Below are 72,089 nucleotides of genomic sequence, written 5' to 3' on the forward strand. Positions count from 1 at the left end.
ACTGTTGCTTTAGCTGAATATTTCTTGCATGTGTTACATTTCCATAATTCTTCATGAGTATGTCCCATGCATCCTTTGGGGAACTGCATCGAGTAATCTATATAACCATAGCATCTGATATACATATGGAAAACCAATGTAACACCTTGCATGCTCTCTCAGTCCATAGCTTATGAGCCCTTTTCTGATCATTTATCAAATTCTTTCATAGCTTATGAGCCCTTTTCTGATCATTTATCAAATTCATTTCATGTATTTCAAGCTCAACCTCATCACTTATACATAAGTCCCAATAACCTCTGCCAACCAAAAAATTCTTCATACGAAACTTCCATAAAGCAAATTTTTGTTGTCTAGCTTTTCTCCCACAATTTGAGTGATATTATCAGTACCTTGAGAATTTGACATAGTTGCAGCTAGGCATTCCATGATGTATACAACCTGTAAGTATCTGACTCCTTTTCCTACAGTTCAGGACTAGTTTCCTACTATTCAGGATAGTTTTCCTAACAACACGCTTGATGTAAATTGTATTCCAACAATGAAAAAACACAGTCAACTGAGCATAAACCAAGCTCAAATCAATTCAAAAAATTCTATGGTAGTGGCAAAACATCCCAACAACAAACTATATCCATACAAGTATCAATGTTTGTATTGTATGCAAGTAGCAGTACCAAATACAGCCAACCCACTGCTATTTAACCAGCAGTACTTTCTCCATTAAAATAAGAGTATTCAGACCTCAAAACAGCCCCAAAATATCTCATTCAGTTGCCACTCTATGCAAGAGTTGATACATGTCCAATCGGTCAGAATATATTGCATGTATGTCAAGTGAAGATGATAGGTATCCTTCCTGCAGACAATAACCAGTCAATACCTTGGTATAACTAGCAACAAATCAGTCCAAATTTTGGACTTTTAGCACTCACAATATGCCAAAAAGCGTCTACCACTCAAGTGGGATGATCCAAGCATTTGTCAGTAGCAAATAAGCATCACAGATACTTCAACCCTATAGGTATATTGTTTCCAAATTCAGGACAGCAACCAATTCATTGTTTCCAGCCTACAAATAAGCTCCAAAACTGAGCATTTAACACTCCAATATCATGCTCAAATGCATGATAATAAGGGCATATACATTGTTAGGATGAAAGCCACCAGTGCCCTAGAATCACCGCTCTTTATTGCAGTAAATAGCCAGTCTACACAAGTCTGTGTTGAATATCTCAAATTCTATGAGAAATTTGAAAAAAATTTCTTCTACAAAGTTGTAGACCACATTGAAACAGTTAGGAATCGTGAGCCTTTCTCCAAAAACCATTTATGTAGCAAGATATAGCTTCTGCAAAAAAAACGGGCTGCAAGCACAGTCTCCTTTGATGACGTTTTCTTCAAATCTGATGTCTTGATATCAAATGGTCACTGCCAAGCCTTCAAGCTTTAGGTGTTCAAGCTATGATACAATGTTGGAAGAGAGGGAGAGAGACAGAGTGGAGCAGAAGATGATCCTTGACTCATTGTTTGTAAGAGAGGGGGAATTAATAACGGGGAAATACTAGCTACATTGGCTGGTATATAAGGTGAGAGAGACTTAATTTTTCATCATCAAATAATTAATGCAAGTCTTATTTCTCCTTCACCTTGCTCTCCAAGCTTCCATGTCTTCTCTCTCTCTCTCTTCTTGTGTTTCTCTCTCCATTTCTAGTATTTCTCTCTCCTCATACCTATCTTTCTCTCTCTTCTGCTCTTCTTCTTCTTCTTCTCTACAATATTCTCTCTCTTCTTTCTCTCTCCCAATCCCTCTCCTTGACAATGGAATGTAAGAAAGGGGGACTTAATAACGGGGAAATACTAGCTACACTGGCTGGTATATAAGGTGAGAGAGACTTAATTTTTCATCATCAGATAATTAATACAAGTCTTCTTTCTCCTTCACCTTGCTCTCCAAGCTTCCATGTCTTCTCTCTCTCTCTTCTTGTCTTTCTCTCTCCGTTTCTAATATTTCTCTCTCCTCATACCTGCCTTTCTCTCTCTTCTGCTCTTCTTTTTCTTCTTCTTCTTCTTCTTTGCAGTCTTCTCTCTCTTCTTTCTCTCTCCCAGTCCCTCTCCTTGACATTGTTGTTCTTCTTCCATTATTCTTTTGTCATACTAATTGAAAGAGACTTACACACATAGGTATGACTAACCAAGACTAACTATGGTTAAGTCACTAACTACACCGACTTATTGAATGCCACACCCGTGTAGAGCTATATCCAACTAATGTCTGTCACACACATAAAGATAGACTGACTGAAGAGTAATGGGAGCTTGATATTCCAACAGATTGGATGGTACTTGCCAAGGTTGGGTTTAGGATATTAGTAAGGGTAGTAACAAGGGTTGGAAAGACCTTCTTTACAGACTTCAGAAGATAGTAATGGCATATTCATCATGAATTGGTACTTGAACGGAAGCCAGCTATTCCATGAGCCCCTTCATATGTGAAATAAACTTGCTTAGATCTTCTCCTTGTTTATACTCTTTCTTGGAGTTCTTCCCTGTAGCATCATAGAGCCTTTCAAGCTCATCCCACTTCTCCTTTGCAGTGGAGAGTTGGTCAATATGATGAATTAAGGATTCATTCAGATGAAGCGTGATGACAGCTTGAGCTCTTTCATCGTCTTCTACATCAAGGGGATTTGATGGGTCAATAACTTTGGTCCCTTTTATGAAGGACCAGTAGCCTCGTTCCATCATTTTATATTTTACTAGGACTTCCCAGCAATGGAAATCTTTTCCATTGAACTTGCGAATTTAAGGCCTTACATCTGCATAGGCCATGGTTATTATAGGAAGGTCTTACCTATTGCCTTAGGCAATGGCAGTGTCTAGTCCTTTACAAGTGGCCAAGTACGAACCAAATAACAGAATTGATAGCCCTACAAACGATAACCAACTTTAAAGCTGTAAGGATGAAAAAGGTTGGAAATCATACATATGTAATATCTCAAGGTAAGATTTTGGTGGTCCCGTCCTTCGAACAACCCTTGATTTGAATTTTACTGTTTTCCTAGGTTTCAATGAGGTGAACTTTGACTAGACTTCTGTCTCCTCCCCACCTTGTGGTTTAGTGTACGAGCATTTAGTTGAGCAAGGTCGATTAATGACCTTGACACTTGGTGAAGAGTCCAAGGAGATTTCAATCACATCAATATTCATAGGGTAGTAGTATTGATGCCACTAAATGCCTTTTCAATGCTTAAAAGCACTCATCTCAAGATTGAGATGTTTAGGTATTACCATGTCAAGCTTAGTGAGATACTTACTAATTGTCGATGTTGAGAGCAAGCTTGAAGGTGTTTAGAAATCAGAAATGCACTTTGTAACATGTGCTTCAGTTATTAAAATCAGTGTTAATGATTCCCAGATTTAAAAAAATGGAAAAACAGGAAGCTTGAAGCTTCTTAGTTATGGCTGCTAGAAACCCACAGTTAGGGTTTTGCTGATTGTAGGCAATAGGGAGGGAATTTCTCTGAACCCTCTTAGGTGTAGATAGCCCTCTTGGGGGACTATCAAAGCCCCATAGTAGCCACCTCCATTGTGCCCTCTACTGGTCATGGTCCATCTTGAGGCAAGTCACTTGCAGATCTGCACTAATTTCTGTGTTTGCTGCAATGCTACTCTCCACGTGACCCCATGTCAGCTTTTTTGCCACGTTGTTGCGCCTTGAGCTAGAGAAGAGGCCTTCAAAAGGGAAATTTGGGCTGAAATGCTCTCCTTTTCTCCCCCCAGCTCCTCCAACAAAGGTGGGTCAAGGCTGTGGCTATGGTGGTCAAGAGGCAAGAGGTAGAAGTTGAAAGCTCATGTGCACTTAATTATGTAAGGAGGCTGAGGGAAGTTGAAGGATCCGAGATGGCTCTGATACCATGTGGAAAAGTAGAGTTGGAAGCATGAGAGTATGCACAAGAGGGAGAGAGAGAGCTCAAGTATAAGAAGAAGATCTTCCTTAGTAAGTTGTTCAAAGGTACAACTAGTACACTCTCCTCAACTATGAGATTGACCTTTAGGCAATTTATATAGCCTCTGGAGAAGTTATGGTTAGGGTTTCCCCTTGCTCCCCTATCCTCCAATTCATTTACACCTAGCTACCCTTATCCCCTCCAGTAGTATAAGGAGAGTTCACATACTTACTTCTCAACAATCAAATGGTGGTGTTGCTATACCGACAATTCAAACATTGCTTAATTCTTATGAGCTTTTGGAGACAGTGTTGGGAACTAACGCAAAACCACACATTTCCAACCCATAAAATTCAAGTGTTATGATTCCTTAAATGCAAATTTTCTATAAGCTTGGAAACAAAGAAATGCACTACATGCCTTAGTTTTACAGGTTATTATGTTAGTGTTTTGGTCTTGATGTAGCATACAACTAAGGCATCGAAGGCTTGGAACATATTGAGGAGTCAATATAAAACATAAAATTAAATAAGAATTCAAAACTAAGGGAATCAACTAGTAGCAAAAAAGTTTGTTGAAGGAGGGATAACTGAATTTTTCATCACTTAGATCAAGAATCTATTTGACCAAATGGTTGGCACATTGGGATAAAAAAGAGTAGTGAGGAGCTAGCTCAAAGCTGTCTTCGAGACTATCCACCAAAGTTCGATGGATTGGTAATTGTCCTAAACACTCATCAAGTGTGAGACCCCAAGATTTGACATTTGAGAAATTTTGTGCACTACTAATGGAGGAGGAGTTGCAGCTTTAAAGCTCAAGAAGGTAGCAGCAGTGCAGATGCGGCATTCTTCACCAATGCAAAAGGAAAACATGGTTCCTCTACCAATGGTGACAAAAAGAAGAAGGGAGGTAAGAAAAGGTTTCAAGGAGAGTGCTTTTATTGTAAGAAGAATAGGCATGTAATTGAAAATTGTCATGTCAAGAATGCAAATGAAAAGAATGGCATCATGAAGACTAAAGGGAAGGAGATAGCTAATGTAGCTATAAAGTGGAGTTGGGTTTATTCATAGTAACCATTAAGGAAGTGTGTTTCTTGGTGAAGAAATGTCTATCACTAACTCATGGTAATGGATATTGGCATGTTTCATCACATGACTAATAAGAAAGGTCTATATAGTTCTATATAACCTCTACAAGAATCCATCACTATGATGGTTGGGAATGATGCAAAATGCCCTACTGAGGGCACATGTACTATTTTCTTTGATGTTGTAAATGGTGAACTAAAAAATCTTTCAAATGTGTTGTATGTTCCAGATATTAAGAGAAAACTATTATCAGTTGCTTCTATAACTAATCTTGGCCATGAGATGAGGTTCACTAGGACATGTGAAGGAATTATCCACAGTGTTGGTAAATTGCCAATATAAATGAGAAAGAAGGAACAACATGTATGAGCTAAGTTTTCTTACACTCACTGCTGGTATGGGCATTAGTAAACTTTGGTATTAAAGATTTGGTCACATTATTTTTGTAGTGTAAAGGAGATGCGTAAGTAAGGTATGCTTGCTCACTTACCTACAGTAACTAAAATTAAGGAACCATGTGACGCTTGTATGATGGACAAGAAATAGAGAAAGGCATTTCCACAAGAAAGCAAGAACAGAGTGAAGGCTCCTCTAGAGCTTGTGCATGCTGACTTGTATGGTAAACTACCTACACAAGCATTGGGGGGATCTTATTTTATGTTGATCGTCGATGACTACAGTAGGAAGATGTTGATCATCTTCTATTGAAGCAGAGTACAAGGCAACTTATTATGCTACATGTAAAATAGTATGGTTGAGAATTCTATGGCATATGAGAGTATAGGATGAATATCCAAGAATGCTAAGACGTGACAATCGAAGTTGCATCACCATTGCCAAAAGTTTAGTTTTTCATGTATGCACCAAATATATTGAGATCCAATATCACTATGCATGATTTGATCAAGGATGGAATATTAGAGCTTATCTATTATCCAATGGAGGAGAATGGAGCAAATATCTTCACCAAAGCTATTACAAAGGATCTACTTTGAGTTCATCTTTAGAGACTTATAGGTCAAGGATGCATTTCACTTGTGGGTGGATATTGAGGGGGGGATGTTATATATGCTCAATGCTCCACTCTCATAAGGTGCCACCAATAATCCATGGTGTTCTAAGTTGTAAGGCCCTCATTATGAGGAGAAGCCATGTGTGAGCCCATTGGGTCTTGACTTGTATGTCAAATGAGGTCTATATGATTGGATGGTAAAAAGGTGACCTTTGTAGAAGCCTTTGGGTTAGATAGAGTACTTATGGTAAAGAGAATATTCTTTTTTTGACTAGAGAAGGTTCAGAATATAGTCGAATAGGCTAACCAGACTACCTTCCCTAACTATGAAAGGAAGACCCCTCCAAAGCCATCGTCAATCTATATTTCACCCAATCAGAGTTCTTCCAACTAACCTCAAGCTCTTTGCCTATCATCTATCTAGATCACCATCTTAGGGGGGGGTTTACTATATATATATATATATCCTCTATATCAGGTGCATTCAATGTCTTTATAAATATTCTTATCTGTGAATTTTTATTGAATAAGATGCAACCCTTTTTTATTCAATGTGTCAATAACCCCTTTATATGATACCCTTCTGTGTGTGTGTGTGTGTGTGTGTGTGTGTGTGTGTGTGTGTGTGTGTGTGTGTGTGTGTGTGTGTGTGTGTGTGTGTGTGTGTGTGTGTGTGTGTGTGTGTGTGTGTGTGTGTGTGTGTGTGTGTGTGTGTGTGTGTGTGTGTGTGTGTGTGTAATCTCCAATTTTTAACAAACCTGATATACACATATATTCATGAGTGACCCCCTCAAGAGTGCCATCTAACCTTCACAGTGGAAGCACATAGGTGGACAAAGCCATCTTTGTATCAATTCATTTGATATTAAAGCAATTTCTATTCTTCTCATATTTAACCTTAAATTCCTCCAAAGTCTCTCTCTATTCATTCTCACTTCTAATATTGCTCCACCACAAGTGTGAACAAACTCTTCCAAGTGTAAAGAAGTAAAATGAATCTTTTATTCATTATCGCTTCTTAGAAATATATCAAAATATGACTCTAACTTAGAAGTATGTTCTTCTAAATTCAATGGTGATGAAGATTGACCATTGTACTTACATAAAACTATTTTATCTCTCAACTTTGGCTCATAAAAAATAGGATGTCCATTATTAGGCTAATCCTAAGGGCTACCCAATCGATTCCTATTATGTGAATATGTCCTCCCAAATGGTTAAAATATAGAGCTTGATAGTGAAGCACTTTGTCCTTCAAAACCTAATCCATAAACATTTCCAACGTTGTCATCATGTTGTTGAGATAGACCTTCATACTCATAGTAACTACTTGTAACTCCCCTTTGTTCAATGATACCTTGTGAGTTGGAATTTATAGGTTGAAGTGAATTTTTTCTATCAGTGCTTGTTTGAGCCTTGTCTCTATTTTCTTTTTCCCCAATTTAATGTGGAATCCATTGAGTTATTTAAAAAGTGACTTGAGTATTTGAATCCACCAACTTGTCAACTACTTCCTTAGGTTGGGTCCCAATTAGCAACAACTGATCCATCTTGTTGATCAACACATTATGCCTAGAGGCATACCTTGACTCATGTTCACACGATGTTACATTGATGGCATTAATTTCCACTTGAAATGAGTGTCTATGAAATCTCTATGGCATGTTTTCTAGTAGGGAATCTTCGATGTGATTGGATAACTCCTCCTGTGCCTTACTTTTCCCTTTATTCTCTGTCATATTAGTGTAGTCTTGTTTGATCATCTATCAATAAATTGGCTATGTTTGTAGCTTTAAAAATCTAATCCCAAAACCTTTTTTTATATTTTTCAGCCAATATTATCATCTTCAAATAGAGCACTTAACATTTATGACATAATGAAATCAAACAAAGTTATGGCTACTTCTCTGAGAATCACAAAATCTATCCATTACCATGTTTGGCTTGCCACCTGCCGTGTTAGAGTTCATCTCTTCCAAAATCAATCCATGGCAATTCCTCGGCACTAATGTACCTATATGAGGGATAAAATGGGATAAGGGCACCTAGATGGGCTCTGAATTAGTGGGAGGTTGATAAAGTTCTACCCAAGTTGGTATGTTGCAACCCTTCAAGCTCCTAAAGAGTTAGAGAGGTTCATCTCTCTTTTGTATTACTTTTTTCCCCAACATCCACCTTTTTTCTCATTTGGAATCATATTACATTAAATTCAATAACGAATAATTCTATGAAGACAAGTAATGAAATGGATAGAATGAGAAGAACCTTTCAATTGGAGGGAAATTTTTGAGAAATTGAAAATGATTAGGGTAGGAATATACCTTAGCAAGTTTTGCAAATTCGCTCACTTATACACTTATTATGAATGATTTAAACAAGAGAGAAAACTCAATTATTAGAGGTTAGATCAATCTCCATAAACATAATTCATCTGATATGGAAGGTGATTGCAAATATAAAAAAGAATATTTGAAACTTCATGATACAATGGAGCTCTTATGATGCTTAGAGTGATTCTAATAATTTAATCAATTGAAGTAAAGGCTAAATGATGAATTATAACTCTGTTTAGTGATTAGAATAAGCTTAGCAAATGGATTTCAAAGATATTTATAGGGATTTGTTGAGAATTCCTCTTATGATGAAGTCAAATGGAGCTTGTAAGAGCATAATTCCTCGTGTAGATTGATCGAGTTGACTTGGGGCTTTAAAGGAATCTTCATTCTAGCCTTTAGATACTTCTCCTTAAACTTTAATACTCCAATCACAAGGGGTGGGGTGAAATTGAACATTTTCCAAATTCCTTATTCCTCTTGCAATGATGGAGTAATGGGCCTTCAATTAGTTGAATCTTAAAGCCTCCCCTTCAAGATACTTGATGTTGAGACATTATAGGACCAAGAAATGCATCCTTCATGAAATAGCTTGAAGCTTGAATGAAGAATCCATGGCTATCCCTATTATGTATTAGGTTTTCAAGAGAAGGAAATTGTCAAGAAAAAGAGAAATAGGTGAAAAATCTTGCCAAGAAGGTTGCTAAATTCAAGTCTAATGCTGGAGCATTGAGCCTTGAATGATCACTTGCTGTTGATGAGAGAAATGGAGTGGTATAACTAGTGAAAAATGCACCACAATTTATACTAAGATTCTTGGGTGAAATCTGAATCAAAGAATCTTGAAATGGTGCTCTATTTCCTATATACAATGCCTAGAATCCTCCTCTTTGCAAACTATTTGTGCCATGGGAAGACATTGAAGTGATAGAACCTAAAAAACTCCATGGAAGTTTGAAGGAACGAACATTTTTGGGAATATTTCAATAATACTTGGTGCCATATTGGCTTTGGTATAAAATGATGTAAGAGACTACTTTCAATACAACCACATAATAATACGAGAACACTCTCTTCGTCTTCAAAACTTTCTCTCTCAACTTTCAATATGGCTTCTTACTCCACTTTTTCTCTCTCTCTCATGTTCAGTCTTCTCTCTCTACTTTCTCTCTCTTGTAGTCTATTTCCTCTCTCCATCTTAGATTCTTATAAGTGGCATCAAAGCTCTTGTCTTTGATCCATTTTCTTTTTGTTTCTTCCACATCATCCTATTCCATTTTCTTTTCAAAAAATGCAAGACAATTTGATATAGGAGATATAAGCCATTAGAGTACTTTTCTTTGATAAGAAGACTCATGACAAGTAGTGGAGATCAAGCTTGGACTCATTGCAATATGAAATGGATAAAAATGGAAAAGGACTATTCTAGTAGAGTTCCAACCATGTTGAAGCCATTTTAGCAATCAATTTGGAGAGAAGGGACTCATGGGAGTTGGGGAAGACTTTGGTTACAATCACTTTCTACGACAATCTTATTCTTCAACTCTTCCTCAAGCTACCATGGATTCTTTAGCCTTCTATCTTGCTAATCTTCACTTCCCATCACAAATGGTATTGAGAAACTCTTTGCACTAGGGTAGCCAATGCAAAATGCGGTGCATTTTGTATTGATCTATAGTAGGCTTCATCTCTCTCTTCAATTAAGGATTCTTGCTTAGCTTACTTCTCCAACATCACGCGATAACTTGGCAACCTTTTGACCAGCATTGGAGCCTCAACCTCCTTTTTTCTTGGGATTCCTCTCATGTAAACCCTAGTACATAGCAATGCATCCATTAAATCTTCTTCTTTAGCTTCCTTTATTTTCAAAGAGGCTTCATCTACTATAGACAAAGGGATTCACCTCCATCAAGTAACTTCAAAGGAAATATCAAGATTGAAGACATTGAAGGCATTGAAGACCCTTTCCATCAACATTTCAAGGGAAGCAAGATTCGAGGAAAATATTCAATTCAGCCCACTTATTCATATTCAACCTTTGAAGATCATTATGGAGCATTGAAAATCATGACGGCTACCTATAAAGTCCCATCGCCAATTAATCATTGTATGAGAAGCACTGAGCATTCTAATCTTCATCAAGTTCCATTGAATCTCTCTTTGAAATCCTATTGCTGAGTCTTTAATCCACTTACTAAGAGAGATTAGATTGATCATGTAATCTCTGTGTTCAATCATTTCACTACTAAAATGATTCGATTGCCTGCAATCACTAAAATTAATAGAGGCATCTCTACTATTATTCATTTGTACTAATAAACTCAATCATGCTTGCTAATGAATTTTCCCTAATCCCTGATCTTTGAGTGTTTTTTATTTTGATCAATCCACTAGAGAGGGTAAGTAAGTACAATAAATAAGTGAGTTTATTTATATTTCAAAGCTACACTTTTTATTCCTTATGTTTTAAGCTTCCATTACAATTTTCCATTTCATTCAATCACAAAACTCATTTCCATTTATCCAGTTGAATTCTTATTTGATTTAGAATTCTTATAATTTCCCTTAAAGAATAATATCAACTAAGAAAAGAGGTCAATGCTAGGGGAAAGAGTGATATTAAAGAGAGATGACCCTCCCTCACTCTTGAAGATCCCAAAGGGGTACAACCATTGACCTAAGGAGAAACTTTGCTTACCACTTAGTAATTTGAAGCCCATTGTAAATACCTTTGCCCACTATTTTATCCATCACCATAGATACCATGAGTGGAGTCGACATTTTGAAGGTATTCTTGAAGGGAAAGTATCAAAATAGGCCAAACAAGGATAGAGATAGGTTCTAGATAGTTTCAATCAACCTTAGTAATTTTTGTTAACTCTTTCTATACTAATATAAATACCAAGGTTGTATTTGTTCTTCAAAGAAAGGAATCTAAGCTCAATTTTGAATAAAAGTTTTATCAATCTGAGGTATGGAGCTCTGGTTATTAGAATTTTAGTGATAAGGGGTCTGTTGGGATGCACCCGCATTAGGAAAAAAACCCAAGGAATTCAATATATGTATACCTTATATATCACGTGCATTCAAGGTCTATTTATAAATATCCTTATTTGCAAATTATCCCTTAATAAAACATAACCCTTTTCTATTCAATTTGTAAGTAGCCCCTTTATATGGGACCCTTCTATATGTAGAAAATGTGTACAAATGGTATTTTAAAAATCTCTTATGTTGAATCCATGTGATACATACATATATTTATGACCGACCTCCTCCAGGGAATAAATGAACTCTCTTTTGGGCCTTTAACCCATTTCCCCCTATCCTCCTTAAAACAAGGAAAAGTGGAGAGAAGAATATTAAAATAATACCCTTATCTCTCTACTTTTTAATCTTATTTTATTTGTTTTTGAACTGAACTTAACCTAACTTGAATTAAAATGGAAAGAAATTCAAGAAACAACTATTGAATCAACTAGCCATAGCCATGCCATAGCTAAACATATATTAAAACTATAGCACAATGAAGCCATAGCTAGAATGAATAATAGGTACAATGAGAATCATGTGAGCTTACTATAAGAAATCCACCTCTTGTAATGGTGGGCATTGAGCATACACCCTCAATGTTGGTAGAAAGGTAGAAATCCTCATGCTCCAAGAAATGGAAAATTTTAGCAAATGAGTAAAAGATATGTTACATTGGCCCTATCCTACCTTTTATACTCCAGCCTAAAGTAAGCTAATTCTCTAAAACTAAAGGTAAGAGTTTTGTTTTATTATACCCCAAAAGTTTTTTCTTCAGAATTTGAAGATTGAAATGGTAAATGGATGGGAAATGAGAATGGAGAGGCCAATGCCAAAGAAGCCTTGTAGAAATAACATCAAAATCCAAAAATTGAAAAGTAGCATGTTGTCTTAAACTAGGTAGTTGTAGACAATGGCCCACAACTTTTAATAGAAATGTTAGATTAGCATACATGAGGTGTAGAAATGAAGTATACTTCATAAAGGAATCCATCCATATCATCAAAAGTCAAATTTGACGACAATAGGACAATTATTTTCAATACAAAAATTTAATACAACAAGTTGTCCACTACTTAGTGTACTAACTGTCTTCTTTAAGAAATGGAAATTGTTCTAAATATAAAGCATGCTGCCAAGAAGACTCTTCCATGGGAGAACCCTTCCATGTAATAAGATATTCCATGATAATATAGTTCCTTAAAACCTTCTCGCACTTGCCAACAATCCACTCAAGTTTATAAATGGTCAATCCATCCTCATCAAGGGGAAGTAGTTCTTAAAGAACTTGAATTTAAGGACCAATATACTTCTTGAGTTGAGAGACATGAAAAACATTATGAATGCATGTAGTAGAAGGAAAATTAAGTTGGTAAGCAAGATCCCCAACTTTTCTTGAGATTTGATACAAACCATAATAGTGATGAGCAAGCTTATTATATCCTCCCTTAAGTGATGCATAACGAGATTTAGATACCTTCAAGAATACCCATTCTCCTTCTTCAAAATCCAAATGCCTTCTTTTAATATCCACATAAGCCTTCATAGTCTCTTGTGCCTTTTGAATGTTTTCCTTGCATTGCTTCACTAAGGCTTCCATCTTTCCTAACTCATCACAAGCAAGAGGAGTCACTTCATAATGGAACAATGTTGAAGGTACTTGGACCTTATGTCCATACAATTCTTCAAAAGGTGACATGCTTATACCCATGTGATATGTATTGTTGTAACAAAATTCCGCAAGATGAATCCAATGATCCCATGCATTCTACGGGTCATGGCAAAAGTGTCTCGAGTAGACTTCTAGCCATTTATTGACTCTTTTAGCTTGTCCATCTGTTTGTGGATGATAGGCCATACTTGGTGTTAATTTGGTGCCCATGGAAGTAAAAAGGCTTTTTCAAAAAAAATTCGTGAATTTTGTATTCCTATCAAAAACAATCTTCATAGCTAACTCATGAAGTCTACAAATTCCTTCCATCAACAACTGATTTGCCACTTGCTTGACTAAATATTGGACTTTGGTAGATATGAAGTGGACTGATTTGGTGAGAAGATCAACCACAAAAAAAAAAAAACTATTCCAACCCTACTTAGTAGTAGGTAATCTTGTAATAAAATCCATACTAATATCAGCCCATTTGCCATGTAGAATGGGTTTAGACTTTGGAATCTTTATTTTGTTAACATCATAAGCACTAATAAAATCCATACTTAGTAGTAGGTAATCATGTAATAAAATCCATACTAATATTCCAATTTCAAGTATTCCTTTTAATATCTTTGGGGATTTTTTATATGTTACTTTTGATCAAGCAACAAAATCATCAATCATTTTCACATTGTTTGAAGTGTGTTTCAGGTAAATTAGAATTTTTTGAAATCCAAAAACCCTTGGACATCTCTTCCCTCTAAGCTCTTCTGCTCCATTCCACTTCTCTTCTAAAATCCAAAAACCCTTAGAAATCCCTTGTCTAATCTCTTCTACTCCATTCCACTTCTCTTTGAGCCCTAGTATATCCTGTTCTCTATGCCTATCTAGCTACTTTTCACATAGAGAAGTATCCCATTTTCTTTGACCTCTCTTATATGTACATGACTTCATCATGGAGTTCCTACAATGGCTTAGAGAAATTTGATTTGGAGAGCCAACCACACGCTATAAAATTGCCTCTCAAAGCCTTCTTGTAAACTATCAAATCAAATGGGGAAACTACACTATTGCATTGTGTCTTGCACTTTATTCAACATCCTCACTCCTATCTACAAGTGCACTAGAAGCTAGGGTAGTTTTTCAATCAGTTCTTCTTTTAGGGTACCCTTTGTTACACCCATTATTCATAGAATCAAACCTATGCATGCAAAGATAGATACTTAGCTCGAGCCACTTGAAGCAATAAAGAAAGAGGTGTGCTAGGAGATAACAATGGCTAACCAGAGGATCTACTTTTAAAGCTAGGTGTAGTTGTCGACAAGTTCTTATAGGGGGTACAGTCTACACGATACCATCCATATTGGTGGTATAGTGTCATGCTTATCCCAATAGGTATGGTGTTAGGGAATGCAAAAAGGAGAAATTATTCATTAACAAAACCATGATCTAGAAATAGAAATGCCAACAAGGCTAGCTAGTTTCTATGTAAGAATGAAGCAAAAAATCAAGCTTGAAATCCTCTCTCTCTCTCTCTCTCTCTCTCTCTCTCTCTCTCTCTCTCTCTCTCTCTCTCTCTCTCTCTCTCTCTCTCTCTCTCTCTCTCTCTCTCTCTCTCTCTCTCTCTCTCTCTCTCATATTGCATACCAAGATCACATTAAAGAGTCAACTTACTTTACTCATTCAATGTGCCCCCTAATTAATACCATTCTATTTGGGATTAGCTTTCAATAATGTTGTTGTAATTATATGCTTATGCAAAGCATCAAGCTATATAGATGCTTCAAACATAAGCAAATCAATTGTATTTGTCCCTCAAAACCATATTATCATTGGTTTCTCCGGTCTCTAATATCTACCTACAAGAATTTCTAGTATTTTAAGAAAGTCTTGTTACTTTTTTAAAAACGTAATTACTAAGTGTATAAAATATTAACATTGAATGATTCTATCACTTGTTTAACTTATTGTTGAAATAATAGCTTTGCTCAAGTTAACTCCATGACAGATAAGTGCATTCAACAAAGTATACTTTCGGGTGGTACTTTGAGTAGAGATCCCCTCTAAACCTAATTAGACAAAGATGTCAATAAATGAGACAACAAACAACCTACATCATAGCTACATAAGCATGCATGCACATGTGTGCGAAATTCATACAGGAAACATGGCAATGCACACAATAACCAAAAAACAATGGAAAGTCAAATTAGTGTCAAAACCTTTGGGCCGACAGTTATGATAAATTTTCTCTAGGATATTTCAACATGAGACTTCTTAACACATCACCATAATGCAAGGAATGTCATCTTTTCTTCTCCTTCCCAAAGCAGCATCAATTAGTTTCTTGGTTTTTGCATTCTGGTCTTTGATGTTCCTTACAAGGTCCATAGGTTCCTGATCATTCATCACCTATAGAAGATGTAAAATCAATCTCCACACATAGAATGTTGTACGATATCTTTCAAATAGATAATCTAGTTGATGTCACTAAAATATGACCACATCCTTGCAAGATTAATGATACAACAATTAATCATCTTCCCATCATTGTCATCAGTCACCTAGAGGTCAATCCTCACAATTTGAAAATGTTTTACCATGCCATTAAAACACAAACTCGCAAAAGATGCCTTCCTTGACTAATAACCACATTCAAAAATCAAGAAAAGTTATTCCAATTAGTACAAAATGTTGGCAATGTCAAATCAAACATAACTGCACAACTTTAGCAAATGAAATGATTAAGCACAATGTTCAAACTACAACAACCTTCCACAGACCATCACAGGCTACCATTAGGAACTCATCAATGTCACTAATAAGTTCTTTCCTTACATCATAGTCCAAGCATAGATGTTACTTTAAGGCTTTGTAACCAAAAGCTTGAACAACCGCAAGCTACTCATCTACTCTTGGAACATCCCTTGCACAATTTTAAAGTTCCAAGTTAATGAGAAATTTAAGCTACTTATAATCTACCAACACCACTCATTAGGAAGATATAGTCGAAAGGAGGTACCACACAACAAAATCCATACTAGGTAATATAATCACAAATCCACCTTTAGTTTCAATGGCTTCTCTCTCATTGCTTTGCTTATTATCAATAGAGAGCTGGAGTGTTATTCCTTTGCTGACATAGGACAACTTTAGAATCAACCACATTTGCCACCAACAAATGATATCTATTAATCACACCAAACCCCAAATTTGTATCCTTGTCCAATATTGTGAAATATGTTCTCTTGTAGGGCCATTCTTGATAACAGACTCACTGGGTCATCCCAAAATCCAAACTACAAATATTAAAAACCAAGCATGCTCTATCAAATTTGCAAGCATGCCAACATCTATAGGAGAAAATATTATGTTAGATAGATAGCCTGTTACTGAATTGATTGCTTATTACGCATTCTCTATTTAGTAAATTTATGTCAATAAATTAATGGCTCACTTTTCTTTAAGTGTTGATGATGATCTAACATGGCCATGAGACCATTTAGAGACCAGTATTCCTAGTGCATCACTTAATGGGGTGATCAGAGCACTATGATGGGGACATCTGGAACAAGCAGTATAAGTTATGAAGGAGGAAGGAAGTGTCTGCCAAGCGTAAGAGTGTACACAAGAACCAATGAGTTACACATAAATGAAGATGGATTGAGTTCTAAGAAGAGCAAGTGCATTAGCATTGTGTATATGTATTTATGTGTGCATTCGGGGACGCCTGGGAACGTTTACTTGTGTGTAATGAGCATTACATTCATTTGGGGTGATCCTCTCCCTTAGAAGTCAAGGTTTAAGGTCTTTTCTCTCTTAATGAATTAAGGAGAGAAGTAATTCTTTCACTAAGAAAGACGAGAGAGGTAATTCTCTCACTAAGAAAGACGAGAGACGTGATCCTTTGGAAGTGGAGAGAAGTGATTTTCCATTTCTAAGGTCTAAGATGACACAAGCTTTTGTGTGAAAGTTAATCTTAAGGTTGAGGCCCAAGGTAATCTAATGAACTCTCCTTATCTATAGCTCAAGGTGGTTGTATGGACCATAAGAAGCTACTTATGAAGGACCAGATCCTCCAAAAGATGGTGATACTGGAGGAAACACCATTGCACCAATTGATGGTGAAGGTGCAAAGCATCAAATTGCTGAGAAGCTTCCTAGAATGAAGAAGGACTCTCGGGTCAATAAGAGTAAAAAGACCTCGCCTTGAGTGAGGTGGATAAGGAGGAAGTCATCTCCCTCAACAACCAGGTACTACCCTGATTACTTAAGTTCCTCCTCCTCCTCATCATCTTCTAGTTCCTACTCTCTTGGTTCTAAGTCTCGTGAAATCCGCAAACTAACAAAGAGGGACCATAAGAGGAGCAAGCTTAAGAAGACTAAGACTTTCAAGTTTGGGGATAAGGACAGCGGTAAGAGAGATCATTAGCCTTTGTTAGGCAATTTGAAGTTGCTTTTTCTTATGGTAATTTCTCAAAATAGTCCAAGCTCAGGCATGTAGGCATGCACTTGAAAGGCACTGCTAGCAATTGGTGGTTGACTCTCATTTTGGAGGGAAGGAAACCTATGACTTGGGAAAAGTTCAAGAAGAAGTTTTATGCTTAATTCTTGCCTCTTGATTTTGAGAATGATGTCAAGAAGGACTGGGATTGGCTAGGCCAGAAAGAGCATGAGAAGGCCACTAGTTATGTGGACAAGTTTTGGTCTACTCTTCTCAAGGTTACTCCTTTCATGGAGATCTGCAATGAAGAGAAGAAAATGAAGTTTGAAGTTGGCCTACTCTCTCATTTACACATAACCATGAAGGTGTATCCACATGAAACCTTACCTCGCATGATGGAGTCTGCCATCATAGCTGAAAGTTTGAATACACTTGGTACATCTTGAAAGTTGGAGATGAGTTCTTATAGACCTAGACAAGAGTATCTCTATGATCAACCAAGAGACAGGATTAATCGAAGAAGACCTAACTCCACCCATGACCAATATTCAAAGCCAGAGGGTAACAAGAGGAAGTGCAAGTATCTCTCACTCTCTGAGTTACAAAAGTACAAAGAGGAAGGAAGGTGCTTTCTTTGTGGTGAATTAGGGCATATGAAGCCTGATTGTCCTCACAAAAGGAAGGAAGAAAATGTGATTATCCTCCTCCACCATCATGAAATTCTATTCCAGATGTGCAAGCTAACACTCATACAAATGAGAAGAAGAGACAACTCTTAAAGGATTGGGGGACACTCAACAATCAATGAGTTTTGATGCTCTTTGATCCAGGGTCCATAGATAATTTTGTTTCAATAGATACTGTTGAAAGGCTACAAATTCCACCGGATCGATTGGGAACACCAATTGCATCAAGTTCGGTATTTGAAGGACTTACAACCAATTCTACTTCTTTCCAGGGGAAGTTGAATCTTAGAATCGGGGATTACCTTGACTAAGAATCTTTTCTACTTGCACCCATTTGTAACTGTGATGTTATCTTAGGTATGACTTGGCACTACAAGATTAGACCTCTTCCCAATTTTATTAAGAAGATCCTTGCATTTCAATTCAAGGGTCAGAACATAGTATGCATTGCTGATGCTGGAGATTGGCCTATGCCAATGGTTAGTCATGTTAGCATTTCTAAAGAAATAAAGAAAGTTATTTCTACATGCATGATTTTTGTGAGAGAGTCAAAAGAAGCTAATGATTCAAGGGCACTTGATGCCTCTAATGAACACACAATACCAATTAATGCTTCTAAGTCGTCTCAGACTTTAAAAGAACCCCTCTCTTTAATTGATCAAGCTAGACAAGACTTTGTTAAACAATATGAAGATTGTTTTGGTGATTCACTCCCAGGAGAGTTACCTCCTAGGCACCTGGAAGATCACACAATTGATCTTATCCCAGATAGTTCACCACCTAACCAACCGCCTTATTGAGTAAGTGCAAGTTAGCAAGAGGAGATCCTAAAACAAGTAAATGAACTGTTGGAAAAAGGGTTAGTTGAACCTAGCTCTTCTCCATACTGCTCTTCAGTCTTACTTGTTCAAAAGAAATATGGTTCTTTCCGTATGTGCATAGACTACAGACATTTGAACAAGATCACAATCAAGAATCATTTTCCTATCCCAAGGATAGATTATATCTTGGATAAGTTGCAAGGGGCTAGTATCTTTAGTCACATTGATCTCAAGAGCGGCTTTCACTAGATATGGATAGCACCTAAAGATGTTCATAAGACAGCTTTTCGTATAAAGTTTGGACTATACGAGTTCTTAGTCATGCCATTTGGTTTGACTAATGCACCCACGACATTTAATCGAATGATGGAGTGAATTTTCAGACCTCGTTCAAAGTTCACAAGTGTCTTCTTGATGACATTCTAATATTTTCATGGTCTGAAGAAAAGCATAGAAAACATCTATCTATTGTTTTTCAAGAGCTTCGCAAGCATAGACTACATGTCAATGCTAAGAAGAGTGAATTTTTCCTTTCGGAAATTCATTAATTGGGCCATATTGTTTCTCACAATCTGGTGAGAATGGATCCTGAGAAGCTTTGAGCCATTGTTGAATGGCCTACACCTACTTCTGTACATGAAGTTAGAAGTTTCTTAGGCCTATGTTCATATTACAAGAGGTTCATATGAGGTTTTGTGTATGTTGCATCTCCTCTACATGACCTTACTAAGAAGTGATTGACTTTTTGCTAGGGATCAAGGCAACTACAAGCCTTTGAAAGATTTAAGTTTCTTGTGACTCAAGAACCAGTTCTCATAGTTCCGAATCTTCAAAAACCTTTTGAAGTTCACTGCGATGCTTCTGGGAATTGCATTGGAGGTGTGCTTAACCAAGAGCATCATCATGCAGCATTTGAGAGCTGACACCTCAAGGATCATGAACTACATGCTCTAGTATATGAGAAAGAGCTTATGGCAGTGGTACATGCTCTTCAAGTATGGAAACACTATTTACTTGGTGCATATTTTGTTATTAAAACAAATCACCAAAGTCTAAGATACTCCCTCACTCAGAAGAAGCTCTCAGAGAAACAAATGTGTTGGGAAAATCTCATATCTATGTTTCACTTTCAAATTCTTCACATATCTAGAACTAAGAATGTGGCAGCAGATGCTCTATTAGGGCAACCTTGAGCGAATGCAATCACAATTGTTTACTATAACAAGTTCATGGATTTACCCCAAAATGTATGCAACTGATTCTAACTTCTCAACCATATGGGATCAGCTTAACTCAAGTCAGTCAATTACACCTTACTTGATTCGAGATGGTTATTTGTATCATCATCAAGCAATTTGTGTAGCATTACCATTGCAACACAAGGTAATGGATGAAGCACATGCATCTCCATATGTTGGACATAGGGATATTCTCCCCTCTACTCAAGCATTGGAAATATATTTCTTTTGGCCCACTCTTAAAGCTAACATTGAAAGATATGTCCCCGAGTGCAAGATATGTCAAAAAGTAAAGTATGACATGCATAAACCATGTGGTTTACTGAAGCCATTACCTATTCCCAATGAGCCTTGGGAAAGTATAGCCATGGACTTTATCATGGAGCTTCCTCACACACAAGTTTGCAATGATGCAATTTGGACTATCATTGTTAGATTCAGTAAGCAAGCACACTTTATACCTGTGCGAAAGACAATCAAATCCGATCATATGGCTAAGCTATTCATTGCTCATATTTTTAAGCATCATGGCATGCCTAAGTCCATTATAAGTGATCGAGATCCCTGCAGGACTAGCCTCTTTTGGCAAGATTTCTTTGAGAACCTCAGAACTCGGTTAAAGTTTTCATCCTCTTATCATCCTCAAACGGATGAATAGAGTGAAAGTGCTAATTCTACTATTCTGGACCTTTTAAAATCCTATGTCTTTGATAATCAAAGAGAATGGGAAAAATATTTGCCTTTAGTAGAGTTTGCATACAATAACATGGTGCACTCTAGTACTGGTAAGGCGCCCTTTGAGATCATCTATGGTAAGCCTCATTTACCACCCATTCTTCTTACAAAGGATAAGATCTCTGCAAATAGATGAGTTTGTTAGAGACATTGATACATCTTTCACTCAAGTAAAAGCTACTATACAAAGAACACAAGAGAAGCATAAATGCGAAGCTGATAAGCATCAGATCTCAAGTTGGGACAATATGTTCTTCTTAAGTTTGAGAACGCTCGCTTGAAGAAGTAGGAAGCTCAAAAGGGTAAAGTGGTTAAGCTTTCTAATCACTATTATGGCCCTTTCAAGATCACAGATAAGATAAATAATGTGACTTCTTGTTTGGATCTACCAAGTCATTGGAACATTCATAATGCTTTCCATATAAGTTTGCTGCGTCCCTATATTGGAGAACCTCCAATGAAACCAATCAAGGAAAATTTACCTTACATAGAAGAAACAAAAGAGTTCCTTGTGCTTAAAAGAATTTTACACCATCAGGACAATACTCTAAGGTCAGGTAAGGTATTACAGAAGTATCTCATTAAGTTTAAGAATTATCCCCCATTGGACACTCAGTTTATGATTGAGAGAGAACTACAAAACTTTCCAGATCTTCTTAAGGACTATGTATCCCCTCTACAGTTGAGGCCAACTGTTTAGAAGCCAGAGGGATGTTACTAAATTGATTGCTTATTATGCATTCTCTATTTAGTAAATTTATGTCAATAAATTAATGGCTCACTTTTCTTTAAGTGTTGATGATGATCTAGCATGGCCATGAGACCATTTAGAGACCAGTATTTCTAGTGCATCACTTAATGGGGTGATCAAAGCACTATGACGGGGATATCTGGTACAGGCAGTACAAGTTAGGAAGGGGGAAGGAAGTGTTTGCCAAGTGTAAGAGTGTACACAAGAACCAATGAGTTACACATAAATGAAGATGGATTGAGTTCTAAGAAGAGCAAGTGCATTAGCATTGTGTATATGTATTTATGTGTGCATCCAAGGATGCCTAGGAATGTTTACTTGTATGTAATGAGCATTGCATTCATTTGGGGTGATCGTCTCCCTTACAAGTCAAGGTTTAAGGTCTTTTCTCTCTTAATGAATTAAGGAGAGAAGTAATTCTTTCACTAAGAAAGACGAGAGAGGAAATTCTCTCACTAAGAAAGATGAGAGACATGATCCTTTGGAAGTGGAGATAAGTGATTTTCCATAAGGTCTAAGATGACACAACCTTTTGTGTGAAAGTTAAACTTAAGGTTGAGGCCCAAGGAAATCTAATGAACTCTCCTTATCTATGGCTCAAGGTCGTTGCATGGACCATACGTTAAGAATAGATTTTAAAAAGCTAATTTTCTTAAAATAGCCATGGTGAATTCATTTTTAAAATATCTCGCGATAGAAATCTGATCTCTAAAAACGACCTTCTAGGGGTATAAAAAATGACAAGATCTACAACTTTTGTGTTGGACGTTTTTCCATCTGAGTAACACACAAAGATATATTCCAAAATTGGTGCTGTAGAGTAGGTCCTAGAATAGCCACATCTTGCATGAAGATCAACCTTTCCAATCTTGGCACTCAAGTCTCTCTCCAAGAAAAGAAGCTCTTAGAGCCTATAAAAGGGAGGCTCTCCTTAGGTGTGGAGGAGGTGAAGGAAGCATCACTTTGCATGCATGCAAGAGGAGGAGAGAAGGTGGTTCGAGTCTCACAAAGTGCTACAGAAGCTCTATTGAAATCAAGCACCAAGAAGAGAGCCCTACACATATTGTGTAGGAGAGAAGAAGAGATATCAACAAGATCAAAGGAGCCAACTTCCGAGTGGTGCAAGTGTTAGCTAGTTGTATACCGTATAAGGAACTGTGATCTTGTTCCCAAGATCTACAAGTTAAGAACTAGTTTATGTGTAATGGAGGAGCTTGCTCCTTGTCAATAATATAACTCCACCGGGGGGGGGGGGGGGGGACTGGCCCATCTTCTAGTCCCTAGTGTGTTGCCAATCTCTCTCTCTCTCTCTCTCTCTCTCTCTCTCTCTCTCTCTCTCTCTCTCTCTCTCTCTCTCTCTCTCTCTTTCTCTCCACATCTTTTTTTTCTCTCATATGTTCTCTCTCTGCACCAACATAATATTCACCATATATCTTTTAAGTATATAAGAAGGTCGAGCATGTATCTCAGATCTTATAACATAGCCCAAAGACAATAAATATCAAACCAAAACCAAATCCCAATGCATAATAATCTCCCACACTTGTTGAGGCCAATCACAAGAAAAATAATCAAGCTTCCATTCCAAAAAGAGCCTCCACTGAACCACTAAAGCATGTACGAGGACACATCCTTTAATTTAAAAACTTTGGAAATCTCCATCCTTGACAAAAGACACCATGAGACCGTCTATGAGGACACATCATTTAACAAAAAAACTCAAAAAATCCCCATACTCGACAAATGAATATGTTGATGATGACATAGGATACACCAACAAGGAGCTTGGAAATTTTGAGCAACAAAAAGTAGATCAAGGTTGAGATGTATGCAACTACATAGAGAAACAAAGGGAACACCATCAATAGCAACAACATAACCTCATATCACTCATGTCATCAAGAGACCTTAGCTTTCTTCCTCACCTAAATCAAAACTTGGAGAATGCTTACATTTGTTGTGCAATGTGTAGGCAACTTGATATAATGTTAATAATCAAGCATGTGATCTAGTTGAATGTCAACCTATCAAAAGTTTTGAAAGTGAGTAAGATTTGATAACCAGAAGACATATAGAGATAGAGAGCCAAAGAAAAGGAATATGATATTACAATGCAACAAAGTGTGTGCCTCAATGTAGGAGCTTTTGAGACCTAGGGATACCTCTCATGCCTTTGTCTCTACTCTGTACTAATAGAATATATATGACATGATTATAGAGCTCCACCAACCCTACAACTTCTTTCTACAATTTTAGGAGCTTTAGAGACTTAGGGGTACCTCTCATACCCTTGTTTCTACTCTGTACTAGTAGAATATCTATGACATGATTATAGAGCTCCACCAACCCTGCAACTTCCTTCTACAATTGATTCTCTTTTACGTGTATCATACACATCACCTACAACATCTTGTCACCATTTGTTCCTCACTTTGTAATGGCATTGGCACTTAAATGAGTCACCTCCCCTCATTAACCTTCATTCACTTGCTTTGTGTCTAAGATGATTATCAATGTGTATGCTGCTAAATTTAGGTACATTCTTATATAGGCCGTACACTATGTGATCCAAAAATGTTAATCTTGAAAGTGCTCTACAATTGATTATGAAGTATAGCCTTGATCATCTTTGTAGGATTTGTCTAGTTTGATCATTCTAATAGCAAATGGCATCAATTGGGAGCTATGTGGATCCAAGCTAAGCCCTAATGATGTCAATACCCATTCATCTTGACCAAGCTTAAATTGGAGCACTACCCTTACAAACAACAACATGTGACAATATAAATACCCAAAGCAATAGCGTCATGATGCAATGCCTACTAGGGAACATGTGGTCTGCTTCTTCTTTTATCAATATGTGAGATGATGGGGTCAGCCATGATTCAAAAAAAGGTCCTGGAATAGTAAGGCGTCTCTCTACTTCCATGTGTGTGAGAGACTCAATAACAAAAGAAGTTCTTAGGTGACTACTATATATGCATGTATGCATGCATGCATGTATGTATGTATGCATGTACCTTACAAATATATGGAAACATATCCCTTCATGCTACTTGAAGCTCATTAACCCTTTCATGCTCTACAAATATGTAACCTTGTGGAAGGCAAATGTGAGATGAATTTGTGAGAGGGTAGGAATCAACAATGGCTTTCTAGTCCTACTCAAGTAGGCCTACAAGTGTAAAAGTACAATGTATCAATAAAGATTCAGTCATGATTGCCTATGCAAGAATTGAGCAGCAAGGACTATTAAAATAGAAACAACATATCATACCATGTAGCATCATATAAGAACCTCTTCAACTGCCTTCCACCAGAAGTTCCTAATAGGAGATACCATGGCTACCCCTGCAAGCCTATTTCAAATATACTATGCAGAACCCCAAAAACTCGCCTAGTAGAAAAATTGATTTGCAATCATATTTTGCAAAGGCAATTGCACTTGCCTACAAGTATCCAAGCTTCCAGTTTGATTGTTGCCCTACTAGACAAAGAGAAGTGTGAAATCATGCAAAGAAATTGATTGCATGTCCATATCTATAAAAAGATGTATAGCCTTGTCATGATATGATATGATATCAAAATAGGTGGAGATCATAGCTATCCATAGCACATACAATGTAGAGAGAGAGAGAGAGAGAGAGAGAGAGAGAGAGAGAGAGAGAGAGAGAGAGAGAGAGAGAGAGTGTGTGTGTGTGTGTGTGTAGATAAAAGCATTGATTTTTTTTCTCGTAGTGGTTGATCCTTAGTTTCAAAGACGACCTCATATACAATGTATGCTTTTTATTTTGGTTTCAATTACTTAAAATATTTCTACATTTTTTAACATGTCATTATATTTTTTCACTTTGTGAAGGTAAAAATGATGTAAATTTTATTAATCAAAATTATGAATTATCATGTAATATTTGAGAAATTTAAGTGTTTCATTGTTTGATTTTGAAAAAGTATTGGATTTATAATATTATTGAACAATGTTTTTAGTATGTTTGTATAAAGAATTGTATAAAAACCATACTTTTTGTGTGCAAATTGGGTTTCAATATTTAATCATTAGAAAAATGTTTATTTGGTTTTCTTTTGGTGTTATATAATATTAATGAGTTTGATGTGTATCTTTTGATATTGGGTGAGAGTTGATTTATCATTTGGTCACATTAATTATTGCTACCATATATCACTTTCTATGTAGAAAAGTTAAATAATTAAAATATCTTACAAATCAAAGAATTAATCATTTTAAAATTTAAATAAAGGTTTAAATACAAATTGATTGATATTTGCTAGCATTGCCCATTAAGGCATATGTTATTACAATTATGCTGTGACAAGGTGGTGCTTGTCCCAAAAAATTTACCGACACTTGACTATAGTTACATGGCTCACTTTTAAGACTTGCCCACACTCAACTTTACTTTAATGGCTTAATCACATTAGTTGATAGCTTATATCGTCATTGCTTTTAACAAAAAGTAGTTTTCTCTTGAACTAGAAGCACAAGGATGGAAGACAAGCACTAGTGGTTGCATCCCTACATCGATTCTGTGTAGTAGTCAACTAGATGCTCAAATTTCTTGGGAAGCACAGGAGCAACTACAAAATCAATATCATGCTTCCACATGAGGACCTAGAGCATGAAATCCACAACTTATGTGACATTGATCAAATTGGCATTGCTATGGATACTCTTCTCCGCATGCATGGGCTATGTTTCATGTCTTCCCCAAATATCTACATGTTTCTTCTCGAAGTCTATAACAAGAGAAAGGGCCGCCTTCGCGTTACAAAAGGTCCCCAATCATAGCTTGCTTGCCATGGCTCTAGATATGGTTGGAAAATGGGGGGGGGAAGTCTCTTATAGTCTCTCCAAAATAGGAAGCGTCTGTGTATTGAAGCTCCTCTTCACGAGCAGCTGTAATGTTTACATTCCTTCCTAATATATTTTAACCCTTCGTTCCAAAAAAAAAAAAAGGCAACATCCCAAAATATATCTCCCTAGAATTTCAACAAAAAAGTCTCTTATAGTCTCTCCAAAATAGGAAGCGTCCGTGTATTGAAGCTCCTCTTCACTAGCAGCTGTAAAATTTACATTCCTTCCTAATATATTTTAACGCTTCATTCAAAAAAAAAGAAGGCGGCAGCATCCCAAAATATAACTTCCTAGAATTTCAACAACAAACCCCCCCCCTCCCTTTTGGACCAATGGAAGGCCTTGTGGCCGTCCGTAGAGGATCCTATGTAAATGCACACGCCGGAAGAAAGGTTATTATAAAGACCGGGCAAAACCTGACATTGTTGACGAAGACGAAGAAGGCGGGCAGCCGGCGTGTTCAGGGATCTGCACGAACCCAACATACCAGCTACGCTGAGAGAGAGAGACAGACAGACAGACAAAAGCCAAGATCCATAGACCACAGCTACTCTGAGTGTGTGTGTGAGAGGGGGAGGGGGGCATGGATTTAGGTGTGGCTGTGGCGCTCGGCCTGCTGCCTCTGCTCGTCCTTCTGGCCTACGTCTGGCCATCCTTCTGCTGCGCTGCTGTCAACGCCGCCCACGGCAAGACAGTGCCGCCCGGCAGCCTGGGCTTCCCTCTCCTCGGCGAGAACCTGGCCCTCTTCGCCTCCTTCCACAGTCCTCTCGGCCTCTATGACTTTGTGGCCACCCGATACAAGAAGTAAGTCCCCTCCGCTCCTTCACATTTCACAGTTCAAACCACCCACACTGCTTTGCATCCTTACGAGTGTGGCACTGCCATCCGACAGTCCCTTGAACCTTTCTAGCTTTGCATTGTTACACTATATGGACAAGAGGAGACGCCCTTTTTCCTTGTTTTTCCCCTACACAATTCAACATCATAAGCTCCCACCCCGAGAGGTGCCATATACCTAGCTAGGTGATATTGGGGAGAGGGGGATCCCAGCTCCCACCCCAAGCTAGTAGCCCTCTTGCCCCCAATTGCATCTAGCCAACCACCCCTATACCTATTAACCACACCTAGCTAGGTATGTGATTCCTACTTCTACAATTCGGAACCATCCGCCCCTACCCTAGCCGAGTAGTCCCTTGCCCTCAACCATCCATAGCTAGGTATGTGGTCCCTCGCTTACAAAAGCTCATGATGCTCTTGTAATTCACAATGTTAACGCTATCTTGGAAATTTGCCCAAAACTTATTGTGATGGCAACTTCCACATTCATAAGTTTGCAATTATGGTAGCATGTTCATTCGACAACAAATTTTTTTTTTGTTGCCCTTTTTTAATCAAAGAGATAAGTTATGATGCTGTTGTAATTCACAATGTTAACGTTATCTTGGAAATTCGCCCAAAACTTATTGTGATGGCAACTTCCACATTCATAAGTTTGCAATTATGGTAGCATGTTCATTCGACAACAATTTTTTTTTTTGTTAACTTGTGAGGCATTTCAATATGGTCACTTGCACCATTGTAATAGCTCAGCATTTTATATTGGCAAGCCTAATAGCATGTTCATTGAACCATAATATTATTGCGTGTTATGACTAGTACAACTAGGATGTGAAATGAGTCCTTATTTATTTGCATGTTACATACGAATTCCAAGTGTGACATTGTCTTTATGGAATTATAATATTGTACACTCATCACCTATGTAGGCATGGCAACATGTTCAAATCCAATGTATTGGGCTCAATCAATGTGTTTGTGGAGGGGAAAGAGACATCCAAGTTCATATTCTCAAATGAAGACAAGTTGGTCCATCTTTCAACAAATAAGTCAATGATGGAGGTGATAGGCCCCCATAGCATCTTTGAGGCTCGAGGGGAATTGCACAAGAAGATGAGGAAGATAATGGGTGAGCCTCTCTCCATGGATTCTCTCAAAAGGCATTTGAATGCCATGGAGGATGTGACCTTCCATGTCCTTCGTCGATGGAAAGATCTTCCTCAAGTGTGCGTCCTCAATGAGACCACAGATGTGGGTAACTCTTTTCTTTTGGTACTTTTTGTTTAACATTTGGATTTTGTGAAGGTTTCTTAAGTTCTATAGTAGCTCTATTAAAGCATTGACTTCAAGAGCTTGAAAGACTTCTAGCTAGTGTACAATGATTGATATCACCCAAACATCTCAAGCTCTATCTTTGCACTTTTTTTCCTTACGTAGTTTTCCAAAACCTCTTTTTGAAAAACAAATATGTAATGATCCCATCCATAGTAAAGGTTGATTTGCAAGTCTTAAGAAAGAGCTTATTTTCTCACTACTCTTAAGACATGACCACCATCCAAGTCTCACATTGCATGTGATGCTTGTGAACCTGTTATAATACAACATGACCCTTTTAACCTCTATAGTAGAGAGGTAGGTCATTGCCATGATCCGAGGCCCTGTGAACATATTCACCTTCTTGCTTTAACATTGGCTATTGATGCAATGAACTTTTGGGAAAATTTGTGGGAATTTGCGCAACCTACTTATCCAATCCACTTGGCATGCTCTTAGACTAAGGATACAATATTAAAAGCCTAATTGTTGTAGCATAGATCCTACAAGCCCCTAGTTAGTAGGCAAAATCTCATTTGAGCATACTAATAAGTCAATACCTTCTACATGATGGCACATTTTGCTGGATTAGCTATCTAATTGCTCTTTTGACAACACATTCTTATGTACATAGACACTTTCCTTGAGTAATTTGATTACTACATACACAAACAAACAAGTTTGAAGTCCAAGCCTTGTCATACAATTGAGGAAGTTTATGCACTAGGGGCCTATCTCTCAAAAATCTATAAGTCTATCACATGAGTTCAATAGATGGGATATCACTATTTTATGCATTGTATAGTGCAGAAAGGTGCCATTTTAAACACAATGTTTACAGTTGGATAGAAAATGAGTGTATCTTTTTCATGAACAATGTGTACATAAGGGGGTTTTCAAAGCATGCCTTATATTGAACCATCCAAAGCTATGCATAGTCTTAAGAATAGTAGTCCTTGTTTATTAGCATAAGCTATTCTCAATACCTCTCTTCAACAAGATCTAGAGGCTATATTTTGGTATCTGACATAGAACTTTATCATTATTTTTGCTACAAGTCAACATCATGCCTATGTTAATGATTTTGTAAACGCATTTTTTTTATCACTTTGTGATCACAAAGTAGTGTACATTTTTCACATTCAAGTTTGTTTCTCTTGATGGTATACTATTGTGTATTTATACAACTCCATCTCTCTATACATGTACCTTTATCAACCTTTGGTTCTTTCTAGATTTGCATTTTCCTCGAAGTGCTCTTTCATAGTTTGGGATTTCCTTGAAGATTCTAGATAGACATAATTATAGAGCCACTATAACCCAAGAAAAAGGAATGCAAGATATGCAACCTCTCAGCCTATGAATATGAATGGAGGAAACTAGATGCTCACTAAACCTCACCTATCTCCACAAGTCTTAACTCAATCCATTTCTTGTGGATATCCTTATATATTACAAGATTACTCACATTACATATCTATTTGATCTTCTTTCTAATGTGTTCTTGTTGCAAAAAGCTACTTTATCACATCAATGATAGATTAGTCCATAGGTGGTGAAGTGAGCCCTAGGGTACTTCCTCTTCACTCTTCCCCCTACTACTTAAGCACACATGTTTTTAACACTCCAGAGTCAAGAGACATCAATTCAACAATAAGAAAGCTTCTCCAATATTTAGGTGTGAGATAGAGAAGGGGTAGAAGAGAGAGAACCCGTAGTGTCAAAAGAAGAGAGAGAAGAGAAAACACCCTTGCTATGGATGTTTCAAAAGTGAAAGTAGCCACTAGTCCCACACAAAATTTGGGTCCTCTAAGCATCCTATATGTCATCAATCCCTTGGGAAAGTCTAAAGTATAATGACACATACCAAGATAAATCCATCATGTGGCATTGTGCTAGAATAACATAGAAAGAGTCAAGAAGCGCTTGTTTTGGTTCCACAAGGACAAACTAGATCACTCTTCCACCTCTCTTCAGCTCTCATGGCTTCTCCTTCTTCCTCTCTCTCTCTCTCTCTCTCCTTCCTATCTTTCACTCTCCATTTCTTCTCATGCATTCTTTCTCTCTTCTCTCCCTTAGTTAGGCTAGCTAGGTCTCCTTAATTATAGTTGGTATTAGAGCCTTGTCCTTGATCCTTCTTCTTCCCTTAGATTTAGGCTCCTTACAATTCTTCACATTTAGAAAACCCTAGTTACACAGTTCCCACAAGTACATAGAGAGTACTTAGACAAGCTGTCAGCCTCTTGAAGACTATAGCAACATAATCTCACCTTCAAGCCCATCCTTGGGACAACAACTTCCCCATAGTGGAAGCTATATGCAAGGGCAAAATGCAAATTTTGGGCTGCATAGTATGTAGGGTGCACATGGACAGCATGCACATCGTAATGGACAGCATGCACATGGCAGTTTTGGGTAGCAAGGCCCAAATGTTCAGTTTGGTTCGCATGTATTGCATGGGCATCATGGAAATTTTGGGCAATAGCAAGGCCTTAATGCAGGTGCACATGGGCAGCATGGAAATTCTGGGCAACAAGGCCCTAATAGTCGGTTTAGTCCACATGTAATGCATGGGCAGCATGGCACCCAAGGACATTTTGGTCAGTAAGGCATGTATGGGCAACAAGGTATATATGCGTAGCATGTAGCACTGGCATGCATGGGCAGCAGGGCCCAAATGAATTACATGACAAGATTGCCTTTACTAAATTTAATGGGCAACCCTCACCCCCGGTTGAGTTAGAGGAATGGACCTCTAAACTCAAAGCCTACTTCCTTATTTATTGCCATACCAATGAGGCCAAAATTGTCTTCGCCTCCCTTCACTTGGAGGACATTGCCCACACATGTTGGAGGTGCATTCAAAGGGAAAACCAATAGTTTCGTGATTCTGAAGAATTCAAGATGCACATGGTTCGGGTTTTTGTCTCCCAGGTAGAGAAGGAACGTTTGGCAAGGCAATGGTATCATTTTGACTAGTGTAATCTCATCGTGCGGGAGTATACTAACCAGTTTATGAACCTATCCATGTATGTGGAAGCTGTTAGTGATGAGGCCAAACTGCATAAATACATTTATGGGCTGGACTCGAATCTCTCAGCTGATGTAATGGCTCAAAAGCCAGCCACCTTATTTGACACCATAATGTTGGCTGAATGGTATGGTAGGAAATATCGCTGTAATGAGGGCATGCAGCCCATTTAAGGATAGGATACCCCACTAAGCAACCCCCATATGTTGGAAATTATTGCAGCAACAGTGCATTGAATGGCATCCCCAAGATACCAACTTATCCCACTTTTAATGTTGAGAGAAAACATGGCAGTTTTTAGAACAGTACCTTCTCCCAAAGGTGACACAAAGTATGCTGAAAGTAAGACTCGGAATGCCTTAGGTTCGAATGGCCAAAGATTCATTTCCTTGAATGTTGTCAAGGATCGAATTGCTAAGGGTTTATGCTTTAAGTGTGGGGATAAATACACGCTCGATCATGCGTTTCAATGCCCATTCAAAAATGCCATTGTTAGGTTTGATAGCATGTATGTGTTGGAATATTGTGATAGAGTGGATGAGGATCCACATGACACACCACCAATGATGACACACACTGAAAATGCAAACTTTGAAGAGGATATTGACCTCGATCAGTTTTATGATTCTTCGGATGGGTTCCCTTTTGACCCTTGGTGGTTGCCCCACATTTGGCTTGGTTGGAACTGATACTTTACCACCCCCCCCCCCCCCCCCCCCCCCCCCACTTACCCCCATATCAGTTCACTCAATCTCCATGGATGCATGGACGGGTTCTAGGAGCCCGAGCACTCTCCGGGTACATGGAAACATTAATGGCAATAATGTATATATCCTCATAGATAGTGGCAGCACACATAGTTTTGTGAACAAATCCACCCTTGCCCATCTCACATGTATTCCTATTGAATTACAACAACCTCTAAAAGTCCAAGTGGCTAACGGGACTGAAGAGATAAGAACCCATGTCTGCACACAAGTGCCTCTCAAGTTGGTTGGAAATTATGCAGCAGTGGTGGACCTAATTATACTTGATATGGGCCCCATGGATGTTGTCTTAGGTTGTGATTGGCTGAAGCAGTTGGGGAAGATTTCTATGGACTTCTCTCAACTATACATGGAGTTTGTGGTGCATGGGCAGCTTGTACATTTGGAAGGCATAAAAGAAAATGTAGATTTTTAGCTTATAACAGCAAGACAACTGAAAAAGGAATTTAAGAAGCGCTCACAGATCTTTGTTTTGCATTTGAATAAGGATGTTGAGGACTAGCACAATTCTTGAAAGAAAGAGGCAACATTATGAAACTCTTGGTTGAATATCGGGATCTCTTTCAACCCCCCGCCACCCTCCCACCTAAGAGGCAAGAAGACCACCCGATTGACTTGGAGCCCCATGCCAAACTAGTCAATAAACCCCCGTATTGACTCTCTAAATGTGAGCGAGAGGAAGTAGCCAAGCAAGTCAGGGAGCTCATTGAGATAGGATTCATCGAGCCTAGCTCTTCCCCTTATGCCTCCCCTATTCTATTGGTCAAGAAAAAGGATGGGTCCTTTCAAATGTGCATTGACTATCATAATCTCAATAAGATCGCAGTCAAAAACATGTATCCTATCCCTAGAATTGATGGCTTGCTTGATGAGCTCAAGGGAGCCCGCTACTTCACCAAGATTGATTTGAGATCCAGCTACCTCCAGATACAAATGAGAGAGGGTGATGAAGTTAAGACTTCCTTTTGGACTGATTGTGGCTTGTACCACTTCATTGTCATGCCATTTGGGCTCATTAATGCCCCCACCATGTTTTAGAGCCTCATAATTAAGATATTGTAGCCATGGCTTTTCCAGTTTGTGTTTGTATTCTTTGATGATATACTCATTTACAACAAGTCACTGCATGAGCATTTACACCATGTCAAGCAAGTTTTTGATATACTAAGAGAGCATCGATTGTTTGCCAAGGAAAGCAAGTGCGTTTTTATGTAAACTGAGGTTGAGTACTTGGGACACATCGTTAGTGAGAAAGGCACCCAAGCTGACTCTAAGAAGGTGCAGTGTGTTCGAGACTAGCCCACCCCCACTAAGACCGCCTCATTGCATGGTTTTCTTGGTCGCTCCTCCTTTTATCATAGATTTATCCGTCATTATGCTACAATTGTAGCACCATTGACTGATAGGCTGAAAAAAGAAGCCTTCTTTTGGGATGCCTTGGTTGGTCGTAGTTTTCAACAGCTGAAGGAATTGCTTATCTCAGCCCCCATTCTTGTGTGCCCGGACTTCTCAAAAGAATTTGCCATTAAGTGTGATGCTAGTGGATGGGGTATTGGTGCTATCTTCTTGCTGCAAGAACATGGTGTGATAGCCTTTGAGAGCCGCAAATTGGATGATAAAGAGAGACAATTGCATGTTTATGATCACGAGATGTTGGCAGTCATTCATGCTATGAAAAAGTGGCATCACTGCTTGTATGGCAGTAAATTTAAAGTGAAAAGTAACCACCGTGTGCTCAAATACTTCTTGACTCAGCCCAACTTAACTCCCAAGCAATGCAGATGGGTAGCCACCTTACAAAACTATGACTTTGAGATTACTCACACCCATGGCAAGGATAATGTAGTGGCTGATGCACTTTCTCGCATGTGGGCATGTAAGGTCTCATCTATCACTGAACTCCATCATGATTGGATAGAAGAACTCCAAGAGGCTTACTTGCTTGATGCTGAATTCAACCCTCTTTTTAAGAAATTACAGCAAGGTGTTATGGATGCCAACTCCCAATACTAGCTCCACAATGGTCTTATTTGGACACATGGCCGTATTGTGATTCCCCATGCCTCCCCTTTTACTCAATGGATACTTGAAGAGATGCATTCTTCTCCGATTGCTGGTCACTTAGGGGTGTTTAAGACGTATGATCACATTGCAAAAAGCTTCCATTAGAAAGGCCTATGGCGGGATGTTAAAGACTTCATGTCTAGATGTATGCCTTGTCAGCAAAATAAGGATAGCACTCTTAAATCGGGTGGATTACTGCAGCCTTTGCCTATACCTGAGGGCAAATTGACCCACATTATGATGGACTTCATCACTGGGTTGCCTACAACCAAGAAGGGCTGGAACAACATCTATGTGGTAGTTGATCGCCTCACTAAAGCAACCCATTTCATCCCTACTAAATCTCAGTTTACAGCATCTCAAGTTGCCACTCAATTTATGGAGCATGTATTTAGGTTGCATGGATTGCCACATGTCATAGTGCATGACTGGGATACCAAATTTATGAGTCAATTTTGGCAGATAGTTTTCAGCTCCATGGGGACCAAACTAGCTCTGTCTACAACCTATCATCCCCAAACGGACGGGCAGACTGAGGAGGTTAATAAGTGGCTTGAGACCTACTTGAGACATTTTTGTCATGATGTGCAAAATTCTTGGGATATATGGCTACATTTTATCGAGTTTGCTTACAACAACTCCACTCATTCGAGTATTGGAGTATCCCCCTTTGAGGCATTGTATGGTTATCGGGTGCCCCTCCTCACCGTGGTCTTCAATGAGAAGCTAAACTCCCTTGGGAAAGAAGAGTTGGACCGCATGCAGGCTTTGCTTCAGCAATGCAAGTCAATCTCAAAAAGGCTCAAGAGCACATGAAGCTCCATGTGGATGCAAAGAGGCGCCCTCTTGACTTCCAAGAAGGCGAATTGATACTCCTCAAGGTCCCCAAAGTCCCGTTATGCTACACTTAAAGATGGCTCTTGCAACAAGTTGGCACATCGTTACTATGGGCCCTACACAATCCTTAAGAAAGTCGAGGACTTGGCCTACCGCCTCCAACTCCCCCCTAACTCTAAGATACATAATATATTCCATGTGAGCCAATTGAATCCATTCATAGACACCCCCAAAGATTATGTGGAGGAATTGCCCCCCATGGATGAAGAGAGGCTTATTTAGTATGTGCCTAAAATGGTCATAGGATAGCGTGAAAAGCAACTTCGTACTCGGCCCATTCATGAGTACTTGATCAAATGGCAAGTCCTACCTCTAGAGGAAGCTTCTTGGCACCCGGCCTCTATTTTGGATGAGTTTCCCCACCTCAAGGAGGCTGCATTACTTGGATCTTGACCACACTTGGCCCTTATTTGGACTACAGCTTGCTTCTGGACAGCCATATGTTTTGCACCAGTTTTGGTCTTGAGCTATTATCAGCCCACCTTACCTACACGGGCTGAAAGTACACCTTAAGGGCTCTGCAATGACACCTCATTTGTCCCGATTGGAGCTTCCTACGAGAAGTTATGGCTGTTCTCCTACAACAGTCTTGTCTTGGACAACATACCCTGGACAGCCATCTGTTTTGCAATAGTTTTGATCTTGAATTATTTTCAGCCCCACCTTACCCACATGGGCTAAAATTATATCTTGTGGGCTCTGCAACGACACCTCACTCATCCCGTTCAGAGTCTTCTACCCAAAGTTATGGTTGACTTCGTGCAGTAGACCCATCTTGGACTGCACACTGTCCACTCCATCCAGGGCCTTGTTTTCATGACATGGAAACCCTTGTTTATTGCCCTTGTATCATGCACAAAGTAGTACTCTATAGCCTTCTCTTCCTATTCCTCCCTTGTTTTTTAGGACAAAAACTTCATGAGACGGGATGGTTTGTAATGAACTGGGCATACAGGAAAATACCAGTCACACTGATGGTATAAAAGGTGTAAGAGGGGTTCCTTAGGCATCACGGGATTATCAAGAAATCTCTCTTCCACCTCTCTTCAGCTTTCATGGCTTCTCCTTCCTCTCTCTCTCTCTTTCTCTCTCTCTCTCTCTTCATGTCTTTCTCTCTCCTCTTCTTCTCCTGCAATCTTTCTCTCTTTTCTCCCTTAGTTAGGCTAGCTAGGTTTCCTTCATTACACTACCCTTTCCCTTTTATATCCATTTTCCATGCTGTCATTGGCAATGCTTTTCCTCTACACAGTGGGTAGCCCTCTGCTCGACACTTGATGACTCGGAGCAGTCACTTTGTTTGAATTTATAATGTCACGTAAGTGAATTATGATATCTTTGTAATTGTCGTGAGCTATAGGTACATAGGGGATTTCATTATATTGATTCTTTTATGAAGGGGTTTGTTAAATTTTAGGAGAGTAAATTATGCATGTAGAGATACTTCAATAAAAAAGGGCATTTCCTACATTAGGGGATCAATAATTTACCTCTAAAATGTGTACAAGAATTTATTTGTAGCTTGAATCCACATGGTATAAGAATCTTCTTAATAGTGACTACCATGGAGATGACTCCTCCTATCCTTATTACCATTGATTGTCCTTATGTCAACTATTGTAAGTCCTACTAATCAGTTCTTTCTTGGCATGATGAGTGTTATCATCCCTTCCCATCAAGGTGGGTTTATAGTTTCTTGCTTTATTAACACCTCCTAGAATTTCTTTGCAAGTGGTAGGTGTGATGATAACATCACAAGTTATAGTTGGGGGAATTGTCATGGTGTGGCCAAGAATGCAAAATCCCTTTAGGATTTGATTTATCTCGATGGACTTAGAGAATTTGTCTTGATGGACAAAGTAATGGTCATAATATGTCTAATAACCCATTTCCATTTGGGGAATTTAATTTTAAAATGTCTTCATGGTGGATAAAGACTAAACATGTAGGCCCACATGAAGGATATTAGCCTGTCTATGTTAGTTATGCCAATCTATCATCTCCTAGTGGAGCTCTGGTAGTTTAGATGCATTTTCTTTATTTGTCGACTTCCTGCATGCACTCCTAGGCTAGTTACTACTTTCCATAGTCTGCCTACGCCTATCGGACATTGTCATTGTCATCTGGGATTTTTTCAGGGTCATCCCCTTTTTTTTGGCATTTTTTCCTTTAGTGACCAACATTTATTGTTGGTTGGCTAGCATTTATGGTCTGTTCTAATGCAGGTGAGCCAAATATAAGCATTTATGTCTATTTATAGCAACCCCCCCTTGGCATACACACACTCTTCAGTCTTCAATCTTCCCTTTATTGCAAGTGCACTCTTTGACTCTCTGTGCTTGGTGCTTCCATCATCATCAGCCTGATCTGGGGCCCTCACTAATGCTTTGGTCTGCTTTCAGGGATTGATCAGTCCATCATCATTGTATCAACATTCTTCTTCAATCAATGCATTATTCTTCCTTCATATTCTACTTCCTTTCTCTCTCTCTCTCTCTCTCTCTCTCTCTCTCTCTCTCTCTCTCTCTGCTTTTCTCTCTGTTCATTTTCTCTTCCATTGCACACTCTCACAAAGGAATGCCACAACTTGTAGTGGCTTACTTCTAATTGTGGAGATGGATGAACTCTACTCTCTCTGCAATACACTTGTGAAGGTTCACTAAAATATTGTGGTATCTCAAAATTCCTATTGCCCCAAAAGTTGTTCCTTGCCATGATCTATAGTAGTACACCCTCTCTTGATAGCTTATCACATGCAAGGGATAAGATTTTGGTAAGATAACTAACTTTTTGCTTCCACTCATTGCTTGGGACCTCCTATGTGCATCTACAAAGTGGGCCTCTCACCCTATGTCTCTAGTTTCACTTTAGCATTACCTAGATGATTTCTCCACCTTCTCTCTTTGCATCTTTAGTTGATAGACATGGATGACTCTTTTATTCATGATGTTGGTCTCATTTTAGCACTTATGCTAGGGGGACTAGGCTCCTTTTTCCATCTGTACTATGGGATTCTTCTACCATAAACTTTAAAAGACTTGCATGGAGTTGATGAGAGGGTCCTATGACCTTCTCCCCCCAAATTCGTTTTGGTTTTCTTGGAGTGAGTAATTTGCCACACTTCTCTATGACTCGTTAACATCTTTGGAGGGAGTCACTTGCTACAATATTTGGGGTTGTTAGTGAAATGCCATGGAGAGTATCTTGTACTTTCCCTCATGGCCCTTCTTTAGTTGTGCAAAGGAAACTTCTTACTTCTTGCTTTGCACTTCTTTTTTACTTGCCTTGGAGGAGTCTCTCTGCCACACCCATGATGCATCTAGTTCAAATTGACTGAAGGAATCTCCAACTCAAGCTCTTTACGTGAGGTTGTCTACCTAAAATGGTCCCCTATGCAAACTTCTCAAGGTCCATATTTGACACCACTAGATTTGAGCCACATCAAATACATGGACTCTATATACAACATTGCTTTACTACTCTATAAAGACTTATGCCTTGCTCAAGCTTCTTAGAGCATGGTGCGGATCCCCTTTCACTTGAGGATAAATGCTTGAAGCTCATGTAGACTCTTGTGGTAGCACAACTGCCATAAAGGAGTCAAATTTTGCACCCTATATTGTCCATGGGGGTTGTACCAACCTTGTAAGATTGCCAATGCATAGTGGATTACACCTTGTTACAAGATTATCGATGTATAGTGGTGCTTGCCAAAATTCACTTCCCACATGGTTTCCTAAACATCACAATGCAATGAAGCTAGTATAATGGTGGTAGGGAGGGTTTATGGGAGCATTTATGTCGTTTGCATGAGCATCATAAGATCACCAATGTGTGGTAGGGAGGGTTTGTGTGAGTATCTATGTTTTTAGTACTAGCATTGTAGGATCATCAATATGTGTTATAGATGGTTTTCCTTGCACCAAAAGAGATCAAACACCTAGTATACAAAGGGCTTCCACCACAATTTGCACATGTTATAGGTGGTTTTTCTTGCACCATAAGAGCTCAAGGACCTAGTACAAAGGGCTTCCACCACCACAAAGTGCACATGGTCCTTGCACACCAAAAAAATTAGCATCACTTGGGGGGTCACTCAAAATAGGAAAGTATGTCACATTGGTTTAATATAAGGGATTTTTAAATTTTGTGCAAAAAAGGTGCGGCTCTTTTATAAGGGATGTTAATGTACAACTTAGGTTAGAGAGGCTTGTAGAAAGGCTCAAGTTAGAGAGCTTATGAGGAAAAAAAGAATGCATAAGAGTAATCTATCAATCTAGTTCAAAGGAGTGTATTCCTCACTCTTCTTCTTACCCTTTTAGAGTTTCTTGCCATATATGGTGAACTCTTCCTTCTCTGGGTGGTGGATAGTACTCTTATTGAGGTGTAATCATTCCTACTATTAGGAACTAGCTTCTTATAGTTTGTATATCCGTGAGCATCACATTGGGGGGTGAGTGCCTTTCTTTCTTCTCTTGAGGGTGGATTAGTCTTGTTCTTTGGTGCCTCCTCATCTTCCTACACATACAATGGGTGTGATGCTTGTACCACAGTTAAGTAGATCCCGTTCACTTTTGTGACTTTGTAATCCCACTCAAAGCTTCATTCTTAACCAATTGAGTTGTGGCAACCCATCTTGGGCTGCATATTGATCAATCATTAGTATGTCTGAACACATCTATTTTGGGAAGCTTGAATCATAAGCCTTAGGCAAGATGGAGGACTCCAACATAATGACTAGCTATATAGAAATCATCATGCTCACAAACCATTGGTGCCCAATAATATGGTAATTAGAATGTGGCTCCAACAAAAGTTTATGGTCCTATATTGACATGTAATTAGTTTAGTAAATGCAAAAACGTATATCCCATGACTCAACCCATTAAGTCATCTAACATTTTTATGTGTGTATATAGAACATGTAAAACCCCAAGCCCAAAAGCAGTTAGCACAAGAAAAGTCATCATTGCCTTGCAAAGTTCCAAAAACTTTATTATTTGTGAAAATCTTTAAGCTAAGCTTAGTAAACAAGATGTGTTAGTAATTCAATAATAGTGTTCATATTGCTTTTTCTTCTAGACCTCAAAACTTGTAAATTCATGCATCATGAAATACCAAGAGAGGTATTCATAAAATGTTTAAAGATGCTAGTCTTTTAAAACTCATGAGATCCATATAAATGGTCATGTTAGGCCTAAAACTTGGTCTCTAGGGTCTCCAAAATAAATGCATTGAGTTGGATAATGGACACAATGGAGTCCTCAATTAGCTTAGCTTTTTAGCCTCCCAATATATTTGTTCAATCAAAGTCCCATTTATCATGATGATTTAACTAAAAGTTGGACAAAATTTCACCTAACTAATGGGAATTGATTTTCCATTCTTGGGCAAGTTGGATGGCACTATCCAAGTGGGGTCATTTTGGTACATTAGATATTTTGCAATATTTTGATACTTCTTTTGGTATATTCTTCTTGATGGTCTATGCTTTTCTTTTCTTCAAATGTCATCATTTACCCCTTTGAGTCCTTGATATTCTAGAACATGCTTTTTGCATGTTGCAAAAGTTTTTGGTAGAATTGAGGAGCTCTTGACTCATATTCTTTGAGTCATATGGCCTAGTTTTGAAACCTCGGTACTTAAGCAATGTAGTGATTTGATACTTAACTTAGAGAATGCCTACAATTGGGTTTGGAGTTTGAGCATAGGATTGCATCCTTTTATGCACTCATTTGTGGTGATTTGAAAACCTTTCTGAGGCATGTACCTATTAGGTCAAGTTGGCATGATTCACTTTTGACATGATATTAGGGCATTGCTACATCATCTCAAAGCATTTTGTTTTTGCATTTTTGAAACAACCATATAAAACCTTTGATCTCTATTTATTATAATATCTCAAGTGAATTACTTGTTTTTTGCTATCTCTAGAGCTAGGAAGGGGTCATTAACAAAGTAAGGTCTATCGCTTTATGTGTTGAAGCAATATATTTTTGTAGGTACTCATGTTGATGGGTCCTTAATGACTCTTTTAAACATGTCTAGCAAGTGATGCAAAGCCAACATTTCTTGTATATTTTGTCGATTGCATGGGTTCAACTGTTTGCACATGGCAATATTGATATACTATATTTGAGTTTTTGTGCATTGCTTGGGTTCAACACTTTGCATGGGGTAAATGTTGATATACTCTATTTGATGAGGCCTATGATGGAAAATAGATTATTTGAGTACTTTTAAATGGTAATAAACAAGTTACTAGGAAGTCAAGGGAAGATTTAAAAGGCAAAATTTTGACATCAAAAGTGTGTCAAATGAACTTCAATTCGGCATATCCCAACTTTAGAGCTATTCTTAACTTGCTGCTGAAGTCAAAGACTAATCTTTTCTCAAAGCTAGAAGACTCAAAATATTTAGATCACTTTGATTTTCCGTGTGTATTGGCTAAGGATTGCATGTGATATTAATACAACCTTCAAGAGCAAGATGCATGGGAAAAAGAAAGACCAATTCACCAATATGTGACAAGTTATTAAGTTTCTTATGTCTCATGAGTTTGGAAAAAATGATATTTGCATTGTGTAGATGCTTAAAGTAGATTTGAAATAGTTACTCTTGAGTCTAGGATTGGCTTAATATTAGTAGCCATCTTTTGCATTGATTAACATTGTTTTTTCTCCATTTCTTACTCCCTAATGTGGGTATTTGAAACTCCTCTTAGAAAAAGATTGGGAATTGCAATTTCTTTCAAAATGAGGTGGGTCATGCAAGTTCTAGAGATAATGTATGAAAACTCAAGTCTAGGAAAAATATGAAGGTTAAACATTTTATATGGTGGAGAATAATTCTCACTTTTTTGTACATTTGGGCAGTTTGCTTTTCAAATCATTAGCTATATCTTGATGAATTTAAGGCCTGGACCTGAACAAGATAAAATGAAGGAACACTTCCATGACATTGTAGATGCTCTTTTAGCTCTTCCCATCAATATTCCAGGGTTCTCCTACCACAAAGGGAAACAAGTATGTACTAATGCTACAAATTTCTCAATATTCAATGCATTCAATGGTGGTATTCATTATGTTCAATTATGTTATAGTTCTATGCTACCTTTTATAAACCACCAAGAAGTTGAAACATATTAGTAACTATGCAGGAAAATTGAAATGAAATGCTACATTCATTTTTGTCTTTAGGCAAGAGCCAAAATGGATGAGATGCTCAATCACATTATAGCAAAAAGGAGAGAGGGCAAAGAATCCAACAACGATTTCCTTCAATCCCTATTGGAAAATAGTATGAAAAATGATGGACTTTTCCTAGAAGAAAATGCAAGTAACAGAATGCTATCAGATGCAGAGGTAAAAGATAATCTAGTAGCTCTCCTCTTTGCTGGTCATGAAACCTCAGCAACTGCACTTATGTGGGCAATTAAATATATTGAAGAGAATCCTGACGTAAGAGAGAAGCTTATGGTAAAATTCATTGCCTTCCATTTAGTTTCTATTTTTTTCAATTCACAAATATTTGATTAATGAACACCGATTTTCACATGTATAAGGATGAATGCTTTTAACTAGCTTGCATATAGCTAGTAGCTTTAACCTTACAATCTCAAGGGAACTATTTTTTGGCTTCTATTCCTTGCTTTTCAGATAGAGCATGCGAACATAAAGATAAAAAAAGGTTCTGATGGATACCTTACATGGGAGGATGTGAATAGCATGACATACACTAACAAGGTGATAAATGAATAGCCTTGGGTACTACTATGAGTTTGAAGAACTTTATCTTTGTTCTACTTCTATCATCTAACAAAATTGCACCAAAAATAGAAGTTTGTTCACTTATTTACTAGATTTGAGACATTTAAAGTACTTGCATATTTCATATGCAGGAGGGTATGTGAACACATGAATATGCTTGCACTCTTTAGGATTGTTGTTTCCAATTTGTATGTGCACACATATGAGATATTCAAAGTACTAATGTCTCAGTACTTGTATTTGGCATGTAGGAGGGTATGCGCACACATGAATATGCATGCTCTTTAGGATTGTCGTTTCCAATTTGTATATACATAGCACACATTTGGATTGTTCACTTGCATACAAAACATTAAGGCTTTGATAACAAAAATAATAGCATCACAACTCATAAAAATGGATGCAAGCTTGCACAGTTCATCAATGAGACACTTAGAGTTGCAAACATTGCTCGACTTCTACCTCGAAATGCTCTTCAAGACTTTGAATTGAATGGTACGTAACATACATACTTATCACAGACCTTCAAAGAAAGTGGTTATGTATATTCTTTCAAGCATTGTACAAACATCTTATCTAGAAAAAAAGTTTATTGAAACAAAAGTAGAAAAATTTAAACATTTCTAAAATCTATAAAAAGCATAGGGGTTTCAACTCATATCCATACCTTGATAAATTTCTTGGAATATTTAGGGAATATAATAAAGAAAGGTTGGAAAGTGGTGGTAGATACCCAAGGTCCACATTTTGATGCTACTAATTTTGATAATCCACATCAATTTCAACCATCTCGATTCGATGTAAGCCACTTTGGTACATTTGAAAAAAATCAAAAGCATGTTTGGACTATCATATTTGACTAATAATATGGCATACATGCAGGAGTTGCCCAAGCCATACACTTTTATGCCTTTTGGTGGAGGACTTAGGATGTGCTTAGGCATGAACTTAGCAAAAGTTGAGATGTCAATTTTCATCCACCACCTTATGATTAAATACAGGTTAGAATTTCAAGACTCTCTTTGATTTAACATATAATGAGTTGTGTGTAGTGCTAGAAGCATGTATATTTTTGATTCAAATTGTTCCAGTAAAGAGAGTGAGTGTGTGCATGCATTCTTGTGTGCATGTGTGTGTGTGTGTGTGTATGTGTGTGAGTGTGAGCACACATGTTTTGAGATATAATTTATGAAAATGCATACATATGTGACATTTTCCTACACAAAAAATGGCAAATTTCTACACATGATGTTAAAAAGGTTGGCTCGTGTGATATAATTGTTAGATGAACTATCTAAGCCATGCACATATTGAATCTTGAACAATTAGACTATCACAATCCCACTAGAGGAATGAAGAAATCATCCTAAAATTATAAAGCTTAGATCTATATGAGACTATGGGCATGTGATGAAGGTGATCCATTACGATATTCATGTTAAGGTTTTTCACATCAATATGAGAAAGACATGAACTTGGAGAGGAGGCTACGACGGCACTTATACATTGCACTGCATGCCAATATAGTGGACTGCATGTAAAAACTATCAACAAGCACAATTGCTTTTTATTATTCTTTTTGTCTATTTGTGCTACAAGGCTCGTGTCATAGATGCATCTAACAAAGGTAGAAATTTCACACCTACCTATGTAGTAGGAAACCCTAACTTTTTAGGTGATGATGTTCAATTTTTGCTAACTAATCCCCCAAACTTCAAGCTCATTCCTTGACCAACATTAGAAAAATCGCAACCCCACAATTATTACATATCTATTAGACATGTTGTATCACAATTGCTTTAGATTTCAAGTTGAATTCATGTTCAAATTTAAGCATGCATATAGCAAGTGAGGTACTTGGACAATGATCAAAATGTGGCCAATGATTGGGGATTCTATAAGTGAATTTTCATATTGGTTGCTTCAATCCATGTGTTCTACTACTAGCTATAAGCTCCCAATGCTCATTAGGAAACATCTTTCCAACAATATAGTCCTAGTCCTCTTTGCTTCATTAGATAAAAGCTCAAATTACTTGGATGCCATTAAAAGATATTTAGTTCCATGTTGACATCTACCTTTGAGGTTGATATTATGATACCTTGGCATGGTTTGGATGATGCAAAGAATCATGAAAATCTAGCAAGGTATGATTTGAGATCATTCTTTTTAGTGATTTCCTACCTTTTATGCGTTAGAGTAGGTGGGGAAATATTGTTGTAGACACTAAATGAGTCAAGAGTTTATTACATGGATACAACATGATTTTGATGATATAGAAGGCCCAAAGAGCTTATGCTTCACTCATTTGATAGTTAGTAAAATGCTTGGCAATTACATGAACTAGATAATGGAAATTGATGCCAAATTCACTCTAGTTTCAAAGAGGACACTCCAACAAAGACAAGAGTTAATCGGTGCATATAAGTGCTTAGAAAATAGGGGCATAAATATTTTTAACGTCCTATACCAAAGTCCACTCAAGACTCTAGCATAGAGGAGGAATCGAAGGTAACATACAGAAGTAACGTGGTATTGTACCTCGTGGGTGAACAATAAAGGAGACTTTGAATTCTATGGATCTTGGGGAAAGTTAGAGATAAATAGATGCTTCTTTGACTCAAGTGGTTCTAGGAATGATGACACTCTCATAGTTTGACTACTAGATAGGAATCCATCTATAGGAACTAGGGCCTATTCATTGAGACTAATATGGTTTATCATGTGTACATTTTTCATTAAGGAACTCAAGCTTCATCTACAAAGCTGTGTGGATTCTAAGGAGTTCTTTATTATGCCTCTGGAGTGATGTGATATTTCATTTGGTATACCACAATCTCATACATCACAAACTATAGTGGATATGCACAATAGGAAGATTACTTTAACTCCCAAAAAAAGAGCACATTCTTAATGTAAATATTAGAAGGGAATTTCCCATTGTTGTAATGGCTTGTTTCATATCTATTAACCATTCACAAGATGAATGAACATAATCTTCTTTTTCTAAATTAGATTAAAGACAACAGATTGTTTGTGTAAGTATGAGAATTGTGTTTCTCAATCATTGCACATAGATACTTGCGAAAGAAGCCTAAAGATCGTGTTATAGATCTTATTGTAGCAAGTAAGCCACCACCCAATAGACTACCATATTGTGTCAATGTATCCAACTAGATAGTGGGGCTAATTCATTCAATCTTATCAATTTTTTGTTCACTTGTGTCGAGCTTGATCTTTTGATGCCCAGCAAATACTATTCTTCATGCATTGAGGGTTGAAGAGGAATACCATCAAAGTCGATATTCTATATTGAGAATTGATGATATTTTGGACCAGTCAAGTGATTTAATTTCTTAATTAGAAATTATATGAAGAGTGGATACAAACCATTCCATAAGAGACTTGAGGATGTGCACAAGAGACCTTTTCATATTACATTTGTACTATATGAGTTCTTGGTAATGCCCTTTGGTTTTGAAAAATGCTCTTACTATCTTTAACAAGAGGATAAGCAAGATTTCTAACATTATCAAGGGTTTAAGGGCACACTCTTTGTATTGGATTTCCTTTGAAGTTGATAGAATGCACACATAACGCATATATCAAGAACGAGAAGCTCAAAAGAGCACACTAAGAAGATCTCCATTATTAAGTGCACAAAGCACAAAAGATGAACTAGGCCTAGTTGGATATATATAGATATATACCTCCTAAATAGGAGAAAATTTGCCCAATTGTCCTACATGTATTCCCAAAAATCACACTCATAACATGATAAGAAACCCCCTAGGAGCAATGAGCTGAATGAGTTGCAAGTATATACATAGGGTAAGTACACATTTCCTTCAATCATCATTTCTCCTATGACAAACACAACCATCATAAGTTATATAACAAGAAGGATAGCCATCATAAATTATACTAGCAAGAAGGTTAGCCACATAATTGATAAAGAGGAGAGGGAGAATTGAGATAATCCACTACATACCATGAAAGTATACACCCCAAAAGAGTACCATATTTAATTAAGATCGTCAGCAATTATGAATAATGCTGGCCAAGATAAAACCAATGTACACTGAAAAATAGGCCTAAAAAGTTATTTATAAGTGAGATTATGGATTTGATTATAAGATAATTTGGTTTAATGGTAGCTAGGCCTAGGCATAGGACCTATAGCTACCTTCAACCATCATTTCCTAGATAAAGAGGAGAGGGAGAGCTTAGATACTTTGTCACATAAAATGAAAGATGTTATAGTAGTAATCATGTAACCACCATGGCAAGTGCCAATAGTAGCAACCATCAAATTATATTAAAAATATTCAAGTAGCCACCATGGTATGCAAAAATAATAGCAACCATCAACCTAATAATTGGACATGTCTAGTCCAATGTGGACTCAATAGTGCCTACATGTAGACCTCCATAGCAACCAATTTGGTGAAACAGATTGGTTTGAATCAAATTCAACCTTTACCCATTGTAGATAAACTCTTTGTTAAGGCAAGTAGGCTAAAGATAGTGGATTCACAAATATTTGACGAGCTGCTAGCAAATTGGTGTGAGCTACAAGAAATCACATGGAAGGGCAAAAAGGTGGAGTATGAAGACTATTGTGGAAAGTCAAAATGAAAGAAGGGAAAACCCTAAGAGTAGGATGCAAGTCTTTGGTGAGAAGAGACCTAGATGGGCATAAGAAAGGATTTACACACTAACTTTAGGGTCAAATTAGGCGATGAAATCCTAACATAACTAGGATAATGTTGACATGTTGAGCTCTACATGAGATGGCATCCTCTACAAGCTTTGGTGATATAGCATGATATTATTGGGTAGCATGTTAGGTGACCGACATGAGGATACACCATTGATTCTATAGTTGAACTATACTTCGTAGTCCATCCTTGGTTATGGTGCATTTATTGTGCCACATCTTCTTTCCTAACAAGTTCACACTTAGTGATCGTGTGTACATACATTGTGGTACTTTCATATTAGTCTATTATTATGTTGTAGACTAAGTTATTTAGTATGAAGAAGAAAAAAGAAGAAGAAGAAGATTTCAGTCATATCTCTCTACGTTCTCAAGTCTCCATTGCTTTTGTGTGTGTGTGTGTGTGTGCTCTTGGGTGATTCACCTCTCTCCCCTCTTTTGTGTGTATGTGTGCTCTTGGGTGCTTTACCTCTCTCCCCTCTTGTCTATTTTTATGGTATTGGAGTCATCCCACAGTTACATGGAGCTTGATTGAAGGTTGAGATGAAGGCATTGGAGCATGAAAATAAGCGAGCAAGCAACGGTCTCTAATTGCAATGAAATTCGGTTGAGTAGGAAGAATGGTATATGTATTGTAGATAAGTCCTTTTGGGCTTGCACGCTGTTATTTTTGGCATCTAACATCATTTCAACCTGCGTTTTGGACTTAGAAGTGGTCACAACATAAGTTTTTGGATATACAATTTGGTTGGTGCTATATTCGTTGTTTACAGGTACATGGGTTATAGATTTTGAATCTGTAAGGTTTCAAAGGTGTTTGTTAGATTTGCAAACAAAAAATGCATTTACATACAAATTACAAATTGTAATTATTATGGTATAGTCAATGAAAAAGGTTGCATGTTTAGTTGTGGTACACTTAGTATGAAGTTGCTTATAGATTGCAGTTTTTTGCAAGGTTTTTTGTTTTGTCAAAATGTATAACAACTTTAACCACATTGTCAGCGAGAAGCTTGATAAGAACAATCATTCTACATGGAAGCTTGGGATGATAGATTTCTTGAAGGGCAAAGGTATTTGGAATTACATTAAAGGAGACATGGGAGTAGCACCTAAAGTTCCTTCACCAAAATGCTATAAGAGAACAATAAAAGGCTAAGAAAGGTTGGGAGTAGACACAAAGTAAAGTCATGTATTGGCTGTCTATTAGTGTCACAAATAGCATGATAGCCTATTTGGCACAAATTTGAGACCCCTGCTATTGCATGGAAGAATTTGGCAAGGCTATTTGAAGTAAATACAAAGGCCAGAAAGCTGTAGCTCAAGTTAGAGCTGAACCAAGTGAAAAGAGGAAACCTATATTTAATGATTATGCCTTGAAGATTAAGAGTATTGTGGAAGATGTTTGATCTATCAGTGTAATAGTTGATGATGATGATGTTATGGTGCATGTTTAGATGGACTTGGAGATGAATACAAGAGCTTTAGGTCATCTATAAATACAAGGGATGATATCCCTGATTTTGCAAACTTTTTATGAAGATACTTGAGGAGAAAAACCTTGACTTGGATTCCTTTCCTTCTCAAAGAAAAAACAAGTCTAAATAGATGCTTTACACTACTAGCAAAGGTAGAGATCATGGTAGAGGCCAAGATGGTAGTTGTGGTCAAGGTTATAATGCACAGTATAATAGAGGACGACAGTCCTGAGGAAGGAGGAGCCAAAGAGGGCAAGTTGTAAATTCTAATAGGCAATAAAAATTCTAGCGATGATAGTAGGAGTGTTGGCATTGTGATAAAAAATATCGCATTTTTAAAAATTGCTTTAAAAAGAAGGCTAAAATGAGATATACAAAAACAGATGTAGGTAACTATGCATCAAATTTTAGCAAAAAATAATGATAAGAGAAGTGAACAATTATTTGTTATGCATCACTTTATGAAGACTATGACTTTATGGTTCATTAAAAAATGATGTATAGTATATAGATTCAGGTGTCTCTAACCACATGAATTCTCATGGAGAGTGGTCTAAAGAGATGAAAAGTTCAAAGTCTCCAAGCTATGTGGAGGCAAGGGATGATGTGTCTCACCCCATTACTCATGTTGAAAATGTTCCTTTGAGTATGAAGGATGTGAAACCTAAGTGCTTGGCTAATGTGCTCCATGTACCAAATATTACAAAAAACTTAGTTTCTGTTGGTCAAATGTTAGAATAGGGATTGTAGGTTCAGTTTATATATGATGGTTGTTATATAAAATATCTCAAAAATGATTACAGATGATTACAAAAGGAGAATAGGTTGGCAGATTTTTTACTCTTGATGTAAGTTTGCTTAAAATGGAAATTGCCATGTTTTCACAAGGTTCAGGTGTAGCGGCTAATATTGAATTTTGGCATAAGAGAATTGGTCATATAGATATGTAACGACTGAAAGATATGCAATCAAAGCAAATTGTAGATGGTTTGCCCAAGTTTAGGGTTGATGGGATGTGTAAAGAATGTGAAGCATGTCAATTTGGAAAGCAAGCAAGGTATGCATTTCTGCATAAAAAGTATGTATGCAAGAAGCCACTTGAACTTATACATTGTGATATGCGGGGTCCTACAAAGATTGCAACTTTGAGTGGTTACATGTGTTATGTTTCCTTCATTGATGATCCTACTCACAAAGTATGGGTTTACTTTGTGCATGAGAAAAGTGAGGTGTTTACTCACTCTAAAATATTTAAGGCTTTTGTTGAGAAGGAGATAGAATTGTATATTAAATGCCTAAGGTCAAATGGAGGGGGAGAATATCTTTCCAATGAGTTTTTTTATTTTTTGCAAAAAATTTGTATATATAAGTAGTATACATATAGATATACTCTGTAGTAAAATGAAGTTGTTGGAGCGAAAAAACATGCATATTGTAGAGGTGGCTCATGCACTGATGTTAGAAAGAAACTTGCCTCATTTACTATTGGGCTAAAGAGTTTCTACTATTATATACATTATGAATATGACATCTACTTTTGTTGTATATGGTATGACACTTGAAGAGAAGTTTACAAGTAGAAAGCCAACTTTGTCCCTTCTAAAAGTATTTGTAGGTATTGCTTATATGCATATTCCAAATGAGTTACATGGTAAAGTGAATCCCAAAGCAAAAAAATATGTATTTGTTGGATATTCTCTGGATGAGCAGAAGGGATATAGATGTTATAACCTTATTACATGTGAGCTGAGAGTTAGCAGGGATGTTTTTTATTAAATGAGTAGCTGGTATAGTAATGTGTAGAATACAGTTGGGATTGATGAGTATGAGAGTGTGGCTATGTAGAAAACCGGTCTATAATCACAAACATTGAGTGGACCACAAGAGTCTTCTAGTCATGGTTCTATTGATAGACCTTGGAGTGGCAGATTGAGATCACAAGTTACTCTACCAAGTACATCACATGTACCATGAAAAAGTAAAGAGAAAGTTGGGGACTCACCTATTGTGATAGATGCATAATTAGGTTTCTCTCATGTTGATGCTAATACAAATAGCTCTAAGCAAAGCCTGGATGAGGATTTTGGGATTCCATCTATTAAAACACTTGGTGTATGAAAGTCACAAGAGGATGCTCAAGCACTTGGTAGTGATCTAGGTCTATACAAGTCAAGTAGAGTGAGAAAGCCAACATAGTAATTGACATATGATAGCTATGTAGCTCATCAATATGCACACATGGCTAAGGTTATGTAGGATGTGGAACCCACTTGTTTTGAGGATGCAGTGGAAAATGAGTATTGGAACCATACTATGGATGAATAAATGGCCATACTAATGGATAATGACACATGGGAGTTAGTGCCCTTAAATGCAAGAAAGCTATTGGCTACAAATGGGTCTACAAGGTCAAATGTGTCTATTGAGCACTATGAGCCATGACTAGTTGCCAAGGGATCTTCTCAAGACTAAATTTGAGATGAAGTATTTGGGAGAGCTGTGTTATTTTCTTAGTATAGAGATCATAAAAAATCCACAGGATACATGGTTATCATAGAGATAGTATGCATTCGATATGTTGAAGAAGTATAGTATGATTGATTCCTAAGGGGTACACCTATAAGAAATCATCTATATAATGTGCATTCATAGGGTCTTAAGAAATACCCTATCTTTACATGCTATAAGGCATAAAATGACCCTTCTTACTTTACTAAATTTATGAGTTTTTTTCAAATTACAATTAAAAAACCCCTTTTGGATGTCCTCAATCAAGTCACCCTCATGTGTACTAAGTTTAGCATTAATATCCAAAGGTATAGATTGGCTTGCAATCAATCGTTAGGGAGTCCACCTTATAGAACATGTAAGATGCCACATGAGTTCAAAGAAAATGATATTTTATTTAGTAGAATTTACAGGATTATATTTAACCAAACACACAGAGATCCATTACTTTTCATTCAGGAGTGGGTTCTAGCAGGTGATATTGACTTGGTTTATGTCAACACAGAGGATTAAGCTGATGACATTTTCACCAAGGCCTTGGGTGCTGAGAAGCTTCAATGCTTCAGGACTGTACTTAGAGTTCATGAGCTCATGTTGAGCTTGAGGAAGTGCGTTGAGATGTTGACCTTTACATGAGCTAGCATCCATGATGTGCCTTGGTGATATGGCACAATATTATTTAACTGTGTTAGGTGACTGGCATGAAAATACACCAGTGATTCTATAGTTGGGACTATATCCACGTAGTCCATCCTTGGTTATGATACATTTTTTTGCGTAACCTCTTATTTTCTAGCATGTTCACACTTAGTGACAGTGTGTACATACATTGTGGTACTTTCATATTAGTATTTTATCATGTTGTAGACTTAGTTCTTTAGTGTGAATAAGAAGAAAGAAAAAGAAGAATATCTCAGCCCTATCTCTCTATGTTCTCAAGTATTCATTGCTTTTGTACGTGTATGTGCTCTTAGGTGCTTCACCTCTCTCCCCTCTTGTCTGTTTCCAAATAATAGTTAGCTAGGCAAGATATGGGTCTCAATTAGCATATTGTGCTTATAATAGGTCCCTAGTTTGTTTAACATGCAAGCACATGCCCCTATAGGTCAATGGAATATTTATATGTAAGCTTAATAAGTACTCAATCTAAAATATGTGTACTATTAATACTTTTTATTTAAAGAATTTTGAAAAAAAGTAAATAAATATAAGATATGAGGCTTACTATATATTGGCTAGGTGTAGGCCATTAATATTAGTCTCAGTTCTACATTGTAAACTAGATACTTGATTAATGTCTAAAGTAAAGTCATCAAAGCTATGCAAACATAATGACTGAAATAAACATGTTATAGCTAGTTATTCAAAATATAAGGCTTACCATATATTGGCTAGTTCTAGGTCATTAAGTACTACTTTAAGATCTAGATTATAAACTGGATACTTGATTAGTGTCCAAAGGAAACTCATCAAAGCTTTGTAAACATAATGATTGAAATAGACATGTTATAGATTGCTATTTACAATGTACTTAAAGATCCATTTTGGCAAATAATGGAGGGCCAAACTGCTACAGCATTAGCAAATCATTGAATTGAATACAATATGGCAGTGTAAAACATTATGCTGGATAAAAAGGTAAAATATTAAAATGATTTCTATCATACACAATCCTAAAAATCAAGGGATGCCTACGGTAAGGAAATGGAAAATGCTTCTTTAGATATTTTGGTGTCTAGACAAAGCCTTTTTTAATGTGCATATATATTTGTGGATATAAATGTCAATAGTATATGTGTGTGTGTAGATAGCTAGTTGTGTACACATATGAATACATTGATAAATACATAGACTCATAGTAGACGAGAGAGAGAGAGAGAGAGAGAGAGAGAGAGAGAGAGAGAGAGAGAGAGAGAGAGAGAGAGAGAGAGAGAGAGAGAGAGAGAGAGAGAGAGAGAGAGAGAGAGAGAGAGAGAGAGAGAGAGAGAGAGAGAGAGAGCATAATGTTTCTTAAGGCTTCTTTTGATCACAGGTGGATTAAAGTTAGTAAAAGTTCCCAGTTGGCACCAACTTTAATTCCAAAAATGAAAGATGGGCACCTTATTAAGATTGATAGCCTTTAGTAGTCAAAAATGACAATTGAATGTATGCATCTCATAAGTGAAAGATTGTAACATTTAGACTCTAACTCTTGAAGGCCTTGACAATCAAAGTGACCCTTAGAAGTATGATTTAGTATATAGTAGTTTTATTTATTAGATTCATCTCAATATGTCAAACTTACCATGTTGTATATGAAGAAATAAAATTTTATGTATTAGACAAAATGTAAATGTTAAACGTAAATAGTGATAAGGCTACAAGTCAAGCAAAAATTCAAGAATCTAGTAATTATTTTAGAACAGATTATACTTTTGGATTGCACTATAATAGTTTAGGTACCATCATCCACAATGCGTAATGAAGCAGTTTCATTATTTTTTTATAATATTAATTTGAGAGCCAAGCTCACTCCCATGTAAATTACAAGTAGACTCTCAAGGATAAAGTAAGGTGCTGTATTTTATTTCATCATAGGATGGCACATGCACCTGAGGGGAAAGCATATAAGTAGAGCATGATCAGTTATGAAGCGATAAAGTGGGTAGGATGTCCAAGAGGGTGGACTAAAATTGATATATGTAAGTGACAAAAAAGAATAGAGAAACCTATTCATGTGTGTGCAAACTTTGTGTCTTCCTACTTTTGCTTCTTTTTTTTGCATTCTTGCGAGAGAGTGAAGGAGAGAAAAAGCAAGATTAAGAGGGAGTGAGAAGCTAGGAAGGTAAAGCCCCTTGTCTTTTTCTTTCTTTCTATCCATCTCATCTTGGTGACATGTGAAGTAGGGGGTGTGGTGAGGTTGAGTAAGAGAGTGCATGCTTGGAAGAGAGTGAAGGAGAGGAAGAGAGTGAGAATAAGAGGGAGTGAGGAGCTAGGAAGGTAAAGCCCCTTGTCTTTTTATTTCATTCTATCCACCCATCCTAGTGTGATAGATGAAATAGACGATGTATATGAGGTTGAGAGAGAGAGAGAGAGAGAGAGAGAGAGAGAGAGAGAGAGAGAGAGAGAGAGAGAGAGAGAGAGAGAGAGAGAGAGAGAGAGAGAGAGAGAGAGAAGTATAAGAATGAAGCTCTTTTTGACCATCTTCTCCCTTTCTTCTCCTCTCGACATGCATGCAAAGATGGTAGCAAAAGCTTACACAATGCAAGGAGCTTAGCTTGGATCGTAGAGTACGTGATGAGCACTAAAGAATGACTACAATGAAGAAGTTGATAGTCATTATGCTCGAGACTGATTTGCTTTCATTTTTTCTTGAATAGGAACATTAGGATGCTAGATTATTTCTTAGAGGAATGTGCATCATGATTATGTGAGAGGTAGTTACATGATACATGTGTGAGAAAGCTCTTGAAGGAATAAGAGTATATTGTTAAGTCACTATAAAGGATTAGGCCCACAGATGACCATATTATTAAGTCACTATAAAGGATTAGGCCCACAATAAGAGTATATTGTTAAGTCACTATAAAGGATTAAGTCACTATAAGAGAGTGCATGCTTGTAAGAGAGTGAAGGAGAGGAAGAGAGTGAGAATAAGAGGGAGTGAGGAGCTAGGAAGGTAAAGCCCCTTGTCTTTTTATTTCATTCTATCCACCCATCCTAGTGTGATAGATGAAATAGACGATGTATATGAGGTTGAGAGAGAGAGAGAGAGAGAGAGAGAGAGAGAGAGAGAGAGAGAGAGAGAGAGAGAGAGAGAGAGAGAGAGAGAGAGAGAGAGAGAGAGAGAGAGAGAGAGAGAGAGAGAGAGAGAGAGAGAGAGAGAGAGAGAGAGAGAGAAGTACAAGAATGAAGCTCTTTTTAACCATCTTCTCCCTTTCTTCTCCTCTCGACATGCATGCAAAGATGGTAGCAAAAGCTTAGACAATGCAAGGAGCTTAGCTTGGATCGTAGAGTACGTGATGAGCACTAAAGAATGACTACAATGAAGAAGTTGATAGTCATTATGCTCGAGACTGATTTGCTTTCATTTTTTCTTGAATAGGAACATTAGGATGCTAGATTATTTCTTAGAGGAATGTGCATCATGATTATGTGAGAGGTAGTTACATGATACATGTGTGAGAAAGCTCTTGAAGGAATAAGAGTATATTGTTAAGTCACTATAAAGGATTAGGCCCACAGATGACCATATTAACACATTTTTTGTGCTGGGAAAAAAAAGTATTGGTACCTCTACTTTTTAGATAAAAAAACCATTAGCAAACTCAGATATGAAATTGAGTTGATATCAAGTCATTTAAACATGACAATTTATGCCACCTTAAACATGCATTGCTTGCAATTTTCATGGTACAATAAGCACCCATTTTAGTGTTCTTTTGCATGCATTTTTTATGCTCTTTCTCATGTGACTTTAAATGTGATTTCTATTGAGGCCGAAAAAAAAGAAAGGGAGCTACTGGTTGCAAACTGTGTCATCTGCAAGCACCAACTCACTAGTTTTTTTAAATCCCTTAATCCTTGCATGCTCTTTGGGCACTATTTATACAAATAGAACCAACATAGCATTAAAGATTGTACACAATAATATAGCTTAATAGAAGGAAATGTTGAAGAATAATAGACAGAAGAAATTAGAATGATAAAATAATATTGTTGTTTGTTTTACAATCTATACATGATTTTACATAAAGCTTTGAAAGAAAAAATTTAGTTTGCATACAATATATATGAACTCAAAGCTACAAAATCTTTGCTTGGATTGAGTGATTATTACTTCCAAGTCTCCCTCTTCAATGTCGTTTTGCCTACACAAACAAGATAGCTTACATATTAGCAATAAGAAAAATATAATAGAACACTAGGAGCACAAAAGCTCAAATATTTCAACACTAAAATTAAGAATCACATTACAATAGAATTAATAGTGTTCTTCTATAACTTTAAGTGCTATACAAACTATGGCCTTGTAGTTCAAGAACTTTGTACACTCCATGCTACAAAACTATAGGATGGAGATTGCATGGACAAGACTTCTATAAAGATTTGAACTTTGTACAATCATAGGATGAAGCCTATATATCAAAGTATGCAAAGCTCATAGGAGAAGGTCCACATATCAACAATGAATAAAATTGAATTTTCTACATAAAAATTTTAAGAAAGAGGAAATTATAGATCCTTGGATATTTTGAGAAGTTGCTTCTTCTTTCTCATACATTACATGGCTTGAACGCTGCTCGTGTTTTGTTATTATAACATTGTCTAAAAACACTTTTCTTAAAAATTTTCTAAACGGAGCAAAGCTACAAGATGTAGTAATATTTTATCATAGTTACCCTTGTATAATCTCAAAATATCAATATTTAAATTTTTTTTCCATCATACAGTTTTAAAAACTCTTTTAAAATGACTCTTTGACATGATAAATTGGGTGGCTATGATGAAATATTGCCACCTCTTGTGCATGCACTCTGTCTTAAAAAAGACAACAAAATTTATTTAAATAGAGTCCTATCAAAAACATAATGATAAAACATGAGCAACATTGGAGTCTTTCTTCAAGACTTGAATCTTTCCTCAATGAGGAAACCCTAAATTTGACAAGCTAAGAGAAAATAAAGAAGCATTTAAGAGACTTTCTCATTATCTTTATTTATTAGCAAGTAAGTATAACATTCAACTTTCATCAAAAGTCATAGCACAAGCACATTGAAAGTAAAGAGTCGAACTAGTGGTAAAAATTTACCAGGTGGAGGGCTAAATTTGTGGGGAATTAGACTACATGCCATCATGGGCTAATTTATGTACCAAGTAGGTTATTCAGTCTAGTTCTTTCAATTGGTGTTAGTCTATGTCCTTTCAATTAGGCACAAGATTAGCTTAGTCTCACTTTGAGACTAATATGGAGGCTTATTAGTAGGCTCACTTTGTGCTATGCTAAGATCTCTAATATTCAAGTATAAAACCAAGATTCTTCAATCAGATTATGGAAAGATCCATGGCAAGCCATAAATCTGATTATGGTTGTTTTTTAATTCACCCTAGGTAACCATTGTGGAATTACTTAGAGTAGGCCTAATAAAAGGAAAGGAGCCTTAGAGTTGAAGCAACAATACACATGGATAATTAATTCCCTTGTCAAAGAAAAGATTCAAAGATTCATGTTCCATAAAGGAAGGGGAACTGCAACACATTCAATATCTCACTACAACCCCAAGTTAATCAAGCAAAAATGTAAGAATAATGTTCACCCTTAAGCATAATATCCACCTCCATTTCTCTAATTTTTTACCTTCACTTTGTTCTATATGCTAACTTTGGATACCAAGAATAACATAGAGGCATATACTATCTCTATGCATTACAAGTCATGTCAATTGGGAAAGGGAAAAAATCAAGTTTTTTGAGCGATTTTTATTTGGCAACCCCTCTATTTTTGTTCCACATAGTTCACTTATTCCACCCTTAGATGTATCCACCTCCACTTTCACTTCCATCACCACCACCGCTAGCTCCACCACCACCTTTTTATCACCACCATCACCACCACCGTCACTTGCTCTACCATCACCATTAACAGTACCTTCACCACCACCACTACTATCTTCACACACACACACACACACACACACACACACTCTCTCTCTCTCTCTCTCTCTCTCTCTTTTGCCCCTCATTTTTTTTGCCCCTCATTTTTTCCTTTTTGGCCTTAGCATAGAGATTTAACAACTCCATGTCCTTCACTACCACCTTCTTTTTCTCTTCTCTCTGTCTATCCATAAAAAATAGTACTCTCTCTTTACCCACCTACAACTCTCTCTCTCTCTCTCTCTCTCAACAGAAAATTATTAATGTGAGCACTATGGATTGATAGAATCTCTATAGCATTGTATTATGAAAGGTATTGCAACAAATAGTCCTCTCTTTACTCGTAAATAGTTCTCTCCATCCATATTTTTACAGTAAGTAGCTCTCTCTCTCTCTCTCTCTCTCTCTCTCTCTCTCTCTCTCTCTCTCTCTCTCTCTCTCTCTCTCTCTCTCTCTCTCTCTCTCTCGTAACACAAAATCATTTGTCTAAGTGCTCTAGATTGATAGAATCTATATTTTATCGTATTACAAAAAGTTTTGCAACAAATAGACCTCTCTCTCTATTTATTTACTCATAGATAGTTGCCTCTATTGCACAAATCTCTCTCTCTCTCTCTCTTTCTCTCTCCCCCCCTCTCTCTCTCTACTCATGAATATTCTATTTTAGGGTTGGACAAACAACTCTTTCTCTCTCTCCGTCCGTCTCTCTCTCTACGTGAACAATTCTCTCTATTGCATAAATAATTGGCTCTCTTTCTCTCTCTCTCTCAATCTCTCTCTCATTTGTAATATGGAAACATTTATGCGAGCACGCTAGATTTCTAAAACTTGTATTACATTGGATTATGACATGTGTTGCACCAAACAATTCTCTATTTACTTGTACATAGTTCTAGAAACTTGTGTTACATTGGATTATGGTCTATGTTGTTGCAAGAGATGGTTCTCTCTTTATTTGTAAATAGCTCTCTCTCTCTCTCTCTCTCTCTCTCTCTCTCTCTCTCTCTCTCTCTCTCTCTCTCTCTCTCTCTCTCTCTCTCTCTCTCTCTCTCTCTCTCTCTCTCTCTCTCTCTTTGTGTGTGTGTGTGTGTGTGTGTCTCTCTCTCTCTCTCTCTCTCATTTACAATACACAACAATTCATGCAAGCAATCCAGATTTAGATTTGTATTATAGTATCCTCTAGCAAGTGTACTATTGTCCTACAAATTAAGAGAGATAAGGATAGTAAAAGATTAACAAAATTTTGATCATAGCTAACCAATTGTGCTATGTTTTATTTTCTCAACAAAATAAAATGTATATGCATTAAGAGCTAGCATAGTTTTTGCTTTGTTAGTGGCACTATGGGGGACGTGGGAAAGTTATGCTTCCAAATATGAGGTGCAAGTTCTCTTTGATAAGCATGGGTTGGTATATCAACATGTTAACATTTGTGTCCATTCAAAATACTCAAAGGTACACATAGTACAAGTGTTTATATGCCAAATATGCCTTCCCTTTCGCCACACGATCCATGAAATCTCAACAATTACATGTTAGGTTCTTTTTGCAATGTGTACATCATAACACTCCTACAAGAAACTTGAAATAGGTATCTCTAATTTGAAAAGCTCATGTTTCAAGGCCTTCACACACTTTGTGGCTCTTCACAGTGTATCTAGAGCCAATGCTGAATTTATCATTTTCCTTGTAGCTTGTGAGGCACCACTCCAATATCTATCTTAGCGCTCATTAGTGTCAACTTGTTGTGCCGCCTTTCATGAAACAAGCCCACCACTCTCCAACATGTGAATTTCTTCTATGGTCAAATTGATGCCTCTTGCCACTAACTATACTTATGGAACTCCATGTAGAATTCTTCTCATAGCCCAAACGGTGACTTGAAGGTATTTCTCCACTACCACATTCTTTGAAGAAATTGGAGACATCGCCCTTGTTTGGTTAGAAGGCAAAGGGCCCTCAAAATTTTATTTTCTAGTATCCTTTCTTCTAGTTTTGGTTTTTAGTTACATACTCAAGCTTGTGACGTGTTTACCTCCTCTGACAACACTTTTCCATCAACATTTTGTTTCCTCACTATAGTTACATTACTGTCTCTAAAATAAGGTTGTTGATGCATTTCAATTCTTCCAATTGTCACCTCCTCCCCTTGTTGCCACTATTGGTGTGGGGCTACTCCCTTGTTGTAGTTGACTTAAAAGCTTCTCTCCATGAGGTTCTACACCATAAATCTTTCCTCCAATGAATGCATGTGATTTTATGCTTTGTAGTAGAGCACTGGCCAAATCACTAACACATGCATCGTACAAGCTAATGGTCCCTTTGAATCCCTTACAAGCCAATGAGCTTGCATGCACTAGCTCTACTAGGTTTGTGGTTGGCATATGAGCAATGTCCTCTACCACTCACACAAAAACTAGCACGAGAGTTGTGGAGTATGAGAAAACAATTACATCACATATCACACCACCTACTCTTATGCATTAGACTTACCTTGACAAAGTGTTGTTTGACATCTGATATGCTACTAACTAAGCTAACACTTCATTGCCGAACTATTGTAATTTGCAGCTTTATTTGAGGCCCACCAATCCCAAATGAATTGGTATTGCATAGTTGCATCATCTTTCTTGGATGCATATCTCCACATGCGACACGAAAACTTATGATCGTCTTGGAAACCCCCTCTTAGAGGAGGGCAACAAGTGAGTTTTTTTTATGACCACCAATATTACTCCACTCTTAATTGCAACCACCACCACCATGTCTATCTCCACTTGCAATGCACCAACACCTCCATCACCACTACCACAATCTCCTCCTTCACCACCACCAAAGCCTCCTTCTCCTCCACCACCCCCACCTTTTTCTCTTTTCATTATTCTCCCCTTTACTTTATCATTCTCCAATTCTACACACACACACACACACACACACACACACACACACACACACACACACACACACACACACACACACACACACACACACACACACACACACACACACACACACACACACACACACACACACACACACACACACACACACACACACACACACACACACACACACACACACACACACACACACACACACACACACACACACACACACACACACACACACACACACACACACACACACACACACACACACACTCTCTCTCTCTCTCTCTCTCTCTCTCTCTCTCTCTCTCTCTCTCTCTCTCTCAATTTTCTCCCTCACACATGCACACACACTCACATAATTATCATCCGCGCGTGCACGCACACACACACACACACACACACACACACACACACACACACACACACACACACACACACACACACACACACTCTCTCTCTCTCTCTCTCTCTCTCTCTCTCTCTCTCTCTCTCTCTCTCTCTCTCTCTCTCTCTCTCTCTCTCTCTCTCTCTCTCTCTCTCTCTCTCTCTCTCTCTCTCTCAACCCCTTCTCCCTCCCATTTAACTCATTGGGGTAACACCTACTATTTATCTCTCTATATGTACATTGATTTTTCAAATAAGGATTGCATGATAGACCATTTTCTATTTCCAAGAAAAAGTGAATACAAACACTTACATGCATGCACACACACACGTGTGTGTATAGACTTACACACACATACATATATATTAACATGTGTTAACTAGATATTCATATATAATATCAATATGTGCTAATCTAATATTATAATAGTAATATAAATATTAATATCAATATTCCTATGTTTATATTAATATTATAACACATTATAATAATACTTATTATATTATATATATTATCAACTATTATATATACATAATATATATAATTAATGAACTATAATGTTTTGTAGTTAATATAAAGTAAAAAAAACAAAGGAGAGAGAGAGAGAGAGAGAGAGAGAGAGAGAGAGAGAGAGAGAGAGAGAGAGAGAGAGAGAGAGAGAGAGACTGTGTGTGTGTGTAAAAATATTTTGCTAGAATGGCATACACACACACTCTCCTCTCTCTATCTCAAGGCTATAAAAATATTTTGTTTCAAATTTTGGTTTTGCGCCTTGTAGTCCTTGAGATGGTGGATGATATAATGTTGTGACCTTGCACCATTCAAGGAAAATGTTGGATATTCAATTCCTATATATGCCATGCATTATCTACGCATTCATTTTGCATTCATGATTTAATTTTAATATTAAGTAATTATTATTACTTAAAATAAATAAATTAATAGTTCATGGATGTATTAGTAAATATAAGTAAACTATAAATTAGTTAATAATACAAATTAACTAGTTAAATATTTATTAGTTAAAATATTAATTAATATAATATTAAATATTTATAATATGTATATATATATAAATTATCAATTAATTAAATATTAATTTAATAAATATATATTAATTAACTATTAAGTAGATAATACTATTCATTAGTTAAATATTAATAATTAGGTATTATAATTAATTAATTAATCATTACATATTAATTATTTGAGTAATAATTAAGAATTTATTAGTCATTTTTATTGCTATTAATTAATCCTTGACTAGTTAATATAAATTAAGTATTAGTTATTATTAGTAACCTATTAGTTACTATTGTTCTTAATATATATTATTTTTCTCAACAATAAAATTAAAAATTGCTTAATTAGGCACTTAGTTAATAACTTGTTGTAGAAAAGACTCAAAGTATTGCGAGGCAAGGTATGACAAGGTAGGAGCAGGTACCTATGTAATGTAAGAATTAATTTATTTACTATTTAAGGTGTTACTTATTTGTTGCTTCTAGTCAATAACTTAATTCCTAATTATTTTTTAGTTAATTATCAAATAGAAATAGAGAGAGAGAGAGAGAGAGAGAGAGAGAGAGAGAGAGAGAGAGAGAGAGAGAGAGAGAGAGAGAGAGAGAGAGAGAGAGAGAGAGAGAGAGAGAGAGAGAGAGAGAGAGAGAGAGAGAGAGATTGATTATGCACCTTGATTTCAATTTTTTTTCATCAAGAAGGGCTTTGCTTGCAACCCCTTCTCAACAAAAAGAATTTCACATCCCCTTCATCATTTCTTTGAGGGGACTTGTGAAAAAAAAATCACAATAAAAATATATGGAGGGGACTTATGAAATGTTTTTTGTCCAAAAGGGGTTGCCAACAAACCCTTATCTCGAAAAAATAAATTTCACAAGTCCCCTTAGAGAGATGATGGAGGGGAGTTGTAAAATTTCCTTCCTTGAGAAGGGGTTGTCAGCAACCCCCTTCCTAGTAAAAGGAAATTCAAAGCATCTCTCTCTCTCTCTCTCTCTCATTATTAATAATCTATATTCCAAGCATATTGATCCAAAATAATAGCTTTTTTTCCCATTACAGAATAGTCTCGTACTTGAAGTGGAGCTCAAATATAGGCAATGTTCTAAATGAGAGAATACACACATTGGCATCATTGAAGCTGAATGAGCTAGATTGTGTCAAGATATTAAAGACCATGGAGAGTTTTGATAAGAAAATTTGAGCTTTAATGGACATGTTCGAATGTAGGTTCCTCTCTTGAATTTAAATTTGATATGTTGGAGTAAAAGTAAAGCACATTATTATTACATTAGAAAAATGTGATTGAGAAAATAGAAATGCACCATTTCAAAATTGGATCATATAGGATACTTTCTGCGCCATGCTACAAGAAGTCACAAAGAGACTACTATCGAGTTGGGAGGGCTACTACAACATTCAAGTGGACAAACATTTATTCTTCTAGTTCACATAGGAGATAAAGAGGAAATATGTAGGTAGCATGTCTCATACAGTTTTTTATAATTTCGAACCACAAGATGATATTAAGTCTCAAAAGTTGTGCAAATTAGTGTCATGGAGATTTCTCTATAAGCATAACCTGATATCCTTTTCTAGAAGCATATTTACAATGATATCTTGTCAATGTCTTCTCTATCCCAATAGAAATATAAATGGCAAGTTCATGTATGGGAAATTGGAGAATGGGATACTACAAACTTTTCTAAGAGAATGCAAGGAGGTGTATCGAAGATACCCTATCTTCCTGAACTATCCTAAAGGTGAATTTCCCTCCAATAAGAAGGCATTATATCTAGAATAATCGAAGAAAAGAATAAGCGCAAGAGAAATAAGGATCTAGAGCCCTGGTAAGTAATTCAACATGTATTCTTTAGAATATAACATACTCTTATGTCTCCTTCTAAAGAGATTGTGGTTGGTCACATGAACGTGATACCAGTAGTGCGGTTGTTGGAAAAGGAAAATAGAAAAGCAAGAAAACTCCTACTATCTAGCAAGAAAGGCCAAGAGGAGATAAATCCTCATCACTAATTAATTTTGTTTCTCCAATCCCTAAACGTTTGATATATTAAAATTTGTAACTGACACTTCTCGTGTGCTGTACTGGTAATATGTTACAGAATGTAACTTATAATTACACTTTTGTAGGCCCTACAACTGAGACCACTACATAGCAAATCATAATTCCACTAGTGCAAAAAACAATACAAGAGAGTAGCACATGTATGGAGAGTGTTTCAAATTGAAAATGTTTCATCCATTTCATATTTATCCAAATATGTTCAATTCTCTCAATGTTTTATATTGATACTTGTTTAAAATTGTCTATTATTGTACTAGTGGAAACAACAACTGATGCAATTTGAATCATTTTGGTATGGATAGAAAGATAGAGGAAATTCTCCCAAATCTTGCACTAGAGACACTTACCTTCCATATTGTTGTATCAAGAGGTGCAATAAAGCACAGAGAGGATTTTTTAGGATACAAGATTACTTCCCACTCAAATGCAAAGTTTGGATCACCTAACTAGTAAGGTTGAATCTATCATAATCATATGATGTGAAAGCTCTCAATTCTTCTTATTTTTTATAATATCAATAACAATGTTTTGACTTGTGCACAAGAGGAAAGAATTAAAGAGCATGAACTTGCAATGCTACAAGAAACAACAATTACACATGCAAGTAAAAACACATGACTCATGAATTTTATGTATGGCAATATACATAAAGGAAAATATATAGCTAATAGTCATCTCAATTTACAGAGGGCCATACTAGCATCCATGTGGAAGCACTCACACAAGGCATTATCCCCCATAGCTTAGTGATGGCAAATATGGAGTGGTGTACTGTTCTCTGTGACCCATTTGAAACAGGAAATGCTTTAAAAAGTGATCTGCCAAGTGATGCATTCTCCCAATTTCTTGAGGCATTGGAGGATGTCAAACCAACGCAAAATGGTCGAGGTTGACAAAGAAACCATAAAAACTACATGTGACATCATGGTGGTTCATCTTCCTAGCAATAATGTCGTGCATGGATTGGGAGATTGGATTATTCCCTCATGGATCTCACATACTAAGGCAGAGTCGGGTGACATCATATCTAGCTGATCACTTGCTCCAAGTCATAGGGATATTAATTTTCATTGCCATAGTAACCTCCATGGTGGAGCTCATTGAGCAAGTTGTAAAGGACAAGCACTAAAAAATAGAGTCAAGGCAGAGATGTTGGACCTTCCACATGACACAAGTTGTTCATAGCGAGATGTATGTCTATGTTGTTAGAGGTAGAGAGGTGAGTAGTATTAAGCTACAATATGGTAATGCTAGTTTCTCTAATAGTATCAAACTTGATGTCTTCTTTTTATAGATTAGGGTAGCTAATAATTAATATTTGTGCTTGAAATTCAGCTATATGTGACAAATATTTTATCATACATGCACACATATGCCAATTACATAGTGAATATCTCTCTAAAATTCATGACAAATGCCATAACTACATATAAGTGGATCCAAGATATAGCAAGAGTTCCAATGAGAGGTCTATATGAGATCCATTGTTGTCAAACTAATAGAGAACTTCTTTTTGGACTTTTAGTAGATTATCAATTCCTTGATATGAATATCACATGTTGCAAGTGGTATACAACATGCTATGGATTTCTTGAGGTCACTTTTGGGACTTTTTTGGACTTTTAGTAGATTCCAAATTCCTTCATATGAATACCACATGTTGCAAGTGGCATACAACATGGTACGCCTTTTTGGAGGTCATTTTTACAAACACATATGAGAGAAGGAGACACTATCTTAGATTGCAATCTGAGGGAGATTTTTAAGAGTGAATGTAACACATTTAGTTAAACCTCTATAATATGAAATCCTAACAGAGCTCGCTTTTTTTCATAGTAGTACACACATGTTCTCATAATTTCCTAGTGATTATCTACAATGACCCCCAACCAGGAAGCCTTATTGTGTTTGATTTGAATGGAGTGCTTTTACATGTGTCTAAGGCAAAAGGGGTCATTAAGCCACTAGAAGTAGGCATATATTAGGTAATTTAGTGGCCAAGAACCCATTAAATTTCTAACGAGAATACATATTATATTTGACATTGCTATATGGAGATCGATAAAGGAGGATGACAATTTGTCTTTTTCAGTAGGATCAAAGCAAGGCAGTTCTTGTAACTCATTCTTTGGGAAGGAGTTAGGCAAAGCCACAATTTCTAAAATGTTTTGATGATATTGATTGGCCACACATTAGCCCTAAAAAGACACTATTTTTGGCAATGCAACCCACTTTATATGTTTAGCTACATTTGAGGAAAATCCCACAAATATTGTCCTCTTGGAATGCATGCTTCCCTAGTTGAATGAGCTAGTAGGTTTTGTTAGAAGTCAAGCTCACTTCAGTCCACCGTCTTTATGAGTGACCGACATCTGTGACAGCTAGTGTGTGTGTACAACTGTCTCCATGTGGCTACATTGAATAAGTTGGGTGTGTGTTAGTCAGTGACATGACTAGAGTTAGTCAGTTAGGTCTACAGCTAGTCTAGTTTACTTTTACACTGTACTGTGTACTACTAAGTTAGTTCTTGAATAATGAAGAAAACACAATGAGAGCCTGAAGGCTCATGGATATGGAGTATTCCATGTCTCTCTCTCCCATCTTTGAACATGGTATCAGAGCAGGACTTGGTGGAATTCTTGGAGCAGGAGGCAGTGAAGTTGACGTGCAGAAGCTGAAGCCTTAGGTCTTTTCAAAACAGGCAGGCTGCCATTGTCAATGGGAAGGTAGGCATTGTGTGATTGCTCATTCTATGGTTCAAGCTACTGTCTGTGGCTTGCTTAGAGTCTTGAGAAGGGAGTATTGAGCACTAATTAGTGCCTCATCATCAACATAATCATCAAAACGTACTGCAGCAAGTTCTGGACAGGTTTGCGTGGTTGTGCCTGCTGCCATAAAGGCCCTCCATGGTTGGGATGCAGGGTATAGTGCATACTACAGTTGATAGGCAGCTTAGATACACACTTAGCAAGAGTTGTTGATGACTTTGAAGCCTAATACGTGACTATGAAATCTGTTATGAGGTGCTGGAGTGTTACAAAGATTTGAATCTGAAGCAGACATGCTGGAATCTGTGATAGGACAGTATGTATGAGGTCTTGTTTGATACAATGAAGCTACATGAAATGTATTTTGGCTTCTATTAAAGCATTGATATGTCCAGGAAGGCTTATGTATCATCTCTCATGCTTATGGACTGAAGTTTGGCACAAAAAGGAATTCAGATCTGGCATGTTTTAATGGCTGAAAATTGTCATTAAATAGTGGACAACAAGCATCACCTTCCACTGAAGCATTACATGCTACCTTGGGCACCCGTCATCTACATGAGGTGACATATGTATGCTGAGTTCTTAGAGGATCAAAGAGAGCTTTGGATATTACTGAATACTGAAGTTTTGGAGTTGAAGAAAATGAAATTTCATCTTCTTGGCTGAATATAGACTGTAAATGCAATGTATGACTTGGCTCATTGAAGGCAGGAAGCCTAGAGTTACCCGCATAGTCATGTATTGACTCTGTCTCATTGGAGCAAATGTATGACATAATTTGAAGACATTTTGGAGCTGCTTAAAGCTTGTTATGCTGATTTTTGGTTGATTGCAACCTGCAACCAAATTAGTTGACACTTGTACTTGCTATTTATGCATTGCTTTGTGCTTATAAAGACATATTTGGAGTGACATATGTCCTAGCAGCTATCTGGGAAATTCTGGGACATGTATGACATGTATGCATGTTGTTTTTGGACTTGAATTTGTTGCTGGTTATACATAGTCTATAGTTTTCAGACTGCATCTTTGGTCCCTGGTAGTGAGGTTGCAGGAGTTTAAACTGAAGCAAGTACATAGCATATGTATTGATTGTTTTACCTACGGGTTACATAATTTGTTTTGGGACTGCTTTGGGTTATCAGTGGGCTGAAATACCCTGGTTTTTTTACTGCAATTAGTTGTAGAAACTGTCATAAACTATTGTGGACTGAGTCATACTTATTGGTTTGCAGGTAGTTAAACATATGACAGATAGTCTATTGTATCATGGCTAATGCACATGGGACTGATAATATCACTCAGATAGTTGGAGAGAAGTTAGACAACAAGAACTTTGCATTATGGAAATTCAGAATGAAGAACTTTCTAGTTGGCAGGGGTTATTGGGATCTATGTATAGGAGATGAGGCTGCTCCTGAGTTGCCTGCAACAAATCCAACTAATGAACAGAAAAGAGCTCATAGGCTATGGAATGAGAGAGCATGCAAGGTGCTGCATTGGTTTTCTCTATGTATATTTGATGCTATGGTAATTCAAATCACTAGATGTGAGACTCCGAAGGATGCTTGGGACATACTGATGAAAAATTATGGAGCCATGACACATGCACGAAAGATCTAGTTGAAACAACAATTCAACAACATGTCTAGGAATGGCAAGAGCATCCAGGTGTATACCACGGAGATTAAGACCATAGCTGATCAACTTGCTACCATTGGCTCAAGTGTATTAGAAGATGATATGATAGTTGTTTCCTTGAATGGATTAGGGAAAGAGTACAAAGCTTTTGACACATCTATTTCTATTAGAGAAGAGCCCCCTACCTGGGAAGAGCTAGTTGCTTTGTTGCTGCATGAGGAGGTCAAACTTGGTTTGAATACAGGGTCCAGTACATCTCAGAGTAGAGACACTATGTTATACTCTAGCCAGCATGGCAGAGGATTTAGAGATTGTGGTTCATTTTGAGGTCGTGGTGACACTCGTAATGCTTATGGACAGCAGCAGCAGCAGGGTAATTGGCATGGTGCAAATACACAAGGCCAATGTGGATCTGGCGGGTTTAGAGGCAGGTAGAGATCACCCCGTGGTAGAGGTGGTGGATCTAGTTCATGGCAGTCATCTGATCAGTCCAACAAGGACAAGGATTGCCATTATTGTGGCAGGTATAGGCACATTGCTGAAGGCAAAGGGCAAACATCATGGGCACTATGCATCTTCCAGTGGTGCTCATGATGAGCAAGTTGATAGACTCTTTGCCATGCAGCATGTATCCAAAAATGCACCGAGACATAATAGAGATGATACATGGTACATTGACTCTGGAGCATGGTTTGATGAGAGAGTGGTTTGATGAGATGGTTGCAGGTACACATGGTCATGTATGTACTAGGGATGACACCCAACATGACATAAAGCATAAAGGGATCGTTCCTCTCATGATGCTTGATGGCAAGAAGAAAGGCCTGCATGATGTATTACATGTACCGACCATAACAAAGAATCTTTTGTCTGTGGGTCAAATGGCAGAACAGAATCTGCAAGTGAGATTTAATAAAGATTGATGTTTCATTGAGGAGTATGGAAATGGCTGCAAGTTAATTGCCAAGGGCAGAAGGGATGGTAGGATGTTTACATTGGATGTGACCATTCCGGGACTTAAGGCAGCCATGTTTGCTCATGATGAGAGTGCCATTTGGGATGTAGAGATTTGGCACAAGCGAATTGAACATGTCAATGTACAAAAGCTGAAATCTATGCCGCAGAAGGAAGTAGTACTTGGATTACCCAAATTCAAGTGTAATGACTTTGGTCATGTATGCCCTACATGTCAGTTTGGGAAGCAGGCACGGTTTCCTTTCATGAGACATGTAAAAAACAGCACTAGGCCTTTACAGTTGGTGCACTCTAATGTCTGGGGTCCTTCACATAATGCTTCTTTTGGAGGTGCATGGTATTATGTATCATTTATTGATGATTTCAGCAGGTACACTTGGCTTTATATTTTGAAGCATAAAGATGATGTGTTTGATGCATTCAAAGACTTCAAGAAGCATCGAAAAAATGAGGTGGGCTGCTAAATATCTTGTTTGAGATCAGATAGAGGAGGTGAATATGTCTCTAATTGCTTTGACAAGTATCTTGCTAAATATGGGATCAGAAGACAGCTCACATGTAGCTATACACCGCAGCAAAAAAGTGTTGTAGAGAGGAAAAACAGGGTCTTGATGGAATCAGCTAGAGCTATGCTGAATGAGAAATGTCTGTCAAATGGTTATTGGGCTGAAGCAGTGATGACTGCTGTCTACGTGCTGAATCGAACCCCTACAACAGGGATTCATGATGTCACTCCATATGAGAGGCTGTATAGTCATAAACCTGATATTTCGCACTTGAAGGTATTTGGCAGCATTGCATATGTGTATATACCGGATGAGAAGAGGAAGAAACTGGACCCGAAGGTAGTGAAGAGTGTATTTGTGGGATATGCACAGGAACTGAAAGCTTATAAGTGTTATGTACCTTCTACGCATGAGACACTCATAAGCAGAGATGTGGTATTTGATGAGTTAGCATCCCAGGATGGGAATCTTGTTACAGTGCCTACTGATGGCTCACCCAGTATGAGTCGTGCTAAAAATACTCCTGTAGAGAGTACTTCCATGAGTGGTCAAACAGGTGAGTATCATCTACAGTGAGTCCTTAGATAGGAGGATTGCACAGTCACACTACTGCATCCACTGACACAGATATGTCAGTGAGGGGGAGAACAGATAAGGGAAAAGAAAAGGTTTTTGAAGATGTAACAAGTCCAGTCACTACAGGTTATGACTCATCTAGCAGTGACAGCTTAGACAGTGAATTGGGGATTCTCTGTTATGATGCCAGGTGCTAGATAGAGTCATTATGTGCTGCCTCATGAGAGGCAAGCTCACAGTGAGCCACAGCTTAGGGGATCAGAGAGGGTCAGACGACTTGTTGATAGGTACACTTACACTGGATATTCAGCCCATCATTATGCTTATATGACGAAAGTAATAGGTTTTAGAGAACCAAGTAAGTTTGATGAGGCAGTTGCAGATGAGGATTGGCGTGCTGCTATGGATGAGGAATATTCAGCTTTGGCTGAAAATGGCACATAGGATTTCGTATAGTCGCATGAGGGCAAAACACCTATTGGCTGCAAGTGGGTATATAAGGTAAAATGTAAATCAGATGGATCATTGGAAAGATACAAGGCCAGGATAGTTGCAAAAGGGTATGCGTAGCAGTATGGTCTTGATTATGAGGAGACTTTCAGCCCTGTAGCAAA

At 37.4% G+C, this 72,089-nt stretch overlaps 1 protein-coding gene across 4 annotated transcripts; it reads left to right on the forward strand.

Annotated features, from left to right (window-relative positions):
• The first annotated feature begins 27,023 nt into the window (after positions 1-27,023).
• LOC148038633 (abscisic acid 8'-hydroxylase 3-like) lies at positions 27,024-54,358 on the forward strand. 4 transcript variants are annotated; one of them, XM_087673861.1, is made up of 9 exons: positions 27,025-27,416; positions 28,379-28,700; positions 42,395-42,544; positions 42,719-42,997; positions 43,178-43,264; positions 43,705-43,783; positions 43,982-44,088; positions 44,171-44,289; positions 54,027-54,358. In XM_087673861.1, exons 1-9 carry the CDS (start codon positions 27,196-27,198, stop codon positions 54,115-54,117), a joined length of 1,455 nt encoding a protein of 484 aa, XP_087529987.1. In that variant the 5' UTR covers positions 27,025-27,195; the 3' UTR covers positions 54,118-54,358. The 4 variants fall into 4 exon arrangements, 3 of the variants coding, with proteins under 3 accessions (XP_087529988.1, XP_087529989.1, XP_087529987.1); XR_015689879.1 differs by lacking the exon at positions 43,982-44,088 and having other exon boundaries at positions 27,024-27,416; XM_087673862.1 differs by lacking the exon at positions 42,395-42,544 and having other exon boundaries at positions 27,024-27,416.
• Positions 54,359-72,089: the final 17,731 nt, after the last annotated feature.

This window comes from Lygodium microphyllum, chromosome 3 (assembly GCF_053477565.2).
Source record: "Lygodium microphyllum isolate KBCC chromosome 3, Lygodium_microphyllum_v1.1.10, whole genome shotgun sequence".
In the NCBI taxonomy this organism is placed as follows: Eukaryota; Viridiplantae; Streptophyta; class Polypodiopsida; order Schizaeales; family Lygodiaceae; genus Lygodium; species Lygodium microphyllum.

What these genes read in the sequence shown, in the direction of transcription:
- LOC148038633 (XM_087673861.1), top strand. Translation starts at nt 27,196, where the DNA reads ATGGATTTAGGTGTGGCTGTGGCGCTCGGCCTGCTGCCTCTGCTCGTC. An exon ending in TCCTCAATGAGACCACAGAT is followed by an intron (nt 28,701 to 42,394) that starts GTGGGTAACTCT and finishes ACATTTGGGCAG; the next exon opens with TTTGCTTTTCAAATCATTAG. An exon ending in GCATGACATACACTAACAAG is followed by an intron (nt 43,265 to 43,704) that starts GTGATAAATGAA and finishes AAGCTTGCACAG; the next exon opens with TTCATCAATGAGACACTTAG.